Source organism: Rana temporaria, unplaced genomic scaffold (assembly GCF_905171775.1).
Source record: "Rana temporaria unplaced genomic scaffold, aRanTem1.1, whole genome shotgun sequence".
Classification (NCBI taxonomy): Eukaryota; Metazoa; Chordata; class Amphibia; order Anura; family Ranidae; genus Rana; species Rana temporaria.
Window position 1 is genome coordinate 1 of NW_024404512.1, and position 72,089 is coordinate 72,089.

The 72,089-nt window shown below is 44.6% G+C and overlaps 1 protein-coding gene across 1 annotated transcript; it reads right to left on the reverse strand.

Moving 5' to 3' along the window:
* Nucleotides 1–471: 471 nt before the first annotated feature.
* LOC120922038 (Fc receptor-like protein 6) lies at nt 472–29,383 on the reverse strand (the record flags this gene model as incomplete). Its single annotated transcript, XM_040334576.1, has 12 exons — nt 29,372–29,383; nt 25,747–25,767; nt 22,038–22,107; nt 18,849–19,131; nt 14,489–14,580; nt 12,735–12,989; nt 11,207–11,488; nt 8,043–8,321; nt 6,349–6,633; nt 4,345–4,512; nt 2,982–3,053; nt 472–494 (listed from the first exon to the last, which is right to left on the reverse strand). Coding segments are annotated over exons 1-12 (1,842 nt in total), but the record flags the coding sequence as incomplete, so codon positions are not given.
* Nucleotides 29,384–72,089: the final 42,706 nt, after the last annotated feature.

Below are 72,089 nucleotides of genomic sequence, written 5' to 3' on the forward strand. Positions count from 1 at the left end.
TCTGCTCTCCAGCGGGCTGCCTCTCGTGTGTATGCATACAGATCCACAACCCAGGACATACGGACTATCCATGGACTATTCCTCTCCTTTCTCCCTTTCCCACCCTGTCTTATGGTGATATTCACGCCAAGTTTTCCCAATAGAGGTGTCCCGGCACTAGCCATAGACCACCTGGCGCTGCAATTACCATTGTCCTAGTGTTGTTATAAGACAGCTTTTAAGCATGTTCCTCAGGATCTAACAGTTCAGTATTCTGGTGTGGTCCTCCAGTCCTTATCTCTTTTTCCAGTATCAATCCAAAGTGGGCTTGGAAGCCCTTTTGGTTTGGGAGTAGATGCCACTATTTCCACACCACCATCTGGGTACACTTTGGGTACCCATCACCACCCTTCAATCCTTCCAATTATTCTTCTGAACCTGATACTGTAAATCTTGCACTTAACCAATGATTTAATATTGAGTTATACTCACAGGTTCTCTGGTCAAGGAAGACCCTGAAAAATGAACATACAATAAATGGAACATTCACAAATACTCCTATTCCATGACAAGTGTATGGACAGACTTTAGTGAGACAATGAAAACAGGAGACATGTATCAATGCAAAAAAACAGTTAAAGTCCAGCTCACGCTGTTATACGTCGGCAGAATGGTACGGCTGGGCATTTCCCGCCGTGCGGACACGCGCTTGGCCCTGCCGCGAGCTCTGTGTCCATTCCTGCGGGACCCGTGGACTTGATGTCCGCCGTTGTCCCGCGGTTGGGTCACAGAGCTGCAGAACGGGGAGAGGCCAGTGTAAACAAGGCATCTCCCTGTTCTGCCTAGTGACACAACACTGATCGTCTGCTCCCTCTCATCGGGAGCAGCGATCAGCGATGTGTTACAGTAAGCCACATCCCCTAACAGTTAGAATCACTCCCTAGGACACACTTAACCTATTCCTAGCCCCCTAGTGGTTACCCCCTTCGCTGCCAGTCACATGTATACAGTAAGGCCGCGTACATACGATCAGTCCATCCGATGAGAACTGTCCGAAGGACTGTTGTCATCGGTTAACCGATGAAGCTGACTGATAGTCTGATGTGCCTTCACACCATAGGTTAAATAAACCGATCGTGTCAGAACGCGGTGACGTAAAACACAACGACGTGCTGAAAAAAACGAAGTTCAATGCTTCCAAGCATGCGTCGACTTGATTCTGAGCATGCGCAGGTTTTTAAACGATGCTTTGCATACTAACGATCGGTTTTGACCTATCGGTTAGGCGTCCATCGGTTCAATTTTAAAGCAAGTTCAAATTTTTTTGACCGAAGGTTAACTGACCGATGGGCCCCACACACCATCGGTTTGGACCGATGAAAACGGTCCTTCAGTCCGTTTTCATCGGTTTTGACCGATCATGTGTATGCGGCCTAATAAGTGCATATTTATAGCACTGATCGCTGTATAAATGTGAATGGTCCCAAAATAGCGTCAAAAGTGTCCGATATGTCCGCCATAATGTTGCAGTCGCCCAAAAAAAAAAAACGCTGATCGCCGCCATTACTAGTAAAAAAAATATATTAATAAAAATGCCATAAAACTATCCCCTATTTTATAGACGCTATAACTTTTGCGCAAACCAATTAATAAACGCTTATTGCGATTTTTTTTAACCAAAAATATGTAGAAGAATACGTATCGGCCTAAACTGAGGAAATTTTTTTTTTTTTTATATATATTTTTTGGGGGATATTAATTATAGCAACAGTTTTATTTTTTTCAAAATTGTCGCTCTTTTTTTGTTTTTCTATGCAAAAAATAAAAACCGCAGAGGTGATCAAATACCACCAAAAGAAAGCTCTATTTGTGGGAAAAAAAGGACGCCAATTTTGTTTCGGAGCCACGTCGCACGACCGCGCAATTCTCAGTTAAAGTGAGGCAGTGCCTAATTGCAAAAAGCGGCCTGGTCATTTGGCAGCCAAATGGTGTGGGGCTGAAGTGATTAAAGTGAAACAATAAAAATGAAATATTCCTTTAAATATATCTTGCCTGGGGCGGGGGTGTCTATAGTATGCCTGTAAAGTAGCACATTTTCCCATGTTTAGAACAGTGCTGCAGCAAAATTACATTTCTAAAAGAAAAAATATAATTTAAAACTACTTGCGGTTGTAATGTATTGTCGGATCCCAGCAATATAGATAAAAATCATTGAAAAAAACAGCATGGGTTCCCCCCCCCCCCCCCCATTACCATGCCCTTCAGGTCTGGTATGGATTTTAAGGAACCTTGAGCCGATTTTAAAAAAAATGGCTTAGGGGTCCCCCCAAAATCCATACCAGACCCTTATCCGAGCATGCGACCTGGCAGGCCGCAGGAAAAGGGGGGGCGAGAGAGTGCCCCCCCTCCTGAACCGTACCAGGCCACATGCCCTCAACATGGGGAGGATGCTTTGGGGTCTGGTATGGTTCAGGAGTGGCACAGGAACCCGATCACCTAACTCCACCCAAAGAAATAGGCTCTCCCAGCAGGCCAAGGTACTAAAGAACATCCCTAGCCATTGGCACCCCATCTATTCATGTCTGAGCTTGCAAGGCCCCTGTCTTATCCAATGTCACTAACACAGTGCCACCCCATGACAGAAGAAAAGGGTGCAACAAGTCCAGATTAGAGCGGAATCAATCGATCGCCTAACAATTGGCCAAGGCAACTATTGCTTGGCAATAAATGTGATAGCAACCCTGCCTAAACATCGGGGCGCTACATCAATAAAGTAGTTTGCTATCCTGCCACCAGATAGAGCTATAGACTCATTCTTATATGCTTTCCATATCTTCTTACCACAATGTTGTAAAAGGCCTGTGTTTATAGGCTTCAGTAGCTGAAGCTAAGATCTGCATACATAGGTGAAGGAGTCAGAGCACTGACCCCTCCCTCATTGGATGGCTCAGTCTGAGGTTTCAGTCATACAAAGGGAACATGAACTCCTACACCGGGATTACCTTCAGGTACACGATGCAGAATGAGGTTGGTGTAAGTGACTTCAGTGTCATCGGCTGACTCTCCGGCAGCATCTGGGAAAGAGGGAGGAGGGAGATGATAATGACGTATTTTTCTGTATTAAATTTGGACAATGCAACATTTATTTAAAACAGAACTCCACCTAAAAATAAATACGGTAGCTTAGCAAAAGTGAAAAAAAAAATCACCTTTGAATATATTGACCATCAATCCTCCCCAGTGTCCTGAGCCTCCAGGTTAAATGACAGCATCATTCAACCCACTTCCTGTGAGCCCAGGGCACTACTGCAATAAACAGTGCTAGTGGGTGACATACAGTCAGGGGCGGACTGACCATTGAGTCACTTGGGCACTACCATCAGGGCACGCGCACCGGGATCAGGGACGAGCGGGGGGCACGTGCCCCTATTGGCTGCTGGGAGAGATGACGTATACCTATGTGATCTCGCCCAACAGAGCCGACCTGCCACCGTACAACTGCGGCGGCTGGTTGCCGACCAGCCGCCGCAGTTGTACGGTGGCAGGTCGGCTCTGTTGGGCGAGATCACATAGGTATACGTCATCTCTCCCAGCAGCCAATAGGGGCACGTTAATGTAAAATTTCTATTGGCATGTTGACGTGGAGTGAAAGAAGGAACCAAGGAAGACAAAACATAAGAAGAATAAACTTCAACTTTAAGTCATGTATAATAGAGAATCTGCTTAGGGCTGTCTCTACCATATTTGTACTACATCAAAGTCCCTGTACACACGACCGGTTTTCCAGTGGGATAGAAAAACGTTGTTATTCCCGACGGGATTCCTGGCAAACTTGTCTTGCGTACAGCCTGTCAAACAAAATCCCGCCGGTCCAAAGCGCGGTGACGTACAACACGTACGACGGCACTATAAAGGGGAAGTTTCATTCCAACGGCGCCACCCTTTGGGCTGATTTTGTGTTAGTAAAAGTTTGGTGAGAGACGATTTGCGCTTTTCAGCCTCGTGTTTTTCTGTGATGAAGGTGCTATCTCCATTCCGAATGCTAGTTTTACCAGAACGAGCGCTCCTGACTCATACTTGATTCTGAGCTTTTTTTTTGTCCCCTCTGAAAAACATGCACACGGTCGTTTTTCACGACAGGAAAAAGATCGCCGGGAATCCTGGCAGGAAAAAAGAGAACATTGATCTCTTTTTTCCCAACGGGATTCGCGGCGGTTTTCCTGTCGGGAAAACTGCCATGGAGCATTCACACGGCCGGGGTTCCTGGCCAAAAGCTCTCATGGCAGTTTTCCTGCCGGGAAAACCGGTCGTGTGTATGAGGCTTTAGTCTTCAGTACTCCTTTAATACATAGATAATGGTCATACGTGTTGGAGAAATCTGAGGCTCCGGTTGCAGTCCTCTTCGTTGATGTGGGCACCCAGTGGTTGGCCGGTGTAGCTTGTGTCTGTACTTCAAGAGCAGGAAAGTGGCAACCAAGAGCAAGGCCAGAGGAGTCACAATGATTATTGGTGTTATGTCCTTGCTACTTTTCTCTGCATAAAGGAAAATAGAACCATATTAGTAGATGCACCCAGGGCCAGGACAAGGGGGGGGGGGGAAGAGGGACACCTGCCCTGGGCACAGTTTTTGTATGTGAGGGAGGGGGATGCTGGGAGCTGGTCGTTGCTCCATTCTCTAGCTGACTGATTGACACCAGTAAACCATTTACAACCACTTTTACCTACAGGTAAGCCTAGATTAAAGAGGAAGTAAACCTTCACAATTTTTATTTTTAAAAAGCCCCTGCAAGAGAAAGGCATAATGAGCGAATATGCACAGCATACTCGCTCATTATGTGTCACTTACCTGAAAACGAAGCCCCCGAAGTCCTTCTCGGTCCCGTCCACCGCCGCCGCCATGTCTCCATGGAGCTTTCTTTCTGTTATTGTGCTTGTTCGGAGCGGCGATGACGTCACTCCCACGCATGGGACGGCAGTTCCCTCCACATGCGCGGAATTTCAGCATTATTCCCTGCATCTACAGTTCACAAGCCCTGCACGGTCAACGGTGCATTCCTTTCTGCATATATCTCCGAAACCGTGAAGGTTTAGGAGATATTTAGGTGGATTCAGAAAGACTTAGGCTGGCGTATCAGTAGATACGCCAGCCTAAGTCTGAATGTGCGCCGGCGCTAACTTAAGCGTATTCTGGAAACCAGATACGCTTAAATTAGGCTCAGATACGAGCGGCGTAAGTGTCTTACACCGTCGTATCCTAAAGTGTAATTTTTAGGCTGACCGCTAGGTGGCGCTTCCATTGCGGTCGGCGTAGAATATGTAAATCACTAGATACGCCTATTCACGAACGTACGCCCGGCCGACGCTGTACAGATATGCCGTTTACGTAACGCATTATCAGGCCTAAAGTTATTCAATCAAATAGCTGGAATAGTGATGTTAAGTATGGCCGTCGTTCCCGCGTCGAAATTCTAAAATTTTACGTTGTTTGCGTAAGTCGTCCGTGAATAGGGATTTACGTCATTTACGTCCACGTCGAAACCAATAGGACCATGCGGCGTACTTTGCAGCAATGCACACTGGGATATGTACACGGACGGCGCATGCGCCGTTCGTAAAATACGTCAATCACGTAAGGTCACCCCCCATTACCATAAAACACGCCCCCTCAGCTAAATTTGAATTAGGCGCGCTTACGCCCGCCTGATTTACGCTACGCCGCCGTAACTTAGCAGGCAAGTACTTTTTGAATCATGTACTTGCCTCGCTAACTTACGGCGGCGTAGTGTAAACACGATACACTACGCCGCCGCAACCATACGCCTGCCTACCTGAATCTAGCTAATTGCCAACACCTACAGGTAAGCCTTAATCTAGGATTACCTGTAGGTGAAGGTGCTTTAGGAGTGTTTACAACTACTTTATGGCTTATCTGTAGGTGCTCGAAATATCTGCCAAACCTTCTCGTTTTAGGAGATATTCACAATAATGATGGGCGGTGATGTCTACGGCGCAGGTGCACTTTAGAAATGGCGATCGTGCCGTTCCTAAAGGAGGCAATGTGCGGGAGTGACGTCATCGTGGCTCCGGCCAATCACTGCGCCGGAGCCGCAATACCTGGAAGTAACCCCCGGGAGAGATGTCGGCCCCCCGAGCAGTGTACGAGGACGGCTGCGGGGGCTTCGATCTGAGGTGAGTATTACATAATGAGCTAGTGTACTATTTTTTTTAAAGTAGGTTTACAACCACTTTAAGGTGGGCTCAGTTTGCCATCTTCACCCTGTGCACTGGATGACCTTGGCTTAGCACTGGATGGGATGTACATACCTATGTAGGTTAACTTTTGTCATAACTGATGGTGAAACAATTTACCTCTTATCTGGACAAAGACAAAGACAACCTCACTCTTCTTAGAAATGTTGGATGCAGATCTCACTTCACAGGAATAATTCCCAGAATCCTTCAGCTGAGCAAATTGGATACCATATTGATCGGATGAACTGAATTCCTGAACATTCCGTCCATCTCTGTAGAAAGCAAACTGCAGTTCTGTCCTCTGTCTGAGCGGACTGAGACTCGTGTCACACATCAGGGTCACGTTGTCACCTTCTAAGACTTCATTAGCGCTTACATTTAGCACCGGGGCGAAAAACAGTTCTAAAAAGAGAAGTAATTAAAAAAAATCTTATTTGCAAGCAAGAAAAATTCTGTGAAAGTTTGTTTGAAATTCATCTCCAATTAAAGCCTAACTCCAGGTATTGATTTATTGCATAGTTTCATTGGTCCAGCTTGGACCAAATAAGTACCATATTTATCGGGGTATACTGCGCGCCGCATATAACGCGCACCCCAAACTTAGAAGGGTAGTTTAGGAAAAAAACTTACATTTTGGATGCTTAGCCTTGTCGGTGTCCGTCTGCTGTCGGCGTCCATCGGTGGCCTTGTCCGGCGTCCGTCCAGCCTTGTTGGTGTCCGTCGCGTCCATCTGCCGGTCCGTCCAGCCTTGTCGGTGTCTGTCGCGTCCATCTGCCGGTCCGTCCAGCCTTGTCGGTGTCCGTCGCGTCAGTCTGCCGGGGGTTGCAGCGTTGTGTATTTGAATTCGTATTTGAATTTGGCGCCTCAATCGAGCTGTGCAGAGCCGGATTTCCAGTGTGTTCGCTCCTCTCGGCTTCTCTCGGCTCCTCTCGCGTGGCTGCGGGCGGAGCCGAGCGTGGCCGAGCCTAGCCGAGTGCGCTATACACTCGGCTCGGTCTTTGTCTGGCTTTGTCGGCGGCGCTCAGAGACAGCGAGGAAAAGTGTGTGTTATACGCCGATAAATACGGTATATATGCATTACATACCTATTGAAACATTTCCCGATACACTGAAAGTTTCATCAAAATTTCAATGAATTTTGACGAAAAATATCCCAAAATCTTGACAAAGACATTATGAATTTTGAGGTCAATTAGGGTGTCAAATTGTACAAGCATTTTCCGCTCCCCCTTATAAATTGCTGGTAATTTAAATGACATCTGCCAGGAATAATTGTAACAGTTGGGTGACAGTCTGTAATTTTGCACAGATTTCTTTTTACCTTAAAGCGGCGTTCCACCTAAAAATGGAACTTCCGCTTAACCCACTCCTCGCCCCCTTACATGCCACATTTGGCATGTCATTTTTTTTGGGGGGGAGTGGGGGCTTCAGGACAAGGGGACTTCCTGTCCCACTTCCTCCTTCCGCCGAGGGTCCGGAAAGGCGATTAGCTTAATCGCCTTTTCACAGCCCCTCCCTGTAGGCGAGCGCCTGTCCAATCGGACGGCGCCGCGCCGCTCGCGCATGCGCACTGCCACTCGCGCATGCGCAGTGGGTGCCCGGCCGTGAAGCCGAAAGCTGTCACTGCCGGGTGCCCACACTAACAATGAAGACGCCGCTGGAGCCGTGGAGCAGGTAAGTGTCTGTTTATTAAAAGCCAGCAGCTACACTTTTTGTAGCTGCTGACTTTTAATAAACTTAAAAAAAGGTGGAAAACCCCTTTAAAGCTGGAGGTATATTTGTGATCTGTTCCCAGAATAAATCATATTCACCTTTTATTTTAATAGGGATGGAGGGACTTCTCTTCCTCACTTTGCCATTCAAAGCTCCCACATGACAGTAATAATTCCCAGAATCCTCCAGCTGGGTGGATTGGACTCCATATTGATCAGATAAACTGAATTCCTGAACATTCCGTCCATCTCTGTAGAAAGCAAACTGCAGTTCTGTCCCCGGTCTGAGCGGACTGAGACTGAAACAAATCAGGATCATGAGATCTCCTTCTGTCGTTGGACTTCGAATTGCTATGATTGTTGGATTTACAAACAGCTCTGCAGAGAAGGAAATCCCAGAGGAAAAGTAGAAATGCTCAATGTACAAATACAAGAGGTGAGATACCAGCATACTATGGGACTTCTGACCCAGGATGAGGTGACTGTGTAGAGCAACAAGGTTGAATTAGTGATATGGCTCAGATTAGAGGTTTTATTCGTAAAAAAGGTAATATTAGGCCTAGGGTAAAAATCTTTATGGATTGCATGCTGAGGTTAAATATTAAGGCGGGGTAAGGCTTATGCCGCGTACACACGACCATTTTTCATGATGAAAAAAATGCAATTTTTTTAATTGGTCATTAAAAACGACGGTGTGTGGGCTCGACGAGAAAAATGTCCATTAAAAATTTAGAACATGCTCTATTTTTTCTCGTTTGTAGGTCGTCATTTCTCTTGTCGTGAAAAATGGTCCTACTGTATGTACGCTTTAATGACACGCCTGCTCAGAAGCAAGTTATGAGAAGGGAAATTTGCATAATCAGCCCAAAGTGTGGCGCCATTCGAATGGTACTTCCCCTTTATAGTGCCGTCGTACGTGTTGTACGTCACCGCGCTTTGCTCGAGCAATTTTTTCCACGATCGCGTGTAGGCAAGACAGGCTTGACAAGAATCCCTTCGAGAAAAACATTGTTTTTTTCCATGACATTAAAAATGGTTGTGTGTACGCGGCATAAGGGCTCTTTCACACGGGCAATCTTTTCAGGTCCACCTTTCAGTTTTTCAGGTGGACCTGATCAGAAGGTCCAAGCACTCCTATGGACCAGCACCTGTAAATGGACACCTACCTACCTTTGCATTCAATCAGGCTCACTAAGACAAAATTGAGGAGAACTGCATCCTCTTTCATTGGGGTGGAGCAAATCAGATGTGTCTGGGTCTAAATGGACAGTGGAGTCAATTTACTCCTGGCCACCCATAAAGCACAGCGGTGTCTGTCCATGCCCACTCTGTGTAGACTGAGCGGACAAGGACGTGTCATCCAACTCACTCTGCTCTGATCCGCAGGGGATCAGTGAACAGATAACCTGCTTAACAGAACGGAAGCTGCCCGTGTGAAAGGGGCCTTCAGCATATCTAAACCCTAAAACAAAGATTTTTTGAGACGTGTGCTATGTGTCCCTCATAAGCCCTGATGAAGCAATTTGGTGAAACGCGGCAGCACATGAGGATTGTTCCTTTCTCTCAGCACACAATTTTCTCGATTGTATAACTCTTAAGCACATTTTATAAATTTTTTGCTACTTTTATTTTAACAAAATATCATAACTCTCTTTTTCTGGCCTACACAGTCCGATATTCAGTCGCTTCTTTTCCTTTCTATAAACCCTAAAACAAAACATAATATATTGCAGATTACCAATTATTATATGTAGTAGATACATTCCTTTTCTTTTTCAGGCTTTTTTCCATTATTTTCAACTTCTAATTCTGCCAATAATACACTTTGGGCTAGATTCATGTAGGGGCGCGCATTGTTACGGCGGCGCAGCGTATCGTATTTACGCTACGCCGTCGCAACTTACAGGAGCAAGTGCAGTATTCACAAAGCACTTGATCCGTAAGTTGAGGCGGCGTAGCGTAAATGGGGCCGGCGTAAGCCAGCGCAATTCAAATGTGGAAGGGGGGGTGTGTTTTATGTTAATGTGTGATGAACTGACGTGATTGACGTTTTTTACGAACGGCGCATGCGCCGTCCGTGTACATATCCCAGTGTGCATTGCTCCCAAGTACGCCGCAACGACGTATTGGTTTCGACGCGAACGTAAATTACGTCCAGCCCTATTCGCGAACGACTTACACAAACTACGTAAAAAATTCAAAAATCGAAGCGGGAACGACGTCCATACTTAACATTGCGTGCGCCTCATAGAAGCAGGAGCAGCGTTACGCCGAAAAAGCCTTACGCAAACGACGTAAAAAACTACAGTCGGGCGCACGTACGTTTGTGAATCGGCGTAACTAGGTAATTTGCATACTCTACGACGAAAACTACGGAAGCGCCACCTATCGACCAGTGTAAGAATGCACCCTAAGATACGACGGCGTAAGAGACTTACGCCAGTCGGATCTTAGGCTAATGTCGGCGTATCTTGCTTTCTGAATACAGAAAGAAGATACACCGGCGCAGCTTTGAATTTACGCGGCGTATCTATGGATACGCCGGCGTAAATCTTTGCTGAATCTGGCCCAGTGTTTTCATAAGGTGACAACGTTAATTTAATGCACTGTATCTATGGAGGAGCAGTGTTGTCACCCTAGGCTACTCTCTCTGATTAGGACCACAAAATCCTCCTCCACTCTATATCTCCTTTACATATGTAGCTCTACCCCCTAGAGGGCTGCTGGATTTTTGGGTCCCCCTATTCCTGCACAGCCAGGTAACATGCATTTTCCAACTTTCATTCAAAGGCATAAATCAGTCCATGGGATTTTTTTTTGTTGTTTTATTGGGGAAAAACAACTTGGATGGGGAAAAGGGGTTATGGGATGCCCAACTTGACTTGCTAGGCAGCTTCTTTCACTATATACACCCAAGGGATTTAGGTTAGCTGTGACACTGTGGCATCCTGCTGTCCAGGTCTTCCCATGCTAGACAGGGTGTCTCCTAGAAGAGACTGTCCAGGACCTAACCCTGAGGTTAAATGTCAGCCCACTGAGCCACATAGGGTCCCTAACTGCCTCCAGGAGGGTGAGGTTGTGCTACATACCAAAAGACTTGTCCAACTGATGGTTTTGTAGAGACTATTACAGCTCAGAATGGGCACTATTGCTAAGAAAGTTTGAAGTTAGATATTCAGTGATGATCCTGACAACTCGGAGTCTTCTAATTTGGGGTTATGAAATGTAACTCAATCCCTCAGCTGGTCCTTTGATTGACTCACCTTTTATTTCGACCAATATCTCCTGACTCCTCTTCTTTACACTGTTGGTTGCGGTTGACGCTTCACAGGAATAATTCCCAGAGTCCTTCACCTGAGCGGACTGAACTCCATACTGATTATATGAAGCGAATTCTCCGACATTCCTTCCATCTTTGTGAAAAGCAAATTTCAGTTGTGTCCTCGGTCTGAGAGGGCTGAGACTAGTGTCACATGTCAGCGTCATCTCATCACCTTCTACCACCGGATACGGGGTCACTTTTATCTCCGGAATTTCAAATAGATCTAAAAAATAAGCATACAGACAAGCAGTAACAGTAAATTATCTCTTGTGTATTTGACCATTTCTAAGTGCAAAATTTCCGTCACACCTACACAAAATGGGCTACGGCAGGGGTAATATTTTGTACTTAGCACCTTTCCCCTTGTACTGTTTTATTTAACCCTTTCACTGTCATGCGCCTAAGTACCATGTCCATGGCAGCACAGCATTGTAAATTGACTATAGCTGCTGGGAATCTTTAAATGTGGTGGCTGCATTTCCTTTTTTAGGCATGTAGGTGGGGTACAGCGTGGTGCGGCGGCTGTAACATACACAGTCCAAGTGGGAAAGAACTTTACATGTAGACCCCCTGTGACAAAGTCGGATATGACGAAACACGCCGGGACGTGATAACGCGGCAACCAGATGTGACCCCAAGACGCTAGGATTGCAATTGACAGGAACGTAGCAAGCCATCGAACAGAAGTCCCCGGGCAGACATGTCCGATGAAAACGGTCCGCGGACCGGTTTCATCGGACATGTCTGCTCGTGAGTACAAGGCCTCATGGGTTCCAACAGCATGTAGAGAGCGGGTTTCAGCAGAACTGACAGCATCTGTTAGGAGGGGCAGAATGCTGCCTGGCCGTCTCACGCCCAAGCGGGAAGATGTCCAGAGAAGTTGAAAACCCTATGCTTTCCCTCCTCGTCAGGAACCTTTCCCTGTCACTAGTTCTGTCCCTAATAGATGGGATACATGTCCCTACTCTACTCACTCACAAATGTGTACCAAAATGGGAGCCAGGGCCTTAACCAAGATGGCCGCCAGTGTCACATGGGGCGGAAGCATCCAGTCGGATATCTTCCCCAGTGAACCAGTAAACCATAGAAAAAATATGCTTCTCTTGACTTCATCTCCAACTGCAATGCCACTGCTGATGACTGATGAGTGCCACCTACAGTGGAGAAAGTAGACTGCACCTGCCTACAGGCACATCATAGGTCCCACCCAGCCCACCCCACATTGATTTCCCACCCCCTCTCCCCTCCAGTGCCCTTTCTCCTCCTTCCCTCCCCTTTCCTTTCCCTTGCACTAACACCAGACAGATTCTGGTGTTACACACACCCAATGGAGATTGTTTCCCCGTTCACCATCTACTAACAGCAGCAGGTCAGTCATATGTGAATAAAAATAATAAATTACATTTAAGTCTTTAATAAATCCTTTTGGCTATAATAAAACTTAGATATGTAAACATTTAATGACTTACTTTGTATGGAGATAACTTCAGCTTTGGAATATTCATATTTGTTCAAAGTTACTCCATTTGCACATTTGTATTTCCCGGTGTTCATCATGTTTACAATTCCTACATGAAATTCAGGTGTGTTGCTCCAGTTTTGAATGACAACATTGTCCTTATAGAATTTTGTATATTTTCCTGTGTAGTCAGAATGATGGTGACATCTCAGAGTCACATCATCTCCTTCATATACATCGAGAGGAACCTGCAGGATCACCAGATCTGGAACACAGAGACACATCACATAAGAAGATGAAGGTTATAGAACAGACATAGCATTGCCTCCACAACCAAGTATAATTGCAGTATAGCCAGGGCTGGGACTTGGAGGGGCAGCTTCCCTGGGCACAGTGCCTTTATGTATTTAGGTGAGGCACAAAGCAGCACCCTGTAGAGTACATTCAACTGAGCTGAGATCCCATCTTTACCTATTCCATCCTTTTCTGACCTGTCCTGTGTAACAGGCGCCGTCGCGCCACCTGTTCCTGTTGTAAACTGGCGCTTTCGGCGCCGTAATGCGTTCCATGCTGGAACCCATACGGCGCTCGCGCGATGACGTCATCGCCTGGCGCCGTGATGTGTTCCACCGCGGAATGTGGCGCTTTGTTTTGAGACAGTGCTAATGCACTGCACCTTTTCACTAGCCTATAAAGGCATTTACTTGACAATGATTCCCCGTTCTAATATTGTCAGCCGTTCTGGCCACGCTACAACATTATGGCCAGCTAGCATCAGAGCCTTATTGAGTCCAGGCGGCCCTTCGCTCCCTTTGCCAGAACACTGCTCCAGGAAACTACTACTACTTTGCTGCTAAAGGCATCCTCTACAACAGCATTGCTGGGAATTACTTTCATGGCTTGAACACCTTGTACCAAGGACTCTCCATCTCCTGCATAAAGATATCTACAAACGGATAAGTAACCTTAGTATCACTTCTAGTCCTATAGAAGATCTACTGCTTATGTTTCCATTACCACAATAGTGTTACTGAAAATGCCATCTGTTTACCAACATATTAATTGGGAGATATTACTGTGTTAAACTCTGTTTGCTAAACAGTACCTTAAAGGCTCAGCTACTTTCAAAATACCAATGCAATACTTATCTCATGTATGCAACTATACCCTCCTGACCTATATTGCAACTATACCTGGGCTATATTGCCTCTCTCATGCAAATACTATTACCTCTATAAGAATTACCTCATGTATGCAACTGTAATTGCCTAAAGCTACATTACTACATATACGCAGGTTCTACTACCTTTATTATAGTACGTGTGATATACAAGTGTTACTACAACTCTCATTTACTACGAGCTTGACATAAGTACAAATGCCTTGGCCTAATTGTTTGAAAATTGTTCGTTAAAACTCCCTATGTTAAGGGCTGACGTATTCCATATCTTCTCCCTTAGTCACCTAATCAACGCTATGTTAAACTCATAATCACTAGCGTATAATTGTGCATGGCAATCCTTTAGTACATATTATAGCTCTGGTCGCATGTTGTAATGCTTCCATCCTTAGTAAATCAACGCCTTTCTTTATGTGACAGAAATATGATGTAGAGACCCCCCAAACTCCTGTTGCTAGGAGTGACGCCTGGGGACAATAATGAGTTGTCGCATAAAGAAGCGCATTGAAGTCCATGCTAACCGCAGTTGTGGTTCACTCCATTCACCAGTGCTGTTACATCCTGCTACCTGGGCTCTACCCTACCTGACAGGAGGAGCCCGAGAAGAGGAGCAAAGATGTCTTTGGTGATAGGGTCCATTGTCTGAACAAGAAGGGAATTGGGATTATAATGGTGCCTGAACAATAGAAATTACAAATAGTATTTAAAAAGTTGTATTATTTTATTACAAAAATATTTATGACATACAATACATTATGGATGCATAAAAACAGTGGCCCAGATTCACGTAGAAGTGCGGCGGCGTAACGTATCGTAGATACGTTACACCGCTGCAAGTTTTCATCGCAAGTGCCTGATTCACAAAGCACTTGCGAGAAAACTTCCGCCGGCGGCCTTCGGCGTAAGCCCACGTAATTCAAAGGGGCATGTGCCATTTAAATTAGGCGCGCTCCCGCGCCGGACCTACTGCGCATGCTCCCTTTTGAATTTCCCGCCGTGCTTTGCGCAAAGTGACGTCATTTTTTCGAACGGTGACGTGCGTAGCGCACTTCTGTATTCCTGGACGTCTTACGCAAGAAGCAAAAATGTTCAAATTTTGACGCGGGAACGACGGCCATACTTTATACAGAACATACGTGTGCTGTGTAAAGCTAAGGCACCAAAAACGAGGACTAACTTTGCAACGGGAAACTAGACTAGCAGCGACGTAGCGAACGCGAAAAACCATTGTGGGTCGCCGTAACTCCTAATTTGCATACCCGACGCTGGTTTATGACGCAAACTCCCCCCAGCGGCGGCCGCGGTATTGCATCCTAAGATCCGACAGTGTAAAACAATTATACCTGTCGGATCTAGGGGCTATCTATGCGTAACTGATTCTATGAATCAGTCGCATAGATACTCTCAGAGATACGACGGAGTATCTGAGATACTCCGTCGTATCTCGGCTGTGAATCTGGGCCAGTAGCCCTATAATATACTATTTAATACTGGCCAAGGTATTAACGGCCTACTGAGGTTACAGTTCAATAGTCCCTACATGTTTCGCCAACCGCTGGCTTCTTCAGGGGAAATAGTGGTAACCAATATTGTATGAATGGCTCTAGAAAAGCAGAGATATAACATGTTAAATAATCTTAATTGACATACATTGTAAGTTTAATCATTTATATATTTTAGTATAATAAACTGGCAGTACGACATGGTTTATAATGTCTCCCAACACCCCACTCCCCCAACAAACACCCCACCACCTACCTAGGTACCTCCAAGAGACCGAGTCGGCACCAAGACTGCCCCAAAGCCGCAATCCAACACCGCAACAATATGGCTGCAGGGGGCAGACGAGGACCTGGCTTGATCAAAAGGATAGGAGACAACTTTAAAAGAAAGGACAAAGAGTGTTCTTTGCATCTCTCGATAAGGCAAACATGGGACTGTAGTTCTGGTATCTTAGATTCAGCTGCAGAAGACGATTGGGGACAGTATATAGTTGATGCCTTTTGTGCTGCACCCACATGACTCCTCTTTTAATTTATCAATTAGGCTGAAATAAAATGTCCCCATCACTAGAATAAAAATGAAAGAACTCTGTAAGACAAAAATGTTAAATACTTACCTGTCTGACAGATAATGGATCCAGTTTTCTCTTCTGGGTATTTTAGATAGCATGTTGCCCCTGGGTACTGTGGTTGGTTCCACTTGCCAGATGCTATGGCCCGGATTCACAAAGTACTCACACCAACGTATTTCGAGATACGCCGCGTAAGCGCAAATATGCGCCGTCGTATCTGTGCGCCGTGCCCACAAAACCAAGATACGCCCCAAAATAGGCTTCCTATGACCGACGTAACTTGCCTACGCCATCGTATCATGGGCGCATATTTACGCTGGGCGCATTTGCCGCTCCCATTGATTTTCTATGCACATATGCAAATGAGGGAGATATGCCAATTTACGAACGTACATCCGTCCGACGCAGTGCGCGTAAAGTCATGCGTCCGGTGTAAAGTTATGCCCCATAAAGGAGGTGTAACTCAGCAGCATCCATGCAAAGGTCTGCACCAGGGAACTCAAGCCGTCGTATTTTACGTCGTTTACTTTTGACGTGAATATGGCTGGGCGTAGGTTACATTCACGCCGTAGGCAGTGATCCTGTCGTATCTTAGGGAGTAGATCCGATGTGATTCTGAGCATGCGCACTGGGATGCGTCCACGGGACGGCGTATGCGCCATTCGCTTTAAGTACTTGTATGGCATTCGGCCCATCATTTGCATGGGGTCACGCCTCATTAGCATGGCTCACGCCCACTTCCACCTACGCCGGCTTACGCCGAGGGAACCCATCGCAGTTTGGGAGGCAAGTGCTTTGTGAATTTGGTGCTTGCCTCTCTGCGCTACGTCGGCGTAGCGTATATTAGATACGATACGCCGGCATAAATGTGCGCCAATGTATGTGAATCCGGGCCAATGTGTTTTATTACCAGCAGATGGAACACTAGAGTGCAGCAAAGGTCACTACCGGACATCCTCGGAAGTGTTGGAGAGCAGTGGTATCTCTGCAACAGCTAAGTATTCAGCCTCTTCTTTTACAGGGTTCTTCTGTCTCACATGTTTTATCCTAGTCACAGGGTCGTTTTAGGTCTGTTGCGATGCAGAGTGATAAATGAAGGTTCTGAAAATGGTGTCAAATGGGTAGATTCACGTACATTGCCGCAACTTTGCGGCGTAGCTTAAGGAATTTAAGCTACGCCGCCGTAAGTTAGCGAGGCAAGTACATGATTCACAATGTACTTGCCTGCTAAGTTACGTCGGCGTAGCCTAAATCGGCGGGCGTAAGGGCGCCTAATTCAAATGTGTTTGAGGGGGGCGTGTTTTATGTTAATGGCGCTTGACCTCACGTTTTTTACGTTTTCTTTACTGCGCATGCGCCGGGCGCCTACATTTTCCAGTGTGCATTGCGGCTAAGTACGCTGCACGGGCCTATTGATTTCGACGTGGACGTAAATCCCGATTCACGGACGACTTACGCAAACGACGTAAAAAATTAGAATTTCGACTCGGGAACGGCGGCCATACTTGACATTACTATTACAATAGGGCCTAGCTCTAACTTTACGCGGCCTATCTCTTACGTAAACGGCGTAAAAAAAAGTACTGCGTCGGCCGGGCGTACGTTCGTGAATCGGCGTATCAACTAATTTACATATTCTACGCCGACCGCAATGGAAGCGCCATCTAGCGGCCATCCGAAATATTGCAATCTAAGATAGGACGGCCTAAGCCGTCCTATCTTAGATATGTTTAAGCGTATCTCTGTTTGAGCATACACTTACGTCGGTGTAGATTCTGAGTTAGGTCGGCTTATCTACTGATAAGCCAGCCTAACTCTTTGTGAATCTACCTTTATATCTTTATATCTGAACTGCAGGCAACTAACAAAAGGCACAAATAACTAAGGGCCAGATCCACAAAGAGCCGGCGTAACGTAAAAATTCCCATTTAAGTTACACTGCCTTAAAATTTCTAACTAAGTGCCCGATCCACAAAGCACTTACCTAGAAATTTTCGGCTGTGTAACTAAAATTCCGCCGGCGCAAGGCATTCCTCTTCAAATGGGGGCGATTCCCATTTAAATTAGGCGCGCTCCCGCGCCGGCCGTACTGCGCATGCTCGTGACGTCATTTTCCCGACGTGCATAGCGCGAAATTACGTTACGCCGAGCTTTGTGGATCGCGACGGGTCAATAAAGTTGCGTCGGGAAAAAAAAAAGATACGGCGAAAAAAAAAAAATTAAAATTTTACGGTTGCAAACTAATACTTACGGAGAAAAAACGAAGCGTAAAAGCTTCGTGGATCTCCGTAAGTGCTAATTTGCATACCCGAAGCAGCATTTCGACGAGAAATGCCCCCAGCGGCGGCTGCGGTACTGCATCCTAAGATCCGGCAGTGTAAGTCCCTTACACATATCGGATCTTCTGCCTATCTTTTGGAAACTGATTCTGTGGATCAGTTCCAAAGATAGAAACAGATATACGACGGCGTATCCCTTTTGAGGATCTGGCCCTAATAATCTACCTTTTCATAAATATATCAATAAAATAATTTGTTAAAGGCAATCAGTGTAGATGCCGAATTTGATTTTGTATCAGCCCCTTGCAGACCCCTAAACATCTGGGCTCAGACTTGGGGAAGGAAAAGCAGCACAAAGAGCGAATCAGTTGTGCTGCAGTGCTAATATGCTGACAAAGATCTTGCTGATATGAAGAGATAGCAGAGTGACTTGAGCTCATCAGGGGTCTTTCAGTTGACGTAATTGACCAAATATGGACCTCACCAAATTTAGTCAGTGATGTCATGGGGGTTGGACAAAGTTTATCCCTACTGTTTGATAATATTTCTCTATTTTTGACTGGAATGGGAAAAGAACACATTCATTGGTACATTTCCAAATATGACATAAAGAACTGACCCACAACAACGTCCAGTCTGGCAGTGTCACTTCTTTCTGAACTGGCCCAGCATCTGTAGTCCCCGCTATCCTCAGTGTTTGCAGATGTAATGGTATAGATTTTTCCTGTATGTACCCAGTAACCATCTTTGTACCAGTAATAGGGCAGATCTTCTCCTCCAGAGGACCCCACATCACACGTCATTGTTATAGACTCTCCTATGAAGATCTTCCTCCAGTTCGGGGTGAAGGTGACCACAGGAGTCACTGCCGATCCTGAAGAGGAATAAAGTGAAAGTCTAACTTCTGCCAAGGTAATTTCACACACTAAAATGTTCTAAGAAAGTATAATATGAGTTCTACAAATGGAATTTATTTTTTTTGAGGCCTTTCTCATTGCAGAGCCATAGAAGTGACTAAGCAGGGAGGGTGTGTCAGACCTCTGCAAAGAGACCGCTGCTTTCACACCAGCACATGTGTATGAGTACTTCTCTGCAGTATGCTGTCAAAAGACAGGCATTTCTACTTTCTTAATAAACAAAATGAATTGTTAGATTTTTTATTTATTTTTTAAACTGAAAGTTTAGCTTTAACCATCTTACTACTGCCCTATTGTAAGAAAAAAAAAAACATAAATGTTTGCAGCCACACTCGAAAGACTCTGCTCGCCATGTACAGAGCTGATCTGAGTGCCTAGAAAGTTTAGGGCAGGTGGCCTGGTAGTTTGGGGGGGGGGGGGTGCTCGCTCGTCCCCTTCCTTTCCTAGCCTGTTGGGCTGCATGCCTGGATAATGGTCCACACCAGGCTCTTATGTTTGATATGAATTTTAAGAGGGATCCCACAGTGTGGGGTCTCCCTTAAAATTCATACCAAGCATAAGAGCCTGGGTGGATTTTGGGGGGGTCCCCACACATTTTTTTTGTAGAGGGGGGTCCCCTATAAAATCCATACCAGACTTGAAGTACCTAGAATGGATCGGTAAGAGGGACCCCAGTGCTGTTTTTGTTTTTCAATGCCGGCTCTTTTGTTTACATTCTGCTGTCAGCGGGAAATCCTTCTGCTGACAGGGGGGATGACTCATCATTGTTAGAAAGCCAATGGGTACTGACTCCTTAACAATTGACGACTCGTCCCTGCTGCTGACAGCAACAAAGTTTGCTCAGCAACAGCCCACTAAAGGCTAGGAACTTGCCTTCCCTTTTGGTAAAGTAGCACATGTGAATAGCATCTCTCAACAAATTATGGCCCACCCGGCTGCTTTCTTCTCCCAGTCCTCCCAACTTAACACACACATGGAGATCTCCCAGGGCAAAGTTAGAGAAGATTTGGCACACCACTGTCTTAAAGAGAGCACTGCTACAGCTGGCAGTCTCTCCCCTTGTCTATCCCTGCTCTGTCCTGATCTACTCACTGTCCCTCCTTGGTCTCTTGGATGCCTCTCTGGCTTTAATCCCTCCAACTGCATCCTGTGGTGGGATTCTTTCAGGCCAGCCTCCCAAGCTCCAGCCCAAGGTAAAACCCCTCCACGGCAGGGGTCCATCAAGGGCCACCAACAGACTCCCTCAGCACTGCTTCTCCATCTTTCACCAAACTCCTCTGCTGGCATAGCCCATTCCTATTCATGGGCTCCTCAGTCCCCTCTCAGGCCCATCCCTGGGTATTGGCCGAGGGCCCACAAATGTTCAGGGCAGCCCTTCCTAGCCTCCGCCCAGCATCTTCCAGAACATTCTCTAGCATTCCAGAAACAGGGGAGGCACTAGTGAGCTGCCAGGATGAGTCAACCAGCCCATGCCTCCAATAACCCTGACCCAGACTCAGTGACACAGGTCTATCCCTGGGCCAGACTATGGTCTTCCTACTCTAATTCTAGTAGCACACACTAGAGGGTGCTACATATGGATTGCTCCACCTGACAAGTGGGTTATAACAGAGGCCAAGAAAACCACTGCCCATGGGTATTAACCTTTTTATTCAAGAGGTGAATAAAAAGTTTACACCCACAATGTTTGACAAATGTTTCTGAGGCTGCCAAATGCAAGAAACTCTCTTACATATCTAGTGTAACTGCCCCAAAATTAAAGTGTCATTAAACCTGTGCTGTTAAAATCAATAAAAATATATTGACAAGTTTGTCTTTAGTGTTGGCATTATGAGATGCTCCAAGGCTTAACATAGTGACATGGCCAAGCCCATTTACTTAATGAGGGGTGCAACAGATTAGAGATGAGCAAATAATGAAAAATCCTCTGTCCATGTAGAATAGAGTACCCAACTGGTGTAATAATACATCCAAAAGGACTACTTATCAGTTCCCTATAATGCAGATTGGTGGGGTGACATGAAAACCAGCTCCTTAAAAGTCAGTCACCCAATAAGGATTTGTATATTTCCATACTAGGTGCTCTTATGTAGCGCTCCCCTGTGATACCAGACTAGATCCTCAGACGACAGCCTTAGTCAACTCTTTGCAACTTCCACCAAAGCAGACCCTCGTGTCACCCACCTAAGGCCTCAACACTAGACATGTGCAATTGGTTTTGGTTAAAATCTAAATTTGAACACATTTTTGATTATTCTTATTATTGTTAGATTTTGATGTACAGTATCCGAATCTCCGAATGACAATAGTAACAAATTTCATAGAAATTCGCTAAGTTTTGTTTTGTCTATTAGTTTTCTAACAAATTCCACAATTTTGGAGCAATTCGAAATCAGATCAGTCGAAAAATAATCGGACGCGCATTGGCAGGCTTCCTAGCCCGCTCCTTTACAGCCAGCTATTCTTCACACAGAATTCAGATTGGTCGATCATTTTTCAAACATTCTGATATCTAATCATTCCAAAAATGTCGAATTCGTTAGGAAATGAATAAACTAAACATAACTAATTTCGAAATGAATCAATGGAATGAAATTAGTAACATAACGGATCTATCCAAAATGAAACTAAAATAATACTTTCATTCTGCACATGTCTTCTTGACACCCTGCATGCACATCATAGGGTGGCCTAAGGGGGCAAGCAGCCCCCCTTAGACTGTGATCTCCTTGTAAGGAAAAAGACCGGCTGCTCTATGTCTCAGATTATTTATACAGACACCCAGCAGCCATCTGGGCCACCCTCCCAGGGATTGGCCAGGGCTGTATAAATATTCATGCTGCCCATTTGCCTTGCCCCGCACCTATGTTCCAGAACAACCCACAGTTCTCCAGAAAGTTGAGAGAACGATCAAACCTGTAGCAGGTGAAACACTGAACAGACAAGAATAATCAACACAAATTTGCATAACAACAAACCTAAATTGCCGGCATTGTCAGGGGACACTTTACAGCATCTGCCACAGTGAAGCCGTTTCCTCTAGTGCTCAGCCTAGACTCTGCCTTGTCATATCCTGAATGCAGAGTGAGTGAAAACTTACAGAAGAGTGGAGTATCTTGGGATATATGGTCCAGGGAGCCCAAATCTACGCTAGAGGCTGATCGGTGTGGACTACACCTTCCAGCTAGCAGGAGGGAGAGAACAGAATTCTGGGAGAGGTGATAAATAGCCTGTGTTGGGGAGGAATTTCTTTCTTGGGACCACAGCCTTCAGCTGGAAGCAGTGATCCGGACAGCAGAGGAGTGCGAGCCGGTACTGCGGCCTATGCAGCAAGTGAGAGCCACAGTTTCCGATTGGTCTGGTGATTATCAGGAGGTCACCCTCATTGCCTGCATCACAGACCTGGCTGGGTTATGGTACCGCAGGGTATGAGGCCGAGTATTGTTTCCCTGATCACAGCATCTGCAGGTGCCTGCTTCAGGACCTTCCTTACAGTCCTTTGAGCCTGTTTTTGTCCCACCTTATTTACACCCAAGAGACACTCTGTGCATACTTTACTTTGCTTTTCTCCCTAAAGCCCTATTAAAGGGGTTGTAAAGGAAAAATTTTTTTTCATAATAAGCATCCTTTACCTGCAGTCATTCCTCTTTTCACTTCCTTATTGTTCGTTTTTGCTCAGAAGTTGCTCTATTTCTTCTCTGTTTTGTTCACTTCCTGCTTGTCTGATTTTACTGACCACCGTGAAGGGAGGGTTTACTGCGGTGGTCAGTAACGTGCTCGCCCCTCCTGGGAACTACATCTGTGCGGCAGGACGCTCTCTACGTGTTAGAGACTTCAAGGAGGTGTGAATTACTGGGCATGAGGCAATGCATACTGGGAAATGTAGTTCTTACATGAATGAGCGCCGCAAACCAGGAAGTGAATGAGAGAACAGAAACTAGAACGCCGGAGGTGATATAGATGAAGAAATTTAATAGGTATTTACTCGTTTTTTAACAGAATCATGACACTATTATGTCTGTCTACCTTGCAGACATTAATTTTAGGCAAAAAAATGTTTCCTTTACATCATTGGAGGCCATTATCCAGGAATTATACTGGGCCCTTGTTTAAGCTAGCTGAAGACACAGGACATCACAAGGACTCCTCTGCCCCTCCCCACCCCCTCACTAAAGGAATGTCGGGTACCTTACCTGCCCATATTACTAAGGAACTTTCTTTCAGAGATCAGAGTCCTATATCTTGTGTACAACCTGTTGAACATCAGGAAGAAAGCAGAAGGCCCTTAAAGTGCAGCATTCCACAAGTTTATTAAGCACAAAGGTTAAAAACACTTACAAGATCGATGATAAAAAATGAGTATGTCTGCATAATATTGTTCTTGCACGATCCTGCGCCTCTAGGAGGAGATAAGATGGCCAGCAGCTGTATTCGCAGGGGGGGGGGGGGTAACGAGTTTCGGAGCAGGCGTGAGTCTCTCCTTAATCAGACCACATGCTCACACCCCCTTAAAGGAGAATTAACCAAAAAAAAAGGTTAATTTAATCCACTAGGGCTTTTTTTACCACTACCCTTCATTTATACTGGCTTTTGAAACATACAAATGCAACAATTTAGAATTTGGATGAAAGGTTTAGCACTGAAAAACACTTTTTGAAAGATAAAAAGCGCATTTTATGTATAACTATAGAGATCAGAGCAAAATGAAGGACAAATAAGGGGCAAAGAGGGACAGAGGGACATTGCTCCAAATCAGGGACAGTCCCTCGAAATCAGAGACAGTTGGGAGCTATGCTATTTACTGCTGCTGCTTATATCAACTAAAAGTCTGCTGCTGGTACTGGAGGTACAATCCTCTCAGAAGCGCCCTCTACTCCTTCCATTCTTTAATATCAGTGGGGTAGATTCAGGAACAATTTCCGCCGGTGTAGACTGAGATGCGCGGCGTAAATGCCAATTTGCGCCGGCGTATCTCCGCGCCGTATTCAGCAAACAATATTACGCCGTAACGTAGATTTTTTTTTTTCGTTTGGACCTTTCCACGCCGGTGCGGCGTGGGCGCCCATTTACGCTGGTCTGAACTAGCGCGGCCCTGGTTTTTCTATTTTAAATATGCAAATGAGGGAGTTGGTCCGATTCAGCAAATTACGAATTGCCGGCGCAGGCTACTCCCGGTGCGTGTAACTCTGGTTTGCAGCGGAAAGTTACCCTTTATAAAGCAGGGGTAACTTTACACCACACTTGCACAGGTCAGCTGGAGAGCAGCTAAAGCAGCAGCGTTACAGACGACCTGAGCAACAACACTTGCTGGACAACACATAGAGGCGGTCCCCATGTTGGGAGAGGCCCTCAATAATTACAGCCCTCTCCTCTGGGCTGAAATTGGTCATCCGCCCACCTGAGGATTCCTCATCAGCCATAACTGCCCCACCACAATGCAAACCACCTAGCTTAGCAAAAAAAAAAGCTTCAGTACATTTGCACCTGCAGGGCGGAAGTCTGGGCTGATTCATGGACTGGGCTTTGGTAGTGGGTCGGCGTAGCTCAGGGATCACGCCGGGGCGCAGTTCTGAGCATGTGCAGATTGGGGCATTTACCCCTGGATGTCACTGAGCATGTGCGGTCTAAGATGCGCCCCGCCGTGACCCCTGCGCCACACTCCCCGCTTCATTAGCATAGGGAGCCACCCATTTTATTCTACCCCGCCTTACGCCGCGCTACGCCGCCTTACGCCGTGTAAAATCCGCCACGCCGGGGCAAGAGACAGGAAAAAAGTTTCCTGAATCACTAGCATGCCTCTCTGCGCTGCTCCGGCGCAGTGTAAAAAAGATGCACTGCGCCGGACCAAAGATCCGCTGATGTTCCTGAATCTGGCCCAGTGTTTAATTTGGGGTTGTGGTGTCAGGAGGCAAAAAGAAGTAGTCTGACATAAAACTGGTCATTCTCCTTCCCTTTTCTGACCCGTGGTATTTGATCACCTCTGCGGTTTTAATTTTTTGCGCTATAAACAAAAATAGAGCGACAATTTTGAAAAAAAAAACAAAACTATACTTTTTGCTACAATAAATATTAAAACAAAAAAAATATTTCTTACTTCAGTTTAGGCCGATACGAATTCTTCTACACACTTTTGGTAAAAAAAAAATCTGTTTGGCCATTGGGTCCCGTGGCGCGCACATGCCTGCTATGGCTCTTAAAGGAGTCGCCGTACATATACGGCAATTCGCGGGAGGGAGCCACATTGCCACCGTATATGTATAGGAGCTAGTCGGCAAGTGGTTAAGCAGCCCTTACGGGTAGCACTACACTTTTAAGGACAATGATGTCACACAAGGGCTCTACTAAAATGTTCATTAGGCAGTTGGCTGCTATACATTTGAACCATGATGTACAAATCACACAATCAGGAGTATGCAGAACTCGCAGTGTAAAAAAATAGGATGAACTGGATTATATATCTAATAGAATTCCTGCTACACTTCTGTTATATCTATAATTTACTATAGTGATTGATTGATTGATTGGTTGATTGATTAAATGAATGAATGATGGATCTAAAAATAAAGACTCACCCGTGTGTCCCAAGATTGTGGCTGCAAATACAAAGACAAAATAAGACAAACAACTGTTATATATCTGGAATACAAAATGCAGTCTATGCAAAAACGCTGTATTTTTTTTTTTGGCAGATGCCACTGTAATTACTGTATTCATGTGTGCATTAATTCCTGGTAACAGCGGGGTTAACTACATGCATTGGTGCATTGGCCATGGGCAAGGTCACTTCCTGTTTTGAGGGTATATAGGGGAGTGTTCCCCAGGGAAGTAGTATTGTACTTGTTGGTTCTATGAGAAAGGAGGGAGGGCCCTACATCCTACACATCCTACGATCTGATCATTAGTACAGGAAAGAGTCCATCCATGATGGGACCCGGAGGCTGGACGTGTATGGGAGGTAGCTGAGCCAAAGGTATTTGCACCATTGTAGGTTGGACTTGATGGACTTATGTCTTTTTTCAACCTCACCTACTATGTAACTATGTAATCGCAATGCCGAAACCATTGGCTCAGTCTAAGGAACCTCAGGGAAATTGTGTACAAAATTACATCAATAAACTGCTCACACACACTACTTAAAAATACAAATAAAATAAACTTCAATAGCAACAGAAATAAAGCTGCCATCACAATAAAGTGTTTCAAAGTGTTGACCCTCTTAGGAAGCCTTTGTTGGATGTGTAGTACCCTCTAGTGTGCTAGATGTAGATCGTTTTTTTATAGAATAGGCTGTTAGTTTAGGAAAATGTTGCTTGGCTGAGGGCCAAGCCTGGGCTGTGAATATTGGACTGGGTGACTCATCCTAAAAGCTCTTCTGGTGCCTCCCTCTGTTTTCTGGAATATTGGAGAATGTTCTAGATGTAGTGGGTGGAAGCTAGGAGGGGCCGTTTAGAATATTTATGAGGGCCTCAGCCAATCCCCAGCAAAGAGGGCTGGCAGGGGGCAGATTCACCTCCTAAATAGGCATGTGTCATGCCAGTAGGGGCAGTCGGGTGGAAGATGGAGAGCTGAGGAGGCTGTCGTGGTCCTTGAGGGTGCCTCCTAGTCTGGAGGGGGGGGGGGGGGTGACCTTGGGCCTGGGTGCTGGAAGGATCCTGCCACAACACATGGAGGAATCCCTTCTTGGAGGGACAGGAGCAGATCAGCACATCTGGGAGATCTCCTGAGAGTCAGCTGGGTGGGCTGGTGAGTGTCAGTCTGGAGGACAGTGAGAGAAGTTAGCCTGGAGGGCTAGTGAAAGGTACACCCATCTACTGTCTGGAGAAGTTTAGCCAGAGGTGGTCTTCATGGAAGGATTACGGGCAAAAAACTATACCTTCAACGTCGAAACAAGGCTAAGGGACTGATGAGTCAAAAAGTGAAATATTTGCGTGTAGCGGGAGGAAATTTGTTTGCCGAAAGGACTGGAGAGCGGTACAATAATGAGTTTCTGCAGTCAACTGTAAAGCATGGTAGAGGTTCCTTGCAAGTTTAGGGCTGCATTTCTGCAAATGGAGTTGGAGATTTGGTCAGGATCGATGATGTCTTCAATGCTGAGAAATACAGATATTTATCTATCACTGTGACTATCTAGAAGAATTGATGCTGGTTTGAAGGCAAAGGGTAATTACACCAAATATTAATTTGATTTGGATTTCTCTTCTGTTGATTTACTATCTATTAAACCTTCTATTTCTGAAAGCATTCTTAATTTACATCATTTTTTAACACCTGTCTTAGGCCTCGTACACACGACCAGGTTTCTCGGCAAAAAACAGCAAGAAAACTGCTCCTTGCCGAAATTCCCGTTCGTGTGTACGAGGCATTTTGGTTTCTCGTCTGGAAATCTGGCCAGAATCTCGATGAGAGAAAAAGAGAACCTGCTCTCTTTTTCCTCGTTGAGATTCTCGTTTCCAGACGAGAAACCAGAGAGTGTGTATACTTACCTGTCGCCATGGAAACCTGTGCAAGCTCGAAATTACGTTGACGCATGCGCAATAGCTTCCATGGCATAGGTAGGGTGAAGCAAGATGGCGGCGACGGCATCGAATGTGACGAGCGATGACGATGACGATGACATTCGATGACAAAGTCAGTACACTCCGACGGCAAGAGTTTCTTGCCAAAAATCTCGTCAGGGAAAACGACAGGTTTTTCCTGATGAGATTCTCGGACGTGTGTACGAGGCCTAAAGCCCTGTACACACGATCAGTCCATCCGATGAGAACGGACTGAAGGACCGTTTCATCGGTTAACCGATGAAGCTGACTGATGGTCTGATGTGCCTACACACCATCAGTTAAAAAAACGATCGAGTCCAACGTGGTGACGTAAAGCACAACGACGTGCTGAGAAAAATGAAGTTCAACGCTTCCAAGCATGCGTCGACTTGATTCTGAGCATGCGCAGGTTTTTAACCGATGCTTTTGCATACTAACCGTCGGTTTTGACCTATCGGTTAGGCGTCCATCGGTTCAATTTTAAAGCAAGTTCTATTTTTTTGGACCGAAGGATAACTGACTGATGATTTTCATCGGTTTAAATTTGAAATTTTTACGTTGTTTGCGTAAGTCGTTCGCGAATAGGGATTTGCGTAGAATGACATCTCCGTCGGAAGAATTGGCTTGTTCCAGGTTAATTTCGAGCATGCGCACTGGGATACCCCCATGGACGGCGCATGCGCAGTTAAAACAAAACGTTGTTTATGTCGGGTCACGACGTATTAACATAAAACACGCCCCCATCACAGAGATTTGAATGGCGCGCCATTACGCTGCCAAAGTTACACTACGCCGCCCTAACTTACGGCTCAAAATCTTTGAGGATTCGAAAAAAAAGAAATAAGTTACGGCGGCGTAGTGTATCTTAGATACGCTGCGCCCGTCGCTGAGGTACGTGGATCTGCCCCAATGAGTGAATGCTTGAATCGGAATGGTCTCTTGTTGTCCCGAAGCAAATGGCTTACAAAATAGAGTTTAAAATGAGTAGTCAGCTGTATCATCCCGGGGTTTTCAGTTCTTGGAGCCTCCAACAGTGACATCTCCCTAGTAGAGTTTTTGGCTCAGCTTCCACTTTGACGTCTCACTCTTCATGCATAGAAGAGAGAGCGGCCCCTAAATAAAGGCCGCAGTAGGTGGACAGATCTGGAAACTTAAGGGTTTCATGTTACCGACAAACTGACAACAACCGGCCACTTCAAGTAAAGCTTTCTACTTTTTTGAAGCTGTGTTAAAAAAGATACTACTTTATTGAATAAGAAACTTGAAGATGTGGAAATAGGGAAATATGTAGATAATTAAATAATGGCAATAATAAAAGCAGATACTTACAGATGAAGACTATCAGCGCTGCGGACTGCACCATCATTGCAGTTTTGTGGTTCAGTATTAGTAGTGTAGAAAGAACAAAGACTTTAAGAAGTCATTTTGGTTTTCCGGATACGCCTAGAGGGCTCATATTATTAGCACCCACAAAAAAATAACAAAGAAACTAACAACATAACTAAAAATTAACAACAGGAAAGCAAGTTGCATGTTGTAGTGATGTTTTTGCTTTAAAGTAAAAAAAAAAAGTAGACCCTTGCAGTTGGTTTCCCCCAAATTACAAGAGTTAAACACTCCATTGTTGTGTAGGAGGATGAGAAAAGGTAGCTATACTTACCTTATTCCTCATTCCTGCAGGCTTCCTTCCAACTGCATAACAAAGCAGCTTCTCTCCACCGCTCGGTCAGTTGAAGGCACTCTAATGATCACAGAAAATGCAAAACCACCAGCCCACCTATAACACGGAGTGTCCTACAGAGAAGAAAAATGCCAGCTACCAGGAAGTTTATTTTTTGTGTTTCCCTTGACAAAAATTAGTATTTAATCCTTGATGTGCCAGGGGAGACCCACTGCAGGGTTCAGTTTTATTTTACCAGATAACAAAGTACAAGATGCTATATATATGCAACAATTCATAGTTATGTCCTTTTGATTTGATTCATGTTTCCAATATATATTTTTTGATATTTCTTGATATTTGCTTTGATTAAAATTATATATAATTATACATGTTTTTTCAAGCTTTACATGAGCACTCATATTCTTTCTTTACATCTAGTACATAATTAAATGCCATTGAATCATCTCCTGAAGAAGCTCCACCTGGAGCGAAACATGTCGAGAATTTTGGCTCTTTGTGTACCTGTTTAGGATTAAGTAGGCTTTTTGAATATGAACTGCCTCATGTTTTTATTTAAATGTTTTGTAATAAATACATTTTTTATTTTTCTATTTATATGCAATGATCTCTTTATTCTATTTTGGTCATTTCAATTACTTGACACCGTCAAAGTCCCAAGGCTTGTGACCTCTTACCCTTCTCTTTATATCCATTGTTACTAGGGATGTGGTGTCTGTGGGCCAGATCCTCAAAAGAGATACGCAGGCGGATCTGCTGTTCCGCCTGCGTATCCCTGTTTCTATCTTTGGAACTGATCCACAGAATCAGTTTCCAAGAGATAGACAGAAGATCCGGCAGGTGTAATAGTTTTACACTGCCGGATCTTAAGATGCAATACCGCGGCCGCCGCTGGGGGCATTCATCGTCGAAATTACGTGTCGGGTATGCTAATGAGGAGTTACGTCGATCCTCAAAGCTTTTTCCCGTCTTTTTCCCGTCGCTTAGTTACACTTTTGTAAAGCAGCCCTACTTTTACACAGCAGGCGTACTGCTGTGTAAAGTATGGCCGTCCTTCCCGCATCGAATTTTAAAATTTTACGTCGATTGCATAAGCCGTGCGGGAATCCGGAAATACGATACGCGCCGATCAAAAAATGACGTCACGTCTTGTGACGCAAAAAATTTGCGTCACAAGCATGCGCAGTACGTCCGGCACGGGAGCGCGCCTAATTTAAATGGGACTCGCCCCATTAGATTAGGAACGCCTTGCGCCGAACTGATTTGAGTTACACCGCCGCAAATTTCCAGGTAAGTGTGTTGTGGATCGATACCTAACTTAGGAAATTTGCGGCAGTGTAACTTAAATCTGTTAAGTTACGTTGCGCTGCGGGGCTGTGGATCTGGCCCTGTATCCCTGTATGCTCACTCATACCTTTATAAAATGGTTTATACTTATTAGGATGTTCTCTCTATACAACTCTCATCCTGAACCCATGTTTAATGTTTCTACCCTTTTCACTATTTAATTAATTAATGTATTTTAATTCAATACTCTTTATTGAAATGTTGATATATAGAGATTGAACAGTAGAAGTAATACTGAAACGAGGAGGCCCGCTCCATTTAACACTACATACATAAGAACATGTGTGTACATAAAAACAGAACAAAAGCAGGATGTAATGTAGATTTCAACTGTAATGAATATAAAATCAGGAGTTCACTATTTTATTATCTGTAATCTTTTATACAAAACTGTTACACTAATGTAATATGTTGTATGGTGAACACCAATTAACAATTACCTATCTCATTTCTAGAGAAATTTTTATTTTCCTTTCCAATTTTACACTTAAATTTACAACGTATTTACTATTTAAATGCGGCTCTATCACAATTGTAATGAAAAATGTATTGAACAAAAAATAAAAAAATTGCAAAAAATAAATATCATTTGTAAATGACTGCATTGCTTTGTACCAGAAATTTGTTTTAGTGTTATTATAAAAAGGAGAAATACTTTAACCTAAGGCTAGGTTCACATCACGATTTTTACATCCGATAATCGGACCGTTAAATCGGATGGAATCGTATATGACAAAATCGTATGTAATCGTATGTCAAAATGTATTTTTTAAATCGGATTCATAAATCGCACAGCAAAATTTTCCATCCGATTTTCACAAAAAAAAGAAGATTCTTGAAGTTTCTAGCTCGTTCCAGTGTCTAGTGCGCATGCGTAATAAAAAATCGGGTACGATTTATCGGATAAAAACGCACAGTCATCCGATTTATTACGATTTAGATTGACCACAATATAAAAAAAATCGGACACGATTTTAATACGATTTCAAATCAGGACCAAAAATCGTGGTCAAACACGATTTTTGATGCGATTTTAAATCGTATCAAATCTGATGCGGATCAAATCGGATGCACTTGGGGACCTACATTAATGAATGGAAGTGAATGGATACGTTTTGCCATACAGATTTGTACGATTTCAAACCTAAGAATCGTGAGAACAAGTAGGATGATAAAATCGTGGTGTGAATGCACCCTAACAATGGTCAAAATAGAAAAAAAAATGCATTTGTTTAAGTTTTGTAGATTGCATAGAAAATGCAATACTGTATATGTATTACTTTCTAGTCCTAAGTAATACAAAAAAAGTTTATGCCAAATAAATGGGCCCATAAGAGTAATGTAAAGAATGCTCTGGTCCATGGGGGGCATAGAAGTGTTGGAGCTGAAGAGGTTAAAGACTTTAGATCATATTTTGTTTCCATGTTGAGGTGTATAGTGGACCACAACCATCAAACACCCGACACCAGACTGCTACAATATGTCAGAGAGTCTCACGTCTACAGGAAATGTCTGTTGGTTTCACTCTCTTTGCAGCCTCTGCCCAAGTAAACTCTACACAGAGCTGGACACAATGCATGTTTTATATGTATCAGTATTATATGGCATTATCATTTTTCCTTTTTTCTAAAGTCAAAACATTTATTTTTTTAAAGTTGTCTGAGTCTCCTTTCCATTATATGAACAAAAAGTGAGGCGAAATTTCTTTCATGGGGGGGCACAGATAACAATAAACTCCTACAGAGCTTAAAACCCTTGCTAACTTTGTTGTCTGTGAGGATTTCCTATCATCCTGTTTTATCTGACATCATTTAACCTCTTTAAACCGTCATAGGTTGGGCGGGAGCTCTGTTTTGGGAGGACGTAATATTACTTCCTCCCAGGACCGCGCCTCGCTTGCCCCCCCCCCCCCCGCGATTTATCACCCGCTGTGTTCATCGGACACGGCCGATGACATATCACTGTACCATGTGATCGCTGTGGCCAATCACTGCAGATCACATGACAGTTCTATGCAATGAAAGGCTTTGTTATATTCCTTTCTTTATGTACTATTATGATGAGCTCTGTGATTGGTCACAGTCATCACATGGTACAGACAGGGCCTATCACAGCCCATCTGCGCCATGTGATTAGCTTTGGCCAATTACTATTGTGATGAGCTCTGCGATTGGTCACAGTCATCACATGGTACAGACAGGGCCAATTACAGCCCATCTGAGCCATGTGATTAGCTGTGGCCAACCACAGCTAATCAAAATAGTAAACACAGAATGAGTAGTTTCTATAAAAAAATAAATAGGGGCAGATCCACAAAGATCTGCCTATCTTTAGGCAGGCGTAGCGTATCTAAGATACACTACGCTGCTGTGACTTACTTTATCTTCTTGTTAATCCTCAAAGAATCCGCGCGGTAAGTTACGGCGGCGTAGTGTATCTATTACGGTGTAAGGGCGCGCAATTTCAAATGGGAGTGATAGGGGCGTGTTCTATGCAAATACGTCGTGACCCGACGTAAACAACGTTTTTTTTTAACTGCGCATGCGCCGTCCCTGGGGGTATCTCAGTGCGCATGCTCAAAATTAAACCGGAACCCGCCAATGCTTACGACGCCCCATAGTGTGTAAAAAAAATTAAGAAATCCTGACCACCTCCCCAAACTAGTATAGTGTTACCATGGTAACACTATAATGCTCTGGTCAATGTTTGGTAAAACAAATAAAATTATAATAAATATAAATAAAGATATAAAGAAGTATAAAAAATTGTTTTTAATTCATTTATACTTTTTTTATTTATTTACTTTTTATTTTACTGTTACCAGTCAATGACACCGTTCTGCAATGGGGACAGAATGTACAAAATTGCAAATAAATAATAAAATAATTTTTTTTTCAGTTTTTTAATTAAAAAAAAAAACTGTGACAAAAAAATTACAACTTCAAAAATCTCACCATGCCTCTTACTAAACACCCTGGACTATCTACTATCGACTATCTGAAAAGGTGTCATTTGGGGGATATTTGCACTGTTCTGGCACTTTCGGGCCTCGAGAAATGAGATGAGGTCGTCAGTACATCAGGATTGATCAATTTTCAGATATAAATCATTGTTTTTGGACTCTATAACTTTCCTACAGACTAAATTATATACACTGATTTGGGTTTTTAATTTCACCAAAGGAATGTAGCAGAATACATTTTGTCCTAAATTTATGAAGAAACTTAACCCAGATTAATATTATTATTCCTATTCTTTTTAACATTGTGTGTGATGCATTACTCCCAGTAATATATCATAACTGAATAAAACATGTTCTACCGACTAGAATTAAGGCAATTATGGATGTCCTGACTTTGTATTTGTTTTTGTACTTTCTGTATTCTCTGTTAAATTGTTTTCTTACCGCAATGTACCCTTGCAAATATTTTGATTTCAATAAAAATTATTCATTAACCACTTCAGCCCTCAAAGAATTGACCCCCTTCCTGAACAGGCCATTTTTTGCGATACAGCACTGTGTCAGTTTAACTGACAATTGTGCGGTCGTGCGACGTTGTACCCAAACAAAACTTACTTAACTTACCTGAAGGGTCTGGTATGGATATTTGGGGGGAACCCCACGTCATTTTTTTTTAAATTGGCGGCGGGGTTCCCCTTAATATCCATATCAGACCTGAAGGGCCTGTTAATAGAATTTGGGGGGACCCCCAGCTTTTTTATTTTTATTTTTTATGAATGAATCATCTCTGTAATTGCCAGAGCCGACAATTCATTAGAGCCGCAAAGCCGGTTTTAAATGCCTTTTTTCCTTTCAGAAATTACACTTTGTGCAGAGACAGTTCTATGTACGGGAAACATGCGCTTTTTCACATGCTGACTTTACACCCCCCGCTAGGTACGAAATTTAAAGTAATATTACACTTTTATTGTTTCACTTTTAGCATTATTAAATTCACTGCTCCTGAAAAAACGGCCGTTTTTAAAACTTTTTTTTGCATTGATACATGTTTCCTGGGACAGGACCCGGGTCCCCAAACACTTTTTAGGACAATAACTTGCATATTAGCCTTTAAAATTAACACTTTAGATTTCAAATGTTCGAGTCCCATAGACTTTAACGGGGTTCTAAAGTTCACAAGAACATTTGGTGTGTTCGCAAGTTCTGATGCGAACCGAACAGGGGGGTGTTCGGCTCATCCTTAGTGCCAGGGGGTCATCGCGCCTGCCGGGGACACGCTGCAGGCACGTGCAGGCCTCCTACAGAATCTTAAAGGGCCGACTACAGCTACGACGGGTCAGAGGAGCCATCCTGCTGTGGCGACTTGTCGGGAACCAGTTAAAATATATATATATATGAAGAAAGATTATTTACTTGCAAAATGTTATAACAGAAACTAAGAAAAAAAAAATTCTGTCAAAATTGTTGGTCTTTTTTCGGTTATTTGCAAATAAAAAAAAAAAAAACAGTGGTAATTAAATACCTTCAAAAGAAAGCTCTATTTGTGTGAACATTTCATACGGCCATGTAATTGTCATTTAAAGTTTCACGGCGTTGAAGGCTGAAAATTGGCCTGCGCAGGAAGGGGATGAAAATTTAAGGGCACAGGAAGTAAGGAGAAATCTCCAAAATAGGGGTTGAATGGGTTGGACGTAAAACCTCAGTGCACATCAAAACAGCAATAGTGGCCCGGATTCACAAAGCACTTACGCCGACGTATATTGAGATACGCCATCGTAAAAGTACAAATGTGCGCCGTCGTATCTGTGCGCCGAACCAGAAACCAAGATACGCCTGAAAATAGGCTGCATCCGACCGACGTAACTTTCCTACGCGGGCGCATTATTACGCTGGCGGTCCCATTGATTATTGATTCAAATATGCAAATGAGTGAAATACGGCGATTCACAAACGCAGTTGCGCCCGGCGCATAATATACGCGGTTTGCGTAAGACTTACGTCCGGCGTAAAGTTATTCCCCATATAGGAGGCGCAACTCATGCAAAGGTATGGACCAGGGAACACAGCCGTCGTATTTTACGTAGTTTACGTAGTTCGTGAATAGGGCTTGCGAGTCAAACTCAAGTCAGAATTAAAAAAAAAAGTTGCTCGCAAATCAAAATGCTCTCAAACCAAGTTACTCTTAAACCAAGGGGTTTTTCTTAAAGATATTTTTATTAGGTTTAAGACAAACCAACAAACAGAAAAACATACAAAAAAACCCCACCAGACAACCTGGTCATACACACAATACACTCAAACATAGAAAAATAAACTGACATCAGTGAAAAATATAAAGTAGGCACAGTGGTAAAAGGCTCAGGTATAATACCTGGATATAGCAAAAGCGGAGGTCCAGACATTAGAGATCCGTGAGGCACGGCCCATCAATGGTCAAGCAAGAGTAGTACAATCAGTGCTGGGAGAGGGTTAGCGGACTAGCCAACCATCTACCCCAAATTTTGTGGAAGGTTTTGTTCCGTTTCCGGAGTTCAAAAGTAAGTTTATACAGTGGGATAGCGTCATTAATAAGTTTTAACCAGAGGGATTTCAGAGAGGTCTGTGTGCCCTTCCAGGACAGTAAAATAGATTTTTTAACATAGAAGAAGAGTATACGGAGCAGTCTCTTGGCATGTGATGATAGGTGTAATTCCCCAAAAATGCCTAACAGGCATTTCTTGGGGTGGATTATGTTTGGGAGGCCTAGCGCCGATGAGATGAAAGCACCCACTTCTTCCCAGAAGTCCTGGACTACCGGGCATGTCCAGAAGCAGTGTAAGAAATCGGCCTCCCGGCCACAGCCGCGGAAACAGGCAGCCGAGGGCAGGAGACCCATCCTGTGTAACCTAGCCGGAGTGAGGTGGGTTTGATGGAAAATTTTCCCGGGAAGCAATAACAGAGGTTTTATACGTATCACTAAATTCTGACCAGTCCTCGTCTACCAGGGAGATGTCCAGGGAGGTCCATTTTACCTGAGCTTTGTGAAACCTGGGGTTAAAGTCAGTCATTAGGGCTGCATAATAGGTGGAGACAAGTTTAGTGGGATCTGGCTGTCTGAGCAGTTTTTCCTTAAACCGAGGTTTCATTGTATGTTTATATGTCATATATCAATATTTATTGTCAGAAGCCCATTAAAAGATACAACAAAACAATTTCCTGCAATATTTAACTTTAATATAAATACTTATTTTCCAAAAAGAAATGTCTTCAGTTGAATGGTCAGCATCATTCAACCCACTTCCTCTAAACCCAGTCATCCCGGACGAGCCCCCAACCTGTGACTGGACAGTGAGGCCCCATACACACGATAGAATTTATCCGCAGATACGGTTCAGCGGACCGTATCCGCGGATAAATCCTCTCTAAGATTTCAGAGGATTTCAATGCGATGGCGTGTACACACCATCGCATTGAAATCCGCGCTGAAATCCTCTGCCGATGACGTGTCGCGCCGTCGCCGCTATTATGACGCGGCGACGGGCGCGACGCTGTCATATAAGGAATTCCACGCATGCGTCTATTCATTACGGCGCGTGCGGGGAATCCCTTTGGACGGATGGATCCGGTAAGTCTGTACAGACGAGCGGATCCATCCGTTGGAATGGATTCCAGCAGATAGATATTCTGTGCATGTCGACAAATATTTATCTGCTGGAAATCCATTCCAGGGGAGATTTATCTGCGGATAAATATCCGTTGGCGTGTACACACCATAGGATCTATCCGCAGAAACCCATTTGATGGGATTTATCTGCGGATAGATTCTATGGTGTGTATGGGGCCTGAAAGGAGAAGCAGCACAGTGATGAGCTCATCTCCCTGTCACTGTTCTTTTCCTATCAACATTCTTCTTGTCAGCGCATGAAATGATTGGCAGCTTGTGCTTCTTCTGGATACTATGGGAAGGTTCCCCCGGGGGGGGGGGGGGGGTTTAATGCAGCAAGATATGCCAATCAATGTATGAAAATGTATATAGAAGTCTTTATTAGAAATAAATTACAAATACATGTTAATATTAAAATGTAGACTCTGTTTGTAGGGATTCAATACATATTTCATGATACAGTCAAACAACCATATATTTATACAGCATTACATAAGTGGTTAGACTGTATGGAGAATTAGACGCGTTTTGACCTATTATATCATATATTATATTATATTATATTATATCTTCTGGGGGATGGTTGGCTCCACTGAAGGATGAAATAAACAACCTTGCAACCAGAAATTTTAAAATCCGTTGGATGATCCAGTGGACTCCATGGCTGTCCTCGCCTCTCCAAGAGGGGAATTCGGCCCAAATAGGCTTACAAGAAACCTCACTGTGAAACACTCCCCGAGGGGAGGAAGGAAAGGATGGCACCTTGAGTGTTGATGTGGATAAATGTGGTTCATCAATGGCGATAAAGTATACGACCTGACTGCAATTATGCATGAAAGGTAAGGGCTGTTAAGCCATATCTATGTGGGAAACATTCATCCAGGTTGTGCTGCTTCTTCCTCTTACACTCCAGCCCTGCTGTACAGGCACTGCAAGAGGCTGATACCAGGTCACATTCAGATATATGCACGGCCTCTATTCATAAAATATATGTGTTAGATAACATATTAATGATTACAGAGCTGCCTTCATTTGTGACTTTTTTTATCTGCCTACAAATCAGCCTTTGCCTAGGTTCACACTGCTGCGAATTCAAAATCGCGGTAAAATGCGCCATTTTACCGCGATTTCGCGGCTGCGATTTTGCCGCGTTCTTGCCGCGATTTTGCCGCGATTTCGGTAAATCGCGCCCCGAAATCGCAAAAAGTAGTACAGGAACTACTTTTTGAAATCCCAGATGCGGCGTCGCACTGATTAGGACAGTGCCATTGCCGACAGTTGCCGCCGATTTGAGATGCGATTTGACATGTCAAATCGCATCTCAAATCGTTCCAAATCGTACCCAGTGTGAACCAGGGCTCAAGGATAAACCTGCTAATGCCTCCCGGCTTCTATATCTTTTCCCCCATAATTCCCTGCTACTAACAACATTTAGTTGGTGCTTTATAGTCAATGAGATCACAGTTGGTGCTCTTCCGCCATTTCCTCGGTATCTTCAACATTGCTGGTCTTTGGAACCCTTACAATCTTCATATGGGAGTAGAAAATAAAGGACCCTATAAGAAATATGATCCCAGACGCCAATAGTCGAATTCGGTTCTGTAAGGTGTAATCCACATCCTTTTCACCTTAAAAAAAAAAAAAAAAAAAGCACATATGAAATAGCTATCACCATTAAAACCTTTTTTCTTTTGGTTTAGGATAGAGTGGAGAGCGGTATCAAACCCCAAACCGGAAATGCCATGTATTGCAGCTAAAGAAACCATTAGATGTGATGGCTGCATTAGTTTTCTATTTTAGGGGCTTTTGTGTTGCCCTGTTTTCATCTGGTGACCTGACCAGTAGCATACTTCCTGTGTTAGCGTGCCCCCACTCTGGATGAAGGAGTACAGGGGGCACAACAGATAGCAGCATTGTTAATCTGGGGAGGGGGGGAGGGGGGTTTAGATGGAACATCAGATTTATATACACTTACAAATTGAAAACCAACTCCACATAATACTGCCGTTACAATAGCAGTTACAGCATTTTTTCTTTTGGGATCAAGGTTTTTACATAAATAAATAAAAGCTGATCATTGTAAGTACCCATGCCAGTGGCAAATGGTTTGTCTCAGAACATTAAACTGATACATCTGCAGGACAGCTTGTTCTTTTAAAACAACAAAAGATTTACTGGCCAGATCACCAGATGATAACAGAAGAAAGAAGGCCAAACATGAAAACAAATGCAGCCATCACAATGGAAAGCTGCAATATAATAAATGTTTGCTTTTGGGTTTAACAGCAATTAAAGTGATACTAAAGTCTTGTTTTTTTTTTTGTTTTAAAAAAAAAAACATGTTATACTTACCTTCTCTGTGTAATGGTTTTGCACAGAGCAGACCAAATCCTCCTCTTCTCGGGTCCCTCGCTGGCACTCCTGGCCCCTACCTCCTGCCGAGTGCCCCCACAGCAAGCAGCTTGCTATGGGGGCACCAGAGCCAAGCTGCAGCTCCCTGTGTCCATTCAATGTACCCCATACCCATTTACATAGGGGGGGCTGGGATATGGGCCAAGGGCAAGGGTTGTGGGGATGAGGCCCTTGTTACCATCAACATGGGGACAAGGGGCTTTGGGGGGAACCCCAAAGCACCCTCCCTATGTTGAGGGCATGTGGCCTGGAATGATTCAGGAGGGGGCGCTTGATCGCCCCCCTATCCTGTTTTTTTAATTTTGGCATGGAGTTCCCCTTAAAATTCATAACAGGCCAGGACCCGGCAATACATTACAGATGCGAGTAAGTTTAAATTACATTTTTTTTCTTTAGAAATGTAATTTTGCTTTGGGACTGTAAAACACACCAGAAAGATGCACTACTTTACAGGCAGACTAAGGGGACCCCTCAGACACGATATTTAAAGGGATATTTAAAGGAATATTTCATTTTTATGGTTTCACTTTAAGCATTGTTAAAATCACTGCTCCTGAAAAAACACAGTTTTTAAAACTTTTTTTGCATTGATACATGTCCCCTGGGGCAGTACCCGGGTACCCAAATAACTAGACAACACCAGTCTTGGAGTACACCAGAAATAGCCTGGTTTATTTGAGATCTCACACAAATTTATACACCAGGATGAATACAAATACATTGTATACAATACAAACTGTAACCAGAAACCTAATGTAACGACACACCAAATTGGGTTTAGATCTATGGATCGCAACTGCGGAGACTTCTCAGGTTCGAACCCAGGTTTCACTCTTAACTATGTTGAGAGTTTGGGTTCTATCATGACAGCCTCATTAAGGTATATGGCGCTTATTCCAGCATAGGCGACATTAAAGTAAATCTTGCTTTAAAGACATCAGTAAGGTAAAGGGAGGTTTGGGCAGTTGCAGTACCAGGACTACACACTAGGGGTCTCTCTGACCTGGGTGAGTGAGTTCCATGGTGCTTGTATAGTAAAGAGTAATATGAGATCCTTGTGGACAGCTTGGTCTGCGCATCATAGTTCATTGGTTGGTACACAGTCCTTGGCTGACATGAGTGGTTTGAAGTAATAACTGATGGCGTAGGCAGTGCTGAATGGGATCTGAAGTAGTGAGGAGGAGTTAGGTGTATCTCATTATAAATAGCATACAAGGCACTGAACAGGCATGAGATGCAATCCACAATACTTAGTAAGATTTAGCAGTGAACACAGGCTTGAGAGGTAAGGATCAGGCATGGGGAGCGCTGCATGTACTTGGTGTTATTAGCAGTGAACATAGACATGAGAGTTGTAGATCAGACTTGAGGTAGGCTCCATATTACTTAGTATGATTAGTAGTAAACTCAGGCATGAGAGCAAACGATCAGGCATGTGGAGCGGTGCATAGTAATTGGTATCAGTAGCTGTGAAGACAGACATGAGAGCTATAGTTCAGGCTAGATAAGTGCATTCCCGTTCATACGAATGTTATTTTCGTACGAAAATGTTCATTTTCGTACCCGCAGAATAATGTGTACATACGAAAAATTAAAGCACCAAAATACGAAAACGACGGGATTACGAATGAGCCGCATAACGAACAACCGCAAATACGAACGAACGATCTGACGAAAATACGACAAAACGAAAACGGCAAAAGAACGAAAATTACATCTATAACAAAAGATTTGCATTCTGTATCCTGTTTGAATCCACCCTCTGCTCGTATCCTCAGCCGCATGTCCACATGACACCTACAACAAAATATTTGCTTTCTGTATTTTGTTTAAATCCCCTCTCTGCTCGTATCCTCAGCCGTATGTTCACACGACATCCACAACAAAAGATTTGCACTCTGTATCTTGTTTGAATCCCTTCTCTGTTCGCACCCTCAGTCGTATGCTCACACGACATCCACAACAAAAGACCCGCACCCTGTATTTTGAATTCCTTTTTTCTGTTCGTATTCTGAATTCAACAGAATGCATATCTTTTGCCACAGATGTCACACGAACACACGACCGAAAACACCAAAAGAAAAAGGACCCAAAACACAGAATGCAAATCCCTTGCAACAGATGTAATTTTCGTTTTTTTTAATGGGAAGTGAGTGTAGTTAGTAAAGCAGCTTCTCTTTTGTGCTGAGTAGTACAGTAAAGCCAAATAAACTTTTCTGTGGATTTTCATCTGAAGGGAGATCAGTTGGCCAGACTTTTGAACCCAAAAATGGTTTTCTGATGGAGTTTAAAAACGAACAAATTTTCTAAGAACGAACGGAAAACTATCGTTTTTATGTTTGTTGTTAAAAAAGTCTGACCAAGTGTATGGGGCTTAACAATCTTTAATATGGATGAGCCGCGTGTTGAAAGTGCCGCGAATCCCGCGATATATTTACGAAAGTACAAAATGACGAAAATCCTTTTTCTGTTCGTATCTTCAGTCGCATGCCCACATGACATCCACAACAAATTGTCATAGATGTCACACGAACACACGACCGAAAACACGAACAGAAAAAGGAATCCAAAACACAGAATGCAAATCATTGATGAAAATTCACGAAAATTATTGTCTAACAAGTAACGAACATGAATTAAACAGAATAACGAACCATCCCGCATGTACGAAAATAAAACGGTAACGAAAATACGAAACGATCGGAATACGAAAAAATCTCGTCGTACGAAAAACGAACGGGAACGAACAGGAAAACGGGCGTCTTACGAAAAACGAACGGAAACGAACCTACGGAACGATACGAAACAGAACAAAAAAAAACAAAAAAAATTTCTGTGCACATGTCTAGTTCAGGCTATAAGAGTGCAGCATAATACTTGGTGACTTTAGGAGTGAATTCAGGCATGAAAGAAAAGCACCAGGCATGGAGAGCGCTGTATAATACTTGGTAACTTTAGGAGTGAACACAGGCATGAAAGCAAAGCATCAGGCATGGAGAGCGCTGTATAAGACTTGGTAAGTTTGCAGAGTACTTGCGGTTTAGGTTGCTGAGAACGGACGGACGTCCTGCAGGTCTGGACCTGGTTGATGTAAGCAGTTGAGCCCTCCTAGGAATCCTGGTGGTCCAGTGCAGGGAGATGGTTGTTCAATACAGGTGGGTGTGGAACCCCAGCTGACAGTGACGTCAGGGCCGATCCTAGGGTCACAGGCGCCTGGGTGCAGAAATATTTCTGGCGCCCCCACATGGGCATGGTCATTTTACTAACTCCTCCCCTTTGAAATCAATGGGCAGTGCCTGTAAAGCGCTTCAGCACTGGTGCCTTTGAACCCTTTATTTGGCCGCTAGTGGGGGTTAAATGTACCTCTAAAATGGCGGTAAAGCATTGCTAAAACTAGCGGCACTTTACCGCCGATGCCCCCGTACTGACATTGTGAAAGGGCTCTTGGTACATCTCATTATACATCACTTCTGTAGATGGACTACTAAGGCGCAGGAATGGGCAGGGGCTGTGTATCCTATGCAATCTATCATGCCATAAAACATCTAGAGCAGAGGCAGCCCAGCGCACGTGTAAAGGGATGCTGGGGATGCCATCCCTCAGCACACTGAACACTCTGACTCACTTTGGTTCTCTCTCTGTGCAGCCCGAGATAGAAATGGTAGGGGGAGGCATTCCAACTGGAGTTGGTGCGAGATCCAAGACTCCCAGTGTGAGGAATTCATTCCTGCACATCAACACTCAGCCGCCACTGAAAACTAGAACCCTTGTGTCAGGAAGAGGGGTGGCCCCTCCCCCGAAGCACTGCCAGGCTGGACGGGCTGCCCTATGCTCACACATCAGTTCTGGACAGACACACACCTATGCTCAGAACACTAGTTCTGGACGGACACAAACAAGGAGGGAGGGGAGTACTCTGGCACTTTGGCGCCCCCACCTCTGCAGGCGCCTGGGTGCAAAGCCCCCTGTGCACCTTGCCTAGGATCGGCCCTGAGTGACGTCCTGCCAGAATATAGGAACCCATACTGTCAGTGCTGGGGGTTTAAATAGGCCGCGCTGAAGCGCATCAGGAAGTATCACTAGGTGGCGCACTTCCGGAACCAACGTGGAGCGCAGGGTGCGGAGGAAGTGAGAGGATTCCATAGAGACAGATCGCAGTAGTAAGTGAAAAGAACCAGCTGTGGTTGTACTTAGAGAAAGGTTAGTAGTGTGGCGTTACATACACAGAGATAACGTAGCACACGGCAAGCTGGAACCCAAACACACAATGCTTAAAGGGGTTGTAAAGGTTTGTTTTTTTATTTTCTAAATAGGTTCCTTTAAGCTAGAGCATTGTTGGTTCGCTTACCTTTTCCTTCCATTTCCCTTGTAAATGTTTTTTTTCTTTGTTTTTTTTTTGTCTGAGTTTCTCAATTCCTGTTCCTCCTCAGTAAGCTGTTCAGTAAGCTGTTCTAAAAGACTTTCCACCACTCGGATGATGGTGGAAAGCTTACTGAGGAGAAAAAGGAAGTGAGAAATTCAAACAAAGAAAAAAAAACATATAGAAGGGAAATCGAAGGAAAAGGTAAGTAAACCTACAATGCACTAGCTTAAAGGAACCAATTTAGAAAATAAAAGACGAACCTTTACAACCCCTTTAACAAACAACGTTGGGGCGCATGCGCGGCGCTGAACAGGATGGTCGCCTGAGGGACTAGCTCCGCAGCGACAGGGCTGATCCCGGCTCATAGAGGGCTATATTCTTCTTTTACAAACATAATTTTAACACCCCTCGAGCCCCTGGACTGCGGTGCATGTCGACCACCAAGAAGAAGAAAAGCAAGAGCTCAGCTCAGAAGACCCTGACTCACTATCTGCTCCATACTAGGGAATCATACGGCATGGCTCAAGATGGCGCCGCCGCCGGAGGAGATGGCGCGCAATCCCCGACTCCTCACCCTTCTCAACTCTTCGCCTCTGATGCCTCAGAATCCGTCACTCCGGCTTTGTCAAAGGCTGATTTGGATTCCAGCCTGGAGGCTATGTATTCCAGGCTGGCTGCTAAGTTCCAAACGAAACTCCACAAGACTTCTCACACCCTGTCCCAGGAGATTGCGGCCTTGGGCACGAGGACGGATAGGCTCGAGACAAAGCATGACGAGCTTGCCCTGGCCTACAACGACCTCAGTCGGGAACATGAAAACTTGGCCTCTGCATTCTCCCTCATCCAGGCCCAAATGGAGGACCTTGACAATCGTAACCGACGCAATAATCTTCGCCTACGTGGTATCCCAGAGTCGGTTACCGAACTGATCCCTGCAGTGGTCCGCCTGTTCAAGTCCCTGCTACCGGACTGTAACTCTACAGCATTTATGTGCGATCGGATCCACAGGGCGCTTCGGCCGAAGCCTCCAGCAGATAAACCGCCCAGAGACGTGGTTCTCTGTATGAAGGACTTCCTTACAAAAGAGGAGATCCTTAGGGCTGCACGAAACAAGCAACGGATCACGCTAGACGACCAGGTTATACAGATTTTCCCTGATATCTCCCAGGCTACCCTGGAAAGGCACAGAGGCATGAAGGAAATCACCGCGGTGCTCCAAGCCGCACGTATCAGATACAAGTGGGGATTCCCCTTCAAATTAATAATCCCCCACAATGGATCAACCTACGTGGCCACTACTCTACTAGAAGGGCAAGAAATCCTTGTGAAGCTGGGCCTTCTAGAGGCTGAAGCGGTCCGTCGCCTCCCTTCGACTCCCAGACCATCTCCCCTGTGGCGCACCCCTCCACCTCGCCGAGACCGCAGACGGATTAGGTACGACATCGGAGGTATGGGAAATGACTGAGAACTGCTTTTTTTTTTCTGCAAATTTCGCACCATGCATATTTTTCTACTTTAGCCCTGGTTCCTCGGGCTCATCTGTTTGAGTTGCTGCATGACCTCCCCGCCCAGCCGTTATTGGACTTCACTTGTAGCCGATCGGAGTGTCCGCGGAACTCGGGTATTACCCGTCTACCAACTCCGATATCTCACTCCATCATTTTGGTTTACCACGCTCTTGTTTATTTTTTGTTTGTGGCTGGTCTTGAGACCTGGAGGTCTCTTTTGGTTCCTTCTATTATCAGGTATGAACTTTCCACCTGATCCAAGTAACTTTCTTTTCCTTTTTTTTACAACTATTTTGTTTCTTACAATTGCTCCTTTTTTTTTTGGTTCTGGTCGGTACACCTTTTTTGCTAGTCTCATTTGGCTCTATGTTCTGTATAGCATGCAATATTATCAGGGGTATGCTTTTCCTTCTAATAATGTGGGAGTGGGGTGTGTGGTAGAATCCCCTGCTCTGATGATGGGACCCCTGTTTTTTTGCAGTGATTTCACAGTCAAATTGCCCTATTTTCTCACTGTTCAGATGGTAGTCCTTCTATACTATTGTAATGGCGATTAAATGTATTTCCCATAATGTCCGGGGGTTTAACACTCCAGTTAAACGGAAAAAAGCCTTCGCTCTCTATAACCAACTTAAGGCTAAGATACTCCTGATTCAGGAAACGCATTTCTCTGAATCCTCCCATCCTAAATTCTTTCACAGACATTACCCCCAGTCATTCTTTACGCTACACTCATCCAAGAGCAGGGGCGCTGCTATTTTCCTACACTCCTCCCTCCCTTATGAAGTCAAGAAGGTGTTCAAGGATAAGGATAGCAGATATGTCATTATTAAGGGAACTATGAATAACAAAGATCTGACAATAGCTAGCGTGTATGCTCCCAATGATCCCCCTGCCTCCTTTTTTACCGCCTTTTTGAACATCTCACTGCGTTTCAGTCCCCGCACATGATAGTGGGTGGAGATATTAACCTGGTAGCCAACTCCTCTCTGGATAGGACCTCGATCTCTGCTTCTGCCAGGGCCTTTCCTAAATCGCTAGTGCGGGCACTGAAAGACCACCAATTAATTGACTCCTGGAGGGCTCACAACATAGGGGCCAAGGAGTTTACTTTTTTTTCCCACCCCACAACAGTTCAGCTAGGCTGGACTATATTTTTGTTTCTCCCATTATTATGGCAAACTCTAGGGATGCTGCGATACTCCCGTGCGTCTGGTCTGACCACCAGATTGTATCCTTTGAGACAGATTTTATTGGTCTTGCCCCGACACCTTTTGCATGGCGATTGAACGAATCTCTCCTCTCGGATGCAGCGATCGAGGCTGAGGTTCAAATGTCCATTGATCAATATTTTGAACTTAACGCTCTCCCTGAAACCCCCATCTCTGTGGTCTGGACAGCACATAAAGCAGTCCTACGGGGTAAGCTGATTAAGATTGCTTCAGCCCGTAATAGGTTGAACAAACAGCGAATACTAGATCTTAGACTCCCTTTACAAAAACACAAATAGACTCTCCCAGGACTCTATTAGGGTAGACATTGACAGAAAGCGCCTGGAGCTGGACACATTGCTCACCACTAAGGCTGAGAAGGCCCTGAAGTGGGCAAAGGCGAAGTTCCTTTTGCATGGTAGTTCCCCCTCTGCCATGTTAGCTAGACGGCTGAACCGCCTCACTACACCCCCTCATGTTTACAAGCTCATTGATGACTCGGGCTTGACCACCTCACACCCTCAAGAGGTCCTAAAGATTTTTTCCAAATTCTATTCCTCCCTCCTGGCACGGTCTCCGTCGAATCCTTCTGACATGGATCAGGCCTGGTTGGACGCTATCCCGGTTCCTACCCTTTCTCCTTCTTAAGTGGAGAAATTGAACTCCCCGGTGTCACAAGAGGAAGTCTTGGCGGTGATAAAGGCCTTGAAATTGGGGTCGGCTCCGGGCCCGGATGGCTTTTCCTCCCTATATTTTAAAAAATTTGCTCCTACACTTTCAGGCAGAATGGCGCAACTGTTCAACTTGATCTTGCAGGGTGGCCCCCTTCCAGAGGAAATGCTACTAGCCAGCATGTCCCTTATCCCTAAACCAAATAAGAATCACTCCCTCCCCCAAAACTACAGGCCTATATCGGTCATTAACAACGACCTTAAAATCTTTAGTAGAATTCTGGCGGATCGTTTGGCAAGTGTGATTTCCTCCCTTATATCCCCTTTCCAGGCGGGCTTCATTCCCCATCGTCTAATTACGGACAACATCCGTTTAGCAACTAACGTAATCCAAGATGCCAATTTATACTCCAAAAAATTGATCCTATTAAGCCTAGACATACAAAAGGCTTTTGATAGCGTTTCATGGGACTATGTTTCGGCCCTGTTGGGTCGTATGGGGTTTAGAGGTGAGTTCTTGCAAGCCTTCCTAGCTTTGTATAACAACCCACGTACCCGGATCAAGATACCAGGCTGTAGCTCCGAATTCTTCAGTTTGGGCAGGGGGACGAGACAGGGGTGCCCCCTCTCTCCCCTAATTTTTGCCTTGGCCCTTGAACCCCTGGCTATTGAATTGTTGCGTAACCCAGATATCTCAGGTTACCGTAGGGGCCAGGCTGAATATAAATTCTGCATGTATGCAGATGACGTATTAATGTTTATCACCAACCCTCTGGTCACCCTGTCTAACCTATTTGGTACCCTGTCCAAATTTGCTAAGGTATCTGGACTTTCAGTTAACGTCTCAAAATCTATCGCCCTCCCCGTAGGTTACCCCCATTCTGAACTTGACCATCTTAGGCACAATTTTAAATTCTCCTGGGCTATTCACTCTCTCCCTTACCTAGGTATTAATCTCACTAATGACTATCGAAAACTATTTGACACGAATTATCCCCCTATGGTTACTAAAATAAAACAATTGCTCAGAGCATGGGCTCCCCTCCATATTTCATTTTTAGGTAGAGTGACTGCCCTGAAGATGACTTGCCTCCCTAAATTAATGTATTTATTTAGATCCCTTCCGCTCAGGTTACCCAAACAATATGTCCTCAAAATTCAATCCCTGTTTAACAACTTCATTTGGAAGAATAGACCCCCTAGATTTGCAAAGCATGTACTTTACCGTTCCTCCAAAAGAGGAGGCCTTGGGGTTCCCCAGATTTGGCTCTATTATTTATCAAGTAGATTTTCCCAACAGGCTCAATGGAATATCCGTAATCCTAAAGTCCCATGGGTTAGATTTGAACAGGACTCGATAACCCCATTTTACCTCCCTGGACTCATGTGGTCCTCTAATCCGACAGGATATGTTCTCCGGTCTCCGGTCCAAAAACCTTATAGTAGCCTCTTCCCTACACCTTTGGGATAGTTACAAAACCAAGTTTGACCTCTGAATGCTTCATTTGTGGGGGACTCCCGGTTTGTCCCGGCCTATTCCTGCCCTGAGTCTTTTCAGACTTGGGTTGCTTTGGGCCTGACCAGACTTCGGGATTTCTTACAGGACTCCAGGTTTGTATCCTTTGCTACATTGCAGTCAAAATATGGTATCCTAGTGGGGGAGTTCTATCATTTTCTCCAAATCCGTCACTTTTTTCAATCCCACTACGGAACCCCCCCTGCAGACCGGCCTTCTGATTTTGAGGCTTTGTGTAGTTCAGCTCCCAGAGGAAGGGGTCTGATATCAGGAATCTATGTTATGATGGTCGCAGCTCTACAGTCTACTACGCTTAAATATAGAACCCAATGGGAACAGGAGTTGCAGTTAGACACAAATGAGGTAGACTGGCAGTCCTGTTGGATCAATATGCGCAAGTGTACTCTCTCTCTCACAATCAGGGAAACGGTAGTTAAGCTGCTGACCCCCTGGTATTATACCCCTATACGTCTCCACAGTATGTTCCCACAAGTTTCCCAGTTATGTTTTAGGGGCTGCGGGGAACCAGGCTCCTATATTCATTTGTTTTGGGACTGTTCCAGACTTAAACCCACCTGGGCGGAGGCATTGAAACTGATTGACACCCTAGCAGGTGAACATGTAGACCTCAAGCATACTCACTGTCTTCTATTTGACAAAATCCAAGAAGTACTGATTCCCATGACTAGACTCATTCACTCGATCTGCCTTGCCATGTTGTGGGCTACTGCCCTTTGCTGGAAGAAGGATGTAGTCCCTTTTTCGTTAATACTGAATAGGGTTGATCAAATGATGCTCTCTGAGAAAATTTTCCATACCCTGTATGATTCGCTGCCCAAGTTTGATGCCAAATGGAACCCATGGTTTCTATTTAGACTCCAGGACGGATGTTTTCCCTCTCTAAGAACCTTGATCTCTTTATGGTTTATTTATGTTTCCCTTTTTTTTTCTTTTTTTTTTTTTTCTTCTCTCTTTCTTACTCTCTCGACTTTCCAGTATAGCTTTCTCCTCGGTCTTCCTTTGGACCGTAGCACTGCCATATTAAGGTGATATCTCAGGTTTACTTGTATATCAGTTGAGCCTTGAATCAATATATTTACATCTACTTGTAATATGTTCTGTATGTTAATGCTCATGTTGTATACAGATATTTCAGTGAGTGCCTGTGCTCCCTGGCCGTGCATTCACTCTTTTATGACCTTGTATTGCTTTTTATATATTTGCAATAAAGCTTTTTGAAAACAAAAAAACAAACAACGTTGAACAGCAATGCAGACCTGCAGTGCACTAGTTAATATAGAGTTCCTGGGATGGCCTGGGGTGGAGCCATACTGGGAGGAGAGAAGATAAAGGCAGCCAGATAAGAGAGTCAGGCCTCTAATGAACACATGGAGAGACAGGTAAGCTGCCATACATTATTGCATATCCATGACAGATGGTTTTCTGCACAACTGTCAGGTCAGCGGTCTTGCCCATGATTGTGATTCCTACTGAACCAGACTGAGAGACCATTTAAAGGCTCAGGAACCCTTTGCAGGTGTTATGGCTTAATTAGCTGATTAGAGTGGGACACTTTGAGCCTAGAATATCGCACCTTATCACAATATTCTAATTTTCTGAGATTGTGGATTTGGGTTTTTCATGAGCTGTAAGCCATAATCATCACAATTATGACAAATCACGGCTTGAACTGTCTTGCTTTGCATGTAATGAGTCGATCTCATATATTAGTTTCATCTTGTTGCATTAGTGAAATAAATGAACTTTTGCACGATATTTAAATTTTTCGAGTTTCACCTGTAAATGACTATGCTCACCTTGAATGACCACTCTTACTACTGCACTTCTTTTCTTCATCCCATTGTATAGAGTTCTTGCTTCACAGGAATAATTCCCAGAATCCTCCAGTTGAGCCAACGGGATTATGTATTGATGTGATGAATTCAATTTCTGAACCTTTTTTTCATTCTGGTAGAAGGCAAACTGCAGTTCGATGTCGTTTCGTAATGTGGTTATACTCGTGTTACATGTTAGATTAACTCTGTTGCCTTCTCTGGGGAAATCTGGGTTCGGTACAATTTCCGGGTGAGAGAAGAGCTCTGCATAGACATTAATATAATTGTAAGGAAAATCAGAACACAAAAGTAAATAGAATGAATTTTGCAGAGGGGTAATATAGATCTTATTCTTCTCCCTCCTGTTGTACTGTGTCCTTCTCACCTTCTATTTGGATATTTATCTCCTTACTCTTCTTAGATAAACCATTGGATGACCTTCTGACCTCACAGATATAATCCCCAGAGTCCTCCAGTTTAGCAGACAGGATTCCATATTTACTGGAAGATCCAAATTCCTGAACGTCCTGTCCATTTCTTTGAAAAGCAAATTTCACTTCTGTGGCTGATATGAATGGAGAAGGTTCGGTACGACAGGTCAGTGTAATGTTGTCTCCTTCTACTATTGGGTTTGCGGACACTTTGATTTCCGGGTCAGTGATGGACTCTGAAAGAGAGAGCAATAGAAATAAAATGCTTTAGGATTAGAGCTGCTGTGTGCTCTGTATTTAATTCTGCCACTTTCATAACTTAGCTTAAAGCGGGGGTTCACCCTTAGAGGGCACTTTTCCCCCTTAGATTCCTGCTCGTTATTACTAGGGGAATCGGCTATTTAATTTAAAATATGTGCAGTACTTACCCGTTTACGAGACGCATCCTCTCCGTCGCTTCCGGGTATGGGCTTCGGGAATGGGCGTTCCTTCTTGATTGACAGGTTTCCGAGAGGCTTCCGACGGTCGCATCCATCGCGTCACGATTTTCCGAAAGAAGCCGAACGTCGGTGCGCAGGCGCAGTATAGAGCCGCACCGACGTTCGGCTTCTTTCGGCTACGAGTGACGCGATGGATGCGACCGTCGGAAGCCTCTCGGAAGAATGTCAATCAAGAAGGAACGCCCGCTCCCGAAGACCCATACCCGGAAGCGACGGAAGAAGATGCAGCTCGAAAACGGGTAAGTACTGCACATATTTTAATATAAATAGCCGATTCCCCTAGACCGAACGAGCAGGAAGCTAAGGGGAGATTTTTTTTTTTTTTTTAAATGGGTGAACTCCCGCTTTAACATAGCTTTTTCGAAGCATGTGCAAGTCAGGGGGTGGAGTATGGGTGAGGTAGATGTAGCCTCCTCCGTCCTGTGGGTGTATAGCGCACTGTACACTGGCACTGCCAGTCCTGCCAGTGAAATATTACAGGATCGGAAGAGTGCACCCGCCCACAGCTCAAGGGCAGAAACACCACGGCTGGCAAGGGAAATGATGGAGCAGATTCAGCATTGCTGATTCAATGGATTCCTGTGAGGTGTACTGTGTGACAGGGCATAGTGGGCCCCCCTTCCCTCTGGGCCATGTGCCCTAGGGTTGCCACCTTGTTGTCAAGTCAAACCCGAACAGTTTAACGGAGTCCCCCTTTACATCAGAGTCCGCAGAGTTCCCCTTTTACATCTGAACTGGCAGGAGTTCCCTTTCACTGTAAGGGGGGACTCCGCAGACTCTGATGTAAGTGAGAACTCTGGGGCCTCTAACATAAGGGATGCTCTGGGAACCCTGAGTGAAGGGGGAACACTGAGAACTCTGATGTACGGAGAAGACTCTGATGGAAGGGAGAAAACTGTGGCCTCTGGTGTGAAGGGGAACTCTGATGTAAGGGGTGCTCTGAGAACCCGGATTTACTTTGGTGTACTTATACAGAGGCAGGAGAGAGAAGGAGGAGACTTCAATCACAGACAGGTATGGATGGTGAGCTCACTCACCCCTTGGCAGTCAGCACCTCTCATCCAGGTGTATCTAAGGTTGCTGGACTTCAAATTTCCAGCCCCAACTTTCCTTTTCTGAGGCACAGCGCCAGGGATTGGAGTGTGGGCAGACACAGAGGGGTAGGTGGAGGTCGAGCCCTCTCTCCTATCCCATCTGTGCGTGTTTTGTTTTTTTGGGGGTTAGTGCTGGGTTTGGACAGTGTAAATGAGTCTAACAGACACTCTCAGCCAGCAACCCTGCTGGAAAGCCATAGTCCAGTCTAAATAATGTGTCCGGGTTTCAGGCTGTCTGAAACCCGAACGCATGATTCCAAACCTGAACTGTCCGGGTGAATCCTGGACAGGTGGCAACCCTAATGTGCCCTGCAAACTGGATGATACGACACTAGCGCGCAGGGTGATTAGGGTGTGCCCAGACACTCCCTAATCACCCTGTGTGCACACCTATAGTGCCATGTCCTGAGTAGAGATGAGCCTGGGTGTGTTCAGACAGGGATCTGAACCCACACGTGCTAGTCAACCTGTCACTTGTACTGGGCAAATCATCTGCAGGTCTGAACCCATACTTAGTGGTAGCCCCTGCATTAGGGGAACACAGGCGCCGCCCGCCCCCCATCCATGCTTCCGGACAGCTGATCTACTTATAGGATGCCAGAGGCTCTAATAGGCTTCAAAAAAGGGTGGGCCCCGATCCCACCCAGTTGTGTGATGATAGCAAATGAGTATTCTTAATTTTCTGGAAGCTAGTAAGTGACGGCCAGCAGGTACTCATTTGCATATTTATGGGAATCTGCCCAATCCTCAGGCAGGAGGGTTAGCAGGATGGCTGGATCATCCCTTAACTATTGTAAAGCCTTGCCAGCAGGGGTCAGGTGGAGGATGGAGTGAGGAAGCTGTATCATGTAGCCAGAGAGGGGACCCCGGGGCTGAGGGGGCTGGGGGAAAGGAAGAAAGAAGTAAGCCATTTAAAATGGTTACAAATCAACAATTTCTTAAGAAAGCAAAACTTTTAGGGGTAGATCCACGTACAACGGCGCATTATTGCGCCGGGCTTAGCGTATCTAAGATACACTACGCCACTGTAACTTACTTTGTTTTGTTTCGAATCCTCAACGAATTTGCGCCGTAAGTTACGGCGGCGTAGTGTATCTCTTGCGGTGTAAGGGCGCGGAAATCAAATGGATGTAATGGGGGCGTGTTTTATGTAAATACGTCGTGACCCGACGTAAACAATTTTTTTTAACTGCGCATGCGCCGCCCCTGGGGGTATCCCAGTGCGCATGCTCGAAATTTAACCGGAACAAGCCAATGCTTACAACAGTGATGTCATTCTACGCAAATTCCTATTCGCGAACGACTTACGCAAACGATGTAAAAAATTCAAAATTGTATGGGGGAACGACGGCCATACTTAACATTGAGTATGCCACCATAAGCACCTTTAACTATACGCCGGAAAAAGCCGAACGAAAACGACGTAAAAAAATGCGCCGAGCCGACGTACGTTCGTGGATCGCCATAACTAGCTAATTTGCATACTCAACGCGGATTTCGACGGGAACGCCACCTAGCGGCCACTGGAAAATTGCAGCTTAGATCCGATGGCGTACTAAGACGTACGCCTGTCGATCGATCGATCCCAGATGCCGTCGTATCTTGTTTTGTGGATACAAAACAAAGATACGACGCGGGAAATTTAAAATTACGCCGGCGTATCAGTAGATACGCCAGCGTAATCCTTTTGTGGATCTGCTTCTTAGTATTCAAAGTATATCTAAAGCCATTTTCCATTTCTGGGTAGTGTAGGCAACAGTTTAATACTAACACCTTACAATTATTTTACTTTGCCATCTGTGTCCCATTGGAGAGGTTTACCTTTTGTGACAGGAAGTCAGGTAAATCTGTGGGTGTTGTCACAGACGGGAGATACATTTCTGCCTTGTTTGGACAATACACCAATCATTATCGGGCGTCGGCTACAAACGTAGCCAGAGAAAGGCTAAAGGCTGTTGAAAAACTTCAGCTGTTCAGAATGAGGCAATTAAGGCCTCTATAAATAGCCCAGAGGATTACCACTAATTGGTTGCATCCTGAAGCTTTGTGAGGAAGGAGAGCAGTACTGAAAGTCTTCTGAGGAGGTGAGGAGAGGAGTGATTTTTCTGTGTGATAAAAATCAAAAGACTATTGTTTTGTGCTGTATGACCAGCACTGTCTACCCAGCGCTAGGCTGAGTCAGACTTCATAGATAGGTTCCTGTGTGGAAGGTAGACGCCCAGAGTGGCCAGGGTTTATTTTATGTTTGATTTTGTTTATGCTGTTTGGATGCTTGCACTTGTTTTCCAGCAAGATGGAAAAATAAAACAAAAACTTTGTTTTCAACCGTCTTCGACTGCCAGTCTGTATAAATTCAGTGTGTGGTGAACCCAACCAAGGGGTCACACACCCCGCTACCGAGCTGATCCCTTACACTTTAAAGTGACACTAAATGGTAGCCTTTATTTTCCGAAAATAATCTATACACATCTTCTATCCAAGCAGGGCCGATCCGCCCTATATGCTCACTATGCAAGCCGCTTAGGGCCCCGCAAAACTGCGAAGGGCCCCCCAAATTACTAGAGGCCCCGCCTGGTGAGAAGTCATTTTCGCCCCCTCTCCCCGCTTCTCAACTCGCTGGCTGCATGGGAGAAGAGGTAAGAAGTCAGCACCCCCTGCTTCTCAATTTAATGTAAGATGTAATTTCCGACAGCAGAACACCCCCTACCCCCGCTTCTCAACTTTCTTTAACCACTTCCCGCCCGGCCTATAGCCGATTTACGTCCGGGAAGTGGTTCTGAAATCCTGGCAGGACGTCCATGGACGTCCTGCAGGATTTAAAGCCGCGCGCGCCCGTGGGGGCGCGCAGCGCGGCGATCGGTGATGCTGGGTGTCAGTCTGACACCCTGCATCTCCGATCTCGGTAAAGAGCCTCCGGTGGATTATATAATCACTTGCAGAATTGTGCGATAGCGATTTGTGGGGAAATACGTCATAAAAAAATAAAAGTAATGACAGCGACAATTCTGCAACTGAGCAAATTTCAGTGATTTTGAGTAGATTACTTATTGAATAATTTTTATTATAATTATATTATTATTTGTTATAATTATTTATAATTATTTATTATATTATAATTTATAATTTTGTTTTTAAAAAAATGTCATACCCGGGATGCCTACTAGACTCTTGTTTGGTCAGATTTAAGTGAGTTATTCCTAAGAATTACAGGCCTACAGTATAAAACGCCAAATTTCCTTGCAAAATAATTGTACCGCTTTTGGTACGTAATTCCAGACAGAATCATACCGCCAGGGAGGTTAATAAAAACAATTAAATATATAAAAAATGGGGGGGTTGCCATCTGGGGCCCTGGGGACCTCTGGGCCCTTTAATATATATATATATATATATATATATATATATATATATATATATATATATATATAAGTAAAAATAAAAAAGAAATAAAAAATATATAATTAAAAAAATATATATATATATAAAAAAAGGGGGGGGGTTGCCATCTGGGGCCCTGGGGACCTCCGGGACCCTGGGCCCTTTAATAAAAAAAATATATATAAAAAAAAAAATACAAAAAAATATATTAAAAAAGAATATTATGTTTTTGTAAAAAAAAAGCAGGGGGGGGTTGCCATCCAGGGCCCTGGGGACCTCTGGGCCCTTTAATAAAAAAAAGGGGATTGCCATCTGGGCCCCTTACAGTACTGTCTGTACCCCCCTGATGGCAGGCCCTGTTAAAACTACACTGGCCAATTTCTCAGTCAGGAGAGTGCTACATGTCAGCTATCAGCATTCTTTTACTTCTATCTTTTAGGCAGAAGTCTATCTCCTTTATATAGCACTGTCCCGACTGTGAGAATTTAGGCAGTGCAGTTTTAGACCCAATTTCTCCCAGTCACTTCTTGCTGAACCCATCACTAAGGCCCCTTTCACACAGCGGGCCAAATCAGGTCCGCCTGTTAGTATTTCCTGATGGAAGGTCCATGCACCCCTATGGACTGATGGATGTAAACCGACTCTTTTTACCAACACCCCCTTGAACCCACATTCCAATATTTAGCGTAATTTAAACCACGCCCATTGTTGTGCCTCACACGCTGCAATTTCTTTAAATAACAGACACGCCCACAAAAACAGAAGCCCCTTATTACCACACTGCTCCGCCTACACTGACTTTCTGCAAAAAAAAAGTGTCACTAAATTTTTTGGATATGTTGGCAACTATGATATTGTATATAATTAGAAAATGCGGAAAATCAATATGGAGGTGAAGTGAGATCGCTAACCTGACACAAAGATGAGCCCAACCTGACATAAACTAGTTAGCGGAAGATCTTTGACATAACACACTGTGACACCCCCACCCAAATCCAACTAGTAGGACTTACCTTTGACAGAAATAGATACTTCTCCTGAGTACTTATAACCTCCATTGACCTCTTTTATACATTTATATTTACCAGATTTTCCAATATTTATGTTTGTAATACGGAATAGAGAATCAGGTTTCCAGTCTCTTATTACAGTGTTATCCTTGTAAAATATCGTCCTTCCTGCAGAATATCCGGGATAATGGTGACATCTCAGAGTCACATGGTCACCTTCATAAATGTAGAGAGGAGCCTGCAGGATCACATAGTCTGAAACATATCAATATATACAATTCACATTACATTAAATGTAATATATTAATGAGTAAAACATGTAAATATCAAAAAAATGATGGTGATACATATAGTCCCATTCAATCAAAAGAGTAGTCCATACACCCTAAGGTGGTAAGAATACCCCTGTAGAAGTCTATCTGAGACAAAACCGGTCTAATACACTGGTCCTTACCATTTTCCACTGCGCATCGCTGGACAACATTTTACCCATGTACCTATTGCGGGTGACTGCTGGGAATTTTTTATATTTTTTGTGTGCTGATTTGGATTTGGATATGAACTTTGCAGGAATTCAGTGTGATTTTTGAAATTTCTATAAAATTTTACATTTTTACGCTATGAGGAGTTCTTTTTTCCTTTTTTCCCCTGATTGGAACACATTGGTGCATTATTATTGCTTATGGTATTCGGATGGGAGCGAGACATCTGGCCACGGGTACATCCTGAGGATATCGGATACAGACCACGTCCGGGGTAACCAGTAAAAAGGGACCGAGACAGTCACCAGGGAGGGCAATCGACCCATAAGAGCCTTTGAGACCCCCCCACCGTATGGTGAGTTGCGGGTCCACTCCATCCGGTAAGAGTACCTAACCTGTTTATGTTCCAGGGATTGCATATTTTAGGATACACTTTGTCCACGTCCACCTGAGGGGAAATTGCATTCTTACCACCTAAGGCTGCATTCACACCTAAGCGACAAAACGCCCGACGCGGGACGCTTCTGCCGCTAGAGGGGAGAATTCCCATTGCCGTCTATGGAGATGGTTCACATCTCATAGACGCGCCACGCCTGTCGCCTGAAAAAAAGTCCCGGACCCTTTTTTTCACACGACAGGCGCGTTTTCCCATAGACAGCAATGGGAATACTTTACGAAAAAAAAAAAAAAAAAATGAAACATTTGTACTCGCGGCAAATCTGCCGCTACACGCGAACGCGGCTGTCGCTTAGGTGTGAATGCAGCCTTATGGTGTATGGACTATTCTCTCGATTGAATGGGACTTTATGTATCACCACCATCCTTTTGATATTTATATGTTTACCCATTAATATATTACATTTAATGGTTTGCTACAACAGTTCACAGATGCTGTTTTAAGTGCACTATATTCATTTATACACTTTGTCCACGTCCACCTGAGGGGAAATTGTATTCTTACCACCTTAGGGTGTATGGACTACTCTTTTGATTGAATGGGACTATATGTATCACCATCATTTTTGATATTTACATGTTTTACTCATTAATATATTACATTTAATGGTTTGCTACAACAGCTCACAGATGCTGTTTTAAGTACACTATATTTATTCATACCCTCTCACGGCTGTGGTGGGTTACTATTGGAGGAGTAGGATTGCTCTTGTCCAATCACACTTTTGACCACTATTTGCCACTCATTTGGTTGTCATCTGAGATCCGCCATACAGGTGGCTCTTTAACCACTTCCCGACCGCAGCATGTATATGTACGTCCACAGAATGGCACGTACAGGCAAATGGGCGTACATGTACGCCCTTGCCTTCTAGCGGGTGGGGGGTCCGATCGGGACCCCCCCCACGGTACATGCGGCGGTCGGGTTCCCTCGGGGATCGATCCGGGACGATGGCGCGGCTATTTGTTTATAGCCGCTCCGTCGCGATCGCTCCCTGGAGCTGAAGAACGGGGAGAGCCGTATGTAAACACGGCTTCCCCGTGCTTCACTGTGGCGGCGCATCGATCGAGTAATCCCTTATATAAGGGAGACAAGATCGATGACGTCAGTCCTACAGCCACACCCCCTACAGTTGTAAACACACACTAGGTGAACCCTAACTCCTACAGCGCCCCCTGTGGTTAACTCCCAAACTGCAACTGTCATTTTCACAATAAACAATGCAATTTAAATGCATTTTTTGCTGTGAAAATGACAACGGTCCCAAAAATGTGTCAAACTTGTCCGAAGTGTCCGCCATAATGTCGCAGTCACGAAAAAAATCGCTGATCGCCGCCATTAGTAGTAAAAAAAAAAAAATAATAAAAATGCAATAAAACTATACCCTATTTTGTAAACGCTATAAATGTTGTGCAAACCAATCGATAAACGCTTATTACGATTTTTTTTACTAAATAGGTCGAAGAATACGTATCGGCCTAAACTGAGGGAAACATTTTTTTTTAGATATGTTTTTGGGCGATATTTATTATAACAAAAAGTAAAAAATATTGCATTTTTTTCAAAATTGTCGCTCTATTTTTGTTTATAGCGCAAAAAATAAAAACCGCAGAGGTGATCAAATACCACCAAAAGAAAGCTCTATTTGTGGGGAAAAAAGGATGCCAATTTTGTTTGGGAGCCACGTCGCATGACCGCGCAATTGTCTGTTAAAGCGACGCAGTGCCGAATCGCAAAACCTGGCCTGGGCATTTAGCTGCCTAAAGGCTTAAGTGGTTAATTGGCGCTGCACTTGTTTTTTTTGTTTTTTTTAAAAGCCTATGGCCTGTGAACACACCCAAAAACTCCACCCGGTGCAGAAAAAATGTGCACACACATAAAGAGTGTTCACAAAAACGTGCAGATGGGTGCAACGTCAAGTGGTCCTCCTGTGAAGAGGGACCCAAACCCTGATCCCCCGGGGCGTTAGGCTCCAGACGGGGACTGAGGTACTGTGGTCCGAGCAACCGAAGCCGGCACGGACCCAACTTCCTCGGAGGGACTGCCGAAACAGAACCCTCCCAGTACTAGGTGGGGCTCCCCCGAAGGGAGACCCCATGGGAGCAAGTGAACTAAGCCAGAAGGCCATGTCCACCCACTCCCAAGACGTTCAGGGCTGGCCCGAGGACCGGCACCCTAATAATCTCACAATGAACAAAACGTGCACAAACAAAAATAAGACAAAAACGTGACAAACATAGGCTTAAAGTAAATAAAGTGGGGGAAAGGGATAGTGAAGAGGAGAGTGAAAGAAGTGATCATTGTGATCAACAATGACCAGGCCCTCCGGCCAGGAATAAAAAATTCCTCCGGTCCTAGCCAAAAGGCACGGCCCAGGAGGCAGGTGCTAAAAAAAAGCGTGTATCTGGTGCAGTGACCGTGGTATCTTAAATCAATGTGTCCCTCACACACAGTGATCTTTAGATACCCCTGGACTGCCACTCCAGGGGCACATGCACTTGTTTTTTTTATATCTTTTTCACAATTATCCTTTGTTGTGTTGGCTGCCTTACAGTTTAGTTTGTTTTTTCAGTTTAGCGCAATATATTTTACTACAAATTCACATTACAGGAAGGTCTGTCTAACAATGATCTACCTCTTCCCAATATCTCCCCCCACCTGTCTGATATTATGTCCCCAACCTGAGGGAACAGCTACCAAGACCACAGACTAGGAACCACTGACACCGATGCCTGGTCATTACCTTATGTACAGAATGTTAGTAAAGCCGTATATAATTTAAATTTAATGTAGCGGTACCCCCATAGGGGCTGCTGAAAGTTGTGGCCCACTGTCACCCTGCCTGGCATTCACTTCCCAACCACCTTGGAGCCAAATTGTAAAAAGTGCTCTGGTCAGAGAGGGGGTAAAAACTTCCGGGGCTGAAGCAGTTAAAGCACTACCCCTGGCGTATCTTAGGAAGTTGCTCCGACGTGGTTGTGAGCATGCGCAGGGGGATGCGTCCACGGGCACGACGCATGCGCAGTTCGTTAAACGTACTTGTCTGGCGCTCGGACCATCATTTGCATGGGGGTCACGCCTCATTTGCATGGGTTTGCATGGGTCAAGCATGGGTCAAGCATGGGTCAAGCCCACTTCCACCTACGCCGGCCTGCGCCTTCGAAACCTACGCCATGCCGACGCAGCGTGGGGAGCACTGGCTTCCTGAATTCCATGCTTGCCTCTCTGTGCTGCGTCGGCATAGCGCACAGGGGATGCGATGTGGCGGCGTAATGTGCGCCTGCTGTCTGTGAATCCGGGCCAATATATTTAACTTTTTGCTATAATAAATATCCCAATTTTTTTTCCCTAAATTTTTTTTTCCTCAGTTTAGGCCGATACGTATTCTTCTACATATTTTTTGTAAACAAAATCCCAATAAGCGTTTATTGATTGGTTTGCGCAAAAGTTATAGCGTCTACAACATAGGGGATAGTTTTATGGCATTTTTATTAGTATTTATTTTTTCACTAGTATTGGCGGCGATCTGCGATTTGTATCGCGACTGCGAAATTATGGCGGACACATCGGACACTTTTGACACATTTTTGGGACCAGTGCCAATTATACAGCGAACAGTGCTATAAAAATGCACTTATTACTGTAAAAATTTCACTGGCAGGGAAGGGGTTAACGCTAGGGGGCGATCAAGGGGTTAACTGTGTTCCCTCTCAGTGTTCTAACTGAAGGGGGGATGGGACTTACTAGGTGAAATGACAGATCGCTGTTCATACGTTGTATGAACAGACTACACAGATTCTGGTTCTCACTGTGTCATGAGCAGTCGCGGGTGCCCGGGCACTCGCATTGGCTCCCCGGACGCACACCCCTAGTGGCCACAGGGCGAAGCAATGCAACATAGCGTTGTTTCGCCCACCCGAGCCATGCTGCCGTGGTGGCTGGTCGACAAGTGGTTAAAAATACTGTGTATAGTCCACAAAGCATTTGCCCGCGCAGGGCATTTCCACCAGCAAAACAGATAACAGAAAATGCCCAGCCACCTGGCTCCTTCTTCAGCAGCACTATTGCTCTTTACTTTTGGTTTCTCATACCGTCTTACCCAGCTCTCTCAGCATTTGGTTAGAGTAGGGTGAGCATGCGTCCCGGATGCGGGATCACCAGGTGATAGTAAAGAAGAAAAAAGTGTGCAAAATGAAACAAATTTAGCCACCACATCTTCAAAAGGGATCTGGGTGATTTCCTTATCTTAGTGCAAGTTCTCCCTTAAACATTCATTAAACAAACAGAGGGCCAGATTAACGTAGATGAGCGGCGGCGTAACGTATCGTAGATACGTTACACCGCCGCAATTTTCCATCGCAAGTGCCTGATTCACCAAGCACTTGCGATGAAAACCTACACCGGCGGCCTCCGGCGCTAGGCGGGCCAATTCAAATGGGCGTGTGCCATTTAAATTAGGCGTGCTCCCGCGCCGGACCTACCGCGCATGCTCCGTTTCCGAACTCCCGCCGTGCTTTGCGTGAAGTGACATAATTTTTTCGAATGGCGACGCGCGTAGCGTAATTCCGTATTCCCGGACGGCTTACGCAAACTACGTTATTTTTTAAATTTCGACGCGGGAATGACGACCATACTTTATACAGCAATATGTGTGCTGTGTAAAGTTAAGGCACCAAAAAAAACGACTAACTTTGCAACGGGAAACTAGACTAGACGTAGCGAACGCGAAAAACCGTCGTGGATCGCTGTAACTCCTAATTTGCATACCCGACGCTGGTTTACGACACAAACTCCCCCAGAGGCGGCCGCGGTATTGCATCTTAGACCTTGTACACACGACCGGATCTATCCGCTGGGATTTATCCGCAGATCAGTTCCAGCGGATAGATCCGGTCGTGTGTACGGCCTAGCGGACATTTATCGGCGGATAGAAATCCAGCCGACGGATTTCAAGCGGATAAAAATGTCTTAGCATGCTAAGAAATCTATCCGCTTGAATCCTGTCCAGCGGATTGATCCGGTCGTCTGTACAGACTCACCGGATCAATCCGTCCGCTCCCCTCCCTCGCATGCGTCGTAATGATTCGACGCATGCGTGGAAGTCTTTACCTTCCAGCGTCGCGCACGTCGCCGCATCATCGTCGCGGCGACGGCGCGACACGTCACCGCGGATGGTATCAGGAGATACACCGTCGTATCTGCTCTGTGAATCTGGCCCAGAGTGCTTTGCAAAGTGAGGGTGATGGATTCATGCTGTATTAGTTGCCTATTTGTAAAGCTAAGATTGTATATAAGTCAGGGCTCAAAATTTCAAGTCCTGAGCTACTAGCCAGGCCTCAAGAGTTACTCGCCACCAGTTGCCCCACCTAATTCATACACTGCCCTGCGCCTAATTGCACCCGTAAACACGCCCTCGTAGATTATCTCATGGAATGACAATGTTTTATGCAGAATCAAGTTACAAAATTAAATATTACCAACAACAACTTTAACAAAATGGGACAGGGCACTGGGGACAGACCAGAGGGACAGGGCACTGGGGGCAGACCAGAGGAACAGGGCACTGGGGGCAGACCAGAGGGACAGGGCACTGGGGGCAGACCAGAGGGACAGGGCACTGGGGGCAGACCAGAGGGACAGGGCACTAGAACTGGGTCTCTTCCCCATTCTCTTGCTGTCTCCTCTGCAACTCCCATCCATCCTCTCTCTCTCTCTCCCATTCATCTCATCATCAGGAGCCTGTGTGTGCGGCTCCACGCTTGCATGTCCCCACTTCCCCCTTTTATTCAGGCTGGCAGAGAGGAGAGGAGCTGCAGCACAGCGGGAGGGAGTACAATCCAGCGCTGAGATCCACACAACTGCACAGCCATTGACACCATAGTACAGCGCACACTGACAGCGCACAGCACACATTGAGACCAGTCTGTTCACAGTGCTCAGGCTAAACTTACATAGAGCACAAGGAGAAGAAAACTGCACAAACTGGAAGGCTGCCGCTCTCATGTCAGGGCAACTTTCAGTGAGCGCTGCACCGGAGTGGTAATTTTTGCAATCCTCCACCTCACTCATTACTTTCTGCTCTCCAGCTACATTGGTCGGGGCCCGGGGGAGGGGGCAGGCTCAGAGAGGTCATACTGTTGGGTCCCATGGCTTAATGAGAATTGTAAGGAGAGCACCTGTGTACTGCTCTGCCTGTGCGCAGCTCACCAGACTACTTTTCCCGAGCATGCACCTTTCCTCTTTGGCCGCCAATCTCATCGGGACTCTAAGTGTAGGCACAGATTGGAGGGAGATTGGTCATGCAGCCCTGTCATTACTCGCCCCCAGCTAAAATCCACTCGCCAAATGCTAGTAGGCGAGTGGAAATTTTGAGGGCTGATATAAGTAATGCAAAAATAAATATTCTTTTAACTTAACTAAAAATACATTGACCAAAACCATAACACATTCGTTGTACTGAATATGTACTCACCATGAATGACCTCCAGTCTGGCCGGGTCACTTGTGTCAGTGTTGGAGCCTTTACACTGGTAGTTCCCACTGTTACGCTCTTTTGCATTTCTAATAACAAAGCTTTGTCCTGTGCGTATCCAATTATTATCTTTGTACCAGGTGTAGCTCATATCTCCTGGAATAGGTGACATCACATTACAGGTCATTGTTAGAGACTCTGTATTGATGATCTTGTCCCAGTTTGGGTTGAAGGTCACCACGGGTCTCACCGAAGATCCTACAAGATAGAACATTGTACATGACAATTAATAAGAGAAAGTACAGAAAAACAAAAGATACAATCAAATCTGTAAAACATTGTACAATATATTTTCTCTACAGCCAATTCTTTAATCTGTGCTCTCTATTATATAAATCGGTTTTGGCCTAATGGGTTTGGACAGGTAAAGACTGACACTAAATAGGCTCTCTAAATCAACCTGCTTTTGGCTGGGTTTGTTGCAGGGTCTGTGAATTGGGTTCAATTAACCCTAAAAGTGGGTGAAGGGTAGGTGGCAATCTGACTGATCCTGAAGGGGATTATATGACCTCCAAAATAGAATAATGTGTTTTATTCAATTGTATTATATTATTAGGAGTATAGATACAGTTTATACATGACAAAGGATTTCCAGAGCACTAGAAGTTACATACAGAGACAGCAGAATCTTCCCGTCTTTAGCCTTGCTCTGACTGCCAGAAATGTCTGACGAAGTGAGGGGGTAGAGAGATGAGTCACTGCCCTGACTACTTTACTTGTGTGTCTTCAGCTTGAGCTACTGAATTCTGTACACCACAGGTGAATTCTGTACATCACAGGTACAATGGTCATCTAAACCTAACCTAAAAGGAGGTTTATTGGTTTTATTAAATTTATTTATTGACAAGACGTTGAAGTTGCTTTCGGTCGTCTCTCAACCAGTGTGGACACTTTTACTAGGGGGGTTGGTATAACATTTTGCATGTTGTGTACGGATTAACCGAGTATGAAGAAGGGTCATAGATCATAAAGGGCAGCCAAGGTTTGATTACCGTCAGGTTTACTTTAAAATATGTTTTTTTTTGTATTATGTACCATTGGAAAGGCCATAGTTGGTATATAATCTATTGCCACTTTCACAGGGTAATAAAGGCTATTAATGTTGATGTATACCACACACAGTCTTAATATTATACTACATAACATGTTCTACATGTTATGGCAGATCTTTGGACAACCCAGTGCTTTCCGACTGACTGCAAGGCGCAGCAGTCCTCCGCCGCAAATGTCATAACATTCTCCTGAGTGAGAACTTTAGAGTAGCTGGAGATCAGATCTTATGGCTTGTCCTGCCTTTCTGCCATGCAGGCTGCAGCATCCCACTGTACAGAGCCCATTTCCCTTTTATTTACAGCGAAGGGGAGAGGGCAGAGCCCAGAAAAAAATTGGGAAACCGCAGAAGCAGGTTTAACCCCTTCCTAGCCGGGTCAAGCAAACTGTCTAACTAACATACTGTAGGCAACCTTCCTACACTAGGACCATTCGTTCCCCTGACTGCTGATGAATTGATTTAAAGCGGGGTTCCAACCACAATTAGCATTTTTTAAATGTATGTCCTTTCATCCTGCGTTTTTATAATATAAATCCGGTCACTTACTATTTTACAATCCGCCGCCGCTCCGCATAGTTATTCAAAAAAGATTGTTTATTAAACTATGTCCACACCGTTGTCATTTTGTTTGTGGGCATTGTGAAGCCCACAAGCACTTACTTCCTGGAAGTCTTGGATGGGGAGTTATAATGGGGTGGCGCACTGCATCCTGGGAAATGATGACACACATTACCCAGGAGCATTAGCGTGCTGAGAAGCCGAGGGAGATGATGTCAGAATCCTAGGTGATTTCGTAGGCAGATTTCATGGGACAGCATAGCAACAGGCATTTCCAGGTGAGTTAAAACATTTTTTATTTAATTTTTTTAGGTCTAATGAGCAAATAATGAAAAAAAAAAAATTGGGATGGAAACTCCACTTTAACCACTTAAGACCCGGACCAAAATGCAGCTAAAGGACCTTGCCCCTTTTTGCGATTCGGCACTGCGTCGCTTTAACTGACAATTGCGCGGTCGTGCGACGTGGCTCCCAAACAAAATTGGCGTCCTTTTTTTCCCACAAATAGAGCTTTCTTTTGGTGGTATTTGATTACCTCTGCGGTTGTTACTTTTTGCGCTATAAACAAAAATAGAGCGACAATTTTGAAAAAAATTCTATATTTTTTACTTTTTGCTATAATAAATATCCCCAAAAATATATATAAAAAAATATTTTCCTCAGTTTAGGCCGATACGTATTCCTCTACCTATTTTTGGTAAAAAAAATCGCAATAAGCGTTTATCGGTTGGTTTGCGCAAAATTTATAGTGTTTACAAAATAGGGTATAGTTTTATTGCATTTTTATAATTTTTTTTTACTGCTAATGGCGGCGATCAGCGTTTTTTTTTCGCGACTGCAACATTATGGCGGACACTTCGGACAATTTTGATACATTTTTGGGACCATTGTCATTTTCACAGCAAAAAATGCATTTAAAATGCATTGTTTATTGTGAAAGACAATTGCAGTTTGGGAGTTAACCACAAGGGGGCGCTGTTGGGTTTATGTGTGACCTGAAGTGTGCTTACAACTGTAGGGGGGTGTGGCTGTAGGTGTGACGTGATCGATTGTGTCCCTCTATAAATGGGATGACACGAACGATGACGCCGCCACAGTGAAGAACGGGGAAGCTGTGTTTACACACGGCCCTCCCCGTTCTTCAGCTCCGGGGACCGATCGTGGGACTCCAGCGGCGATCGAGTCCCACGGTCCCGGAGCCTCGGACCGGGTCGCGGGAACGCGCCGCGGGCACGCACACACGACCCATGGCTGGGTACTAGTACAGGCCTTCCCTTTACGTGCATGTGCCCAGCCGTGCCATTCTGCCGACGTATATGTGCAGGAGGCGGTCCTTAAGTGGTTAAATAGGATTTCCTCGAGACCTAAAATGGATTTTAGGGGTTCATCTAAGAAAAAAAAGATTGAGAAAGGCTGATCTAAAGAACGATTGAAAGGTTTGTTGCAAAAGGAACTATTTTGCTATACACCAGAGAAAAGAAAGGGGCATTTAGGCATGAAATAGAAACAGAGGGATTTAGTTACAAAAGCGGGACAGTCCCTCCAAATGAGGGACCACTGAGAGCTAGGGATAGGAAAAATTATCCCAGCAAATCATGTCTACTTACCTGTTTTCCCTGCAATCAGCACTGTAAAAGAGACAAAAAGAGATTAGTAAAAAAAATACTTTTTACTATCAAACTATATCATTATTTTAATTAATTAATTGGTAGTGTTTATTTCACATATAATAGTAAAGTGTCTAGGTCCTCATCTTGAAAATAAAAATATGTATTATCTTTTTATTCAACTATTATTTCTGCCGCTCTTCTTCTTGCTCGTGCAGGAATGAAAAACCTTGTTATAAAAGTGTTTCCCTCACACTTCTGTCTTTGCATGCACTCTATGATGTGGCAGCATTGTCACCCTCTATGCACGCCCCCATATAGAGCTACAAATAGATGTGCCAATATCACTACATATTATCCATACATGGGTGTGTGCGGCCACAGGAAGTGTTAGTATAATGTGTTGTAAAGACATGTCTGGCTTTCAGGGGGGTTTACAACAGGGCTCAAATCCTGCGGGAACGCGTGAGAACGGAGTTCCTGCACTTTTTTCACAGCAGGAACTCAGTTCCCTTTGCAGGACTAGAGCAGCCGAGCCGCCCGAGCCAATCCTTCACTAAGCGGCCATGCCCAGCTCGACTCACTGTCAGGGGCAGGCGAACCTTAGTAATCCTTTGTTACTGGCCGCTTCCTGTATATGGATTCATCGGGTAGTGTGCGGGTATTCCGTCACTTCCTCGATGCCGCAATGTCTCCTGGGAGCTTTTGTCATTGTTCCCAGGAGACATTGCGGAGGTCTGCCGCGAGTTATCGCGGGATTTAGAAAGAACTTGCGGTTTAGTAATTATGCACATGAGCGTATAATTTTTTTTTTGGTGGGGAGTGGATCTTGGGTGGGAGTTCCCACACTTTTTTCCCCAGGGCTTGTAAACCCCTGGTTTACAAGCATTATGGAGGGACAGAGAGGACAACCATTCTTACGAAGCATGAAGGAGGCCATCTATATCAAACTGGAACAATCATCCTTGAACAGGGTTGAGGGCCTTTTACACCACCTGTCAGTGGCGGCTGGTGCTCAAAATTTTTGGGGGGCACAAACTGAAAAAAAAATCAAAATCAAACGCAGCCACTGTGCCATCAAATGCTGCCACTGTGCCATCAAACGCTGCCACTGTGCCATTAAACACAGCCACTGTGCCCATCAAACGCAGCCACTGTGCCATCAAACGCAGCCACTGTGCCCATCAAACGCTGCCACTGTACCATCAAACGCAGCCACTGTGCCCATCAAACGCAGCCACTGTGCCATCAAACGCAGCCACTGTGCCCATCAAACGCAGTCACTGTGCCATCAAACGCTGCCACTGTGCCATCAAACGCAGCCACTGTGCCATCAAGCGCAGCCACTGTGCCCATCAAACGCAGCCACTGTGCCATCAAACGCTGCCACTGTGCCATCAAACGCTCCCACTGTGCCATCAAACGCTCCCACTGTGCCATCAAACGCTCCCACTGTGCCCGCCCTCCTGCCGTCTACCCGGCACTTACCCTGTCTCAGTGGGGCAACGGGTGACGGCGGTGTGTGGCGAGCGGTGTCCTCCATATCCTCGATGTCTTTTCCTGTCCTCCTCTACTCCCGTCCTCTCCTATGATTGGACGCCTTGTGTGATGGAGCTGCAGAACAGGGGGAATGGGGGGGATGCCAGTGTAAACAAGGCATCTCCCTGTTCTGCCTTGTGACAGGACACTGATCTATGCTCCCTCTCATCGGGAGCAGCAATCAGTGTCATGTCACAGTAAGCCCTGCCCCCACACAGTTAGAATCACTCCCTAGAACACACTTAACCCCTTTCTCACCCCCTAGTGGTTAACCCCTTCCCTGCCAGTCACATTTACACAGTAATCAGTGCATTTTTATAGCAGTGATCGCTGTATAAATGACAATGGTCCCAAAATAGCGTCAAAAGTGTCCGATGTGTCCGCCATAATGTCACAGTCACGATAAAAATCGCTGATCGCCGCCATTACTAGTAAAAAAATAATTATTAATAAAAATGCCATAAAACTATCCCCTATTTTGTAGACGCAATAACTTTATATATTTTTTGGGGATATTTATTATAGCAAAAAGTAAAAAATTATTGCTTTTTTTTCAAAATTGTCGCTCTATTTTTGTTTATAGCGCAAAAAATTAAAAACGCAGAAGTGATCAAATACCACCAAAAGAAAGCTCTATTTGTGGGGAAAAAAAGGAGGCCAATTTTGTTTGGGAGCCACGTCGCACGACCGCGCAATTGTCAGTTAAATTGACGCAGTGCCGAATCGCAAAAAGTGGCCCGGTCATTGGGCAGCCAAATCCTCCGGGGCTGAAGTGGTTAAATAAATGCAATTGTTTATAATACACAGTACTTTTTTTTTTTCCACAAAAAAATACACAGTACTTTAGCAAGCTAAATGTCATTCAAATAGGACTTACATCTACTGTACTTTAAATGTAAAAACAAAAACTGTAACCAGTATTTTTTTTTTTTTCCTTTGACTATCTTGGTGTGGACAGAACAATGAATTGATTACTATATTATGTTTTTCCCAAAAATTAGGTATGCATATGTAATAATGCTACAACATGAGAAAATTGTATACATTTAAATGAGCTGTACTTACAGACCAAAAGAACGAATAATTCCCAGCTCATGTTGACAGAAAAATGTGCAAGAAGATTTTCTTTACCAATTTAGTTATAAGAAGAAGTCTGTAGAATGAAGGAAGGAAGGAGGAGGAGATGTCATGTCCTCTGTGAAATTGCTATGGGGAGGTATGAAACGTGCATTAAAATCTGCAGATTTATTATGTTTTTAAAATGTAAGGATTATGATTTATTTACTTAATTAATCACATGAACATATAATAAATAATCCTTTCCTTTGCAACAATCACTTGCATGTTACCGTTACTCTTTCAATTTGTTAAATATTATTTTATAAAGTTTTTTTTGTTTGATTGTTCTGGCTGTTCTGTTTTTTTTTTTATAAAGGCATGTAAACCAAGAAGCAGTCACAATTATTGCCTTGACTAGTGACTGAGCACTAATTCTATAGAGGCATCAAATTTACCACAATAGAGATATGGGGCCGGGTTCACAAAGGACTTACGACGGCGTATCTCCACGTACGCCGTCGTAAGTCCGAATGTGAGCCGTTGTATCTTCGCGCCTGATTCATAGAATCCGATACGCCTTACGGTTGCCAAGATACAATCGGCGTAAGTCTCCTACGCCGTCGTATCTTGGGGTGCATATTTACGCTGGCCGCTAGGTGGCGCTTCTGTATATTTCCGCGTTGAATATGCAAATGAGCTAGATATGCCGATTCACACACGTACTTGCGTCCGGTGTATTAAAATATGCTGTTTATGTAAGGCGTCCGACCGGCGTAACTTTACCCCTCATAAAGTAGGGGTAAACAGGTGAACAGCGTCGTATTTTACGTCGTTTGCGTAAGTTGTCCGTGAATGGGGATGGGCGTAGGTTACGTTCACGTCGACTAAGCATTGAGCCGGCATAGATTACAGAGAAAATTCATCGTGATACTGAGCATGCACGCGTTAGGTGCGTTATTTACATGGGGTCACGATTCATTACCATACAACACGCCCCCTACCAGCCTAGTTTGAATTAGACGGGCTTACGCCGGCCCATTTACGCTACGCCGCGGTGACTTAGGGCGCAAGTTTTTTGTGAATACGGTACTCGCCTCTCTAAGTTACGGCGGCGTAGCGGATCTAGGATACGCTACGCCCGCACAAGGATACACCCTCCTACGTAAATCTGGCCCACACAGTATATTACCAAAAGTATTGGGACACCTGCCTTTACACGCATATAGAGAAAGAAAACCGCCGCTCCAGACAAATGCACTTCAGCGGTGAATATGGTTCAAACCCCGATGGGTGCAGGCAATGCACAAAGCATAAATAAAAGGGAGGAGATGATGGACAGCCGCACTCCGATAAAGTGTAAAATTTGAAAAATAGTGCCTTTTATTCCAGTAAAACGAAAACTACAACAGCAAAAAAAACAGCAAGCAGTGGGGTAACAGAGCTGACGCGTTTCACATCGATAACCGATGCTTACTCATAGCCTTTACACGCACATGAACTTTAATGGCATCCCAGTCTTAGTCTGTCGGGT